At 37.6% G+C, this 72,089-nt stretch overlaps 1 pseudogene; it reads left to right on the plus strand.

The window, feature by feature from the left end:
- The first annotated feature begins 13,597 nt into the window (after positions 1–13,597).
- LOC106846484 (oocyte-expressed protein homolog pseudogene) lies at positions 13,598–57,725 on the plus strand (annotated as a pseudogene).
- The last annotated feature ends 14,364 nt before the right edge of the window (positions 57,726–72,089 follow it).

Below are 72,089 nucleotides of genomic sequence, written 5' to 3' on the forward strand. Positions count from 1 at the left end.
CAGCTGAAGAATTTTTGGAAACTCTAGCTAAGCTGATTGTGGAGGAAAATTTCCTGCCAGAGCAAATATTCCAAATGGATGGAATCTCCCTATTCTGGAAATGGATGCCTAAAAGGACTTTCATCCATAAGAAGGCCAAGTCAATGCCAGATGTCAAGGTTTTTAAGGACAGGATAACAGTCTTGCCTGGGGGCAATGTTTCAGGCTACAAATTGAAACCCATTGTGATCTGGCACAGCAAGAACTCCAGGGCCTTCAATAAGCACATGCTGCCAGTGTACCACAGAAGCAATAAGAAGTCATGGATGACCTAGCCCCTCTTCCAAGATGCCCACCTGAATGGCTGTGCCAGCAAAATGGAGAAGTACTGTTTAGAGAACAGTGTACCTTTCAAGATTTTGCTCGTTGTTGATAATGCTCCCGGACATCCGCCTTTTACTGGTGATCTTCATCCCAATATCAAAGTGGTGTTTCTCCCTCCAACACCTCTTTGATCCAACCAATGGATCAAGGAGTAATAGCAGCTTTTAAGGTCTGCTGCCTAGGTAGAACCTTTGCCCAGGCCATTGCTGTAGCTGAGGAAGACCCTGAGAAGACACTGATGCAATTCTGGAAGGATTACAACATCTATGACTGCATCAAGAACTTTGCTTGGGCTTGGGATGATGTCACCAACGAGCATATGAATGGCATCTGGAAGAAGACACCCAAGAGGTTCGACTATGACTTCAAGGGATTCGCCAAAGGTCAAGATGATGCAAAAATCAACAAGGCTGTGGTTGAGACGGCAAACAACTTTAACCTGGGAGTAGATGAGGACGACATTGGGGAGCTCCTAGAGGCGATTCCTGAAGAATTGACTAATGAGAAATTGTTGGAACTGGAAAAATAACACAGTTAAAGAAGAGGCAGGAGAAAAGGAAACTGCAGGAGAAGAAGACAAAGAAGAACGCCCAACAAAATTCACAGTGAAGGGTTTAGCAGAAGCTTTTGCAAACCTCAACAAGCTCCTTAAAAAATTTGAAAACATGGACTCCAACACAGAAAGGTTTTCATTAATAGGGAGGAATGTTCATGGTGCATTATCTGTTTACAAGCAAATCTATGATGAAAAAAGAAGCAAACCACCATGGACATATTTCTGAAAAGAGTGAGACCTCCTCAAGAAGAGCCTCAGGCAGGTCCTTCAGGAGGTGTTCCAGAAGAAGGCATTGTTATCATAGGAGCTGACAGCTCCATGTGTTGTTGCCTCTGAAGACCTTCCAGTGGGACAAGATATGGAAGTGGAAGACAGTGATATTGGTGATCTTGACCCTCTGTAGGCCTCGGCTAATGTGTGTGTTTTCAACAAAAAAGTTTAAAAGGTAAAAAAAATTGAAAATAGAAAAAAGCTTACAGAATAAGGATATAAAGAAAAAGAAATGTTTTTGTACAGCTGTACAATGCGTTTGTGTTTTAAGCTAAGTGTTATTACAAAAGAGTCAAAAAGTTCAAAAAGTTTAAAAGTTTATAAAGTAAAAAGCTTACAGTAAGCTCAGGTTAATTTACTATTGAAGAAAGAAAGATATTTTTTGATAAATTTAGTGTCGTCTAAGAGTACAGTGTGGATAAAGTCTACGATAGTGTCCAGGAATGTCCTCGGCCTTCATGTGCACTCACCACGCACTCACTGACTCGCCCAGAGCAACTTCCAGTCCTGCGAGCTCCATTCATGGTAAGTGCCCTATGGGGGTGTACCTTTTTTTATCTTTTATATTGTATTTTTACTGTAACTTTTCTATGTTTAGGTACGTAAATACTTACAATTGCCCACAGTATTCAGTACAGTAACATGCCGTACAGGTTTGTAGCCTAGGAGCAATGGGCTGCACCATATATCCTAGGTGTGTAGTAGGCTGTGCCATCTAGGTTTGTGTAAGTGTTCTCTATGATGTTTGTATAATGACAAAATCATCTAGCGACACATTTCACAGAACATATCCCCATAGTTAAGTGATGCCTGACTGTATTTAGAAAGAACAAAGCTTGACAACAATGTAAGACATTTTTCTTTCTTAGTAACAAGTTTATATATATATATATATATCACATTTATGTGTGTGTGTTTCTTCAAGTCCGTTCAATGGTTTCTTTGACCTCACATTTAACTTTTAACCTCACATCTTCTTTCATAAAATACACTTCCAGTCATTTTATCTTTACAAAAAGAGAATATTTTACCGCAAGTTCAAGATAAAAAAGAAATTTGCAGCTAAAGGTCTACAGGGGAAGAAAATCTAAATGAGTCCATTAACGATAACTAAAAAGTCAGTCCATCACAAATGGAAAAGGCAAGTAAACAGTCACATTTAATGAAATGTAGTTAAGGAAATAAATCACTCTCTATTTCTCTTTTCCCCAATGCCAATGTTTCATGACTAGGTTTCTGAAACCAAGTGTTTGGAGATAAACTTAATTCTAAATGTGGTTTCCCAACTATTTAAATAGCAAGTCTTTCTCCCGTGTTTACTTAAATGCACACGCGGAGCTTCATGAATCCAAACACTGAGTGCTTTATATACTAAGACTATGCAGTATCTGTGCAAATGAGAATGTACGTGATAAGAAACACCTTGCTTATTCCCATTCTTTTCTGTCCCGAACGGACTTTTTAGAGATAAAAATGCTTGAAATTAAAGATTCAAAAAAGTTAACTTTTTAATATCACAATTAAAACAAAAGTTGACAATTAACCTTTTACACTACACATTGTGTGGTAGACATTCCTACTTAGGCCATCAGGAAGTCACTGTTTTTTTTTTTTTTGAGGAAGATCAGCACTGAGCTGACATCTGCTGCCAATCCTCCTCTTTTTGCTGAGGAAGACTGGCCCTGAGGTAACATCCATGCCCATCTTCCTCTACTTTTTCATATGTGGGACACCTAGCACAGCATGGCTTGCCAAGCAGTGCCATGTCCGCACCCGGGGCTCTGAACCGGCGAACCCCAGGCCACCAAAGTGGAACGTGTGCACTTAACCGCTGTGCCACCAGGCCAGTCCCAGGAAATCACTTTTTAAAAAATGTTTAACAAATATTTCACATTTTTGTTAAATAAATAAACATATAGAGAGCTTGTTATATGCCAGTTGATATTCTAGGCACTTGGAATACCTCTATAAGAAAAAAGAAATATATTAAACTTTGGAAGGGAACAGAAGGTGATAAATTGTTTTCTAATGAAGTAAAATTGAATGCATTTCTCTTGACTTATCTAAGTAGTACTGCCCTAAAAGTAGTTAAAATAGATAATAATACTAATTTCTCTGTTCCCTAATCTATAAAAGTAATAGTTATATTTCATAAACCAATGTTCTACTTCAACATATGAGCAGGAAGAAAGGATATTTTTTCTTTCCAAATTCTTTCAATCTCGCAAAGCACAGATAGTGATGCTATATTAACAAAAGAGTTTTTGTTCAAGAACGTCTCTATTGAATAAGAGCTCCACCCATGTAGGGACTTTCATCTGATTCATTTTTTGATGTATCTCTAGCATCTGGCACATAGAGGATGCTCAATAAATATTTGTTGAATGAAAATTGTTTTTAAAAAACCCCAAACTAAAGCATATAGTCTGCCAATAAGTAAGTTTAAAAGACTATCTCAGATCATCCACTATTCTGATGATGGAAAAAGTTGAGGAGAGGCCAAAATGGCATAAAATGGCAAAGGGTAGGGATGAAAAAAGGAAGAACCAGCATTGTCTAGTGATGTGAGTATCTGTGTCACATACTCCACTGTACTTCTGGGTTACAGTGGGCTCATCTTCACTCAGGTGAGTATGAATAAAACTCTTCACTGACTCTACAAAATCAAAACTATGAGTAAGGCCAGTGTATTAGTCTGCTAGGGGCTGCAGTAACAAAATATTACAGACTGGATGGCTTGAACAAGAGAAATTTACTTTCTCCCAGTTATGGAGGCTGGAGTCCAAGGTCAAGTTGCTGGCAGGTTTGATTTCCTCTGAGGCCTCTCTCCTAGGCTTGCAGACAACCACCGTTTGTTGCCTCTTCATGTGGTATTTGCTCAGTGCACATGCATCCCTAGTATCTCTCTGTACGTCCTAATCTCCTCTTTGCAAAAGAACACCAGTCGGATTGGGTTAGGATCCACCCTAACAGCCTCATTTTAATTTAATCACCTCTTTAAAGGCTCTGTTTCCAAACACAGTCACGTTCTGAGGTACCAGGGGTTATAGCTTCAACATATGAATTTTGGAGGGACTCAATTCAGCCCGTAACAGCCACTGCGCTCAGTTTTGGCGGCCAACGCACTGTGCTTCACAGGCGTGTAAAGCTAGTTCAGTGAGCTTTCTTAACCTCAGAGGGAGTCATGTGATTTTGTCCTCAGGAGTCTCTTTCACAGAGGAATTACTGTTGGGTGGTCACTGACTTGTGGTGATATGTGATCTTAAAATAAGCTATATCCCAAGGAGTGTAAATTTCTCTAAATCTCTTACAAATCTGATTCAAAACATTATGTTAAGTATGCAATGGAATCCAGAATGTTTCAAAGTCACTGGCTATCACAAGAATGTAGGGATGTTAGGTCGTGTACAGCTAGATAGCTCTGAAAGTTTCTGAGACACAGACACGTAAACATATTTTATATGAAGATGATTAGAGGTATTTCTACCAGATCCTGTCTTACTTCTTCAAAAATAGACAGTAGAAATAAGGTAAAAGTATTTAATGAAAATAAATTGCACAAAGTGAAACTCTTACAGATGAAAGACATATGGGTTCTGCAACCAAGGATGGTATGTAAAAGAATGTAACATGTGTGGGCTAGAAGGAAATTAGATATCATTTAGCCAAGCACTTTTATTTTGCATATGGGGGAATTAATTCTTGAGAAAGACAATTGTCTTCTCCATGTGACAGAATGTAAATAGAATCCAGACCCACCTACTCCTCTTCATTCAGTGCCCTGGTTCCCATTTCCACACTCACTCTGATGAGTATATATGAGATCCAAGGTGAATGTCTTTCCCCAAGTTGTTTCTAATCTTGGTAGGATGTGATTCACAACTTAAGGAATAAGTGCCACCAACAAAATTTAGGTAGGAAATAAGAACCTAGTGGAAAGAGTGTAGAATCCAGAATCAAGAGACATGGGAACACAATTCACCATCTCTGTGACCTTACGCAAGACACTTCACTTCATTAAACCTAATTGTGTCATTTGCACACTGGGAATAACAATTCTTGCCCTATAAACTTCACTAGGCTATTGATGAACAAAAAGGATAAAGGACCTGCAAATTCTTTGTAAATATTAAAGTGGTATTCAAACACTGTGATAATCATCGTTATATGCGAAGCATTAGTGTGCCAATGAGACCTAGCTTTTAGGCAGAGAGCTGATTTGGAAATGTAATACTAAGAATGAAAATGTCAGTTTTATTTACTTTCCTTTTAAAAGAAAATAGTGCCAGCTACGTGAACCAACTCAGAGTTCAAGTTTAAAGAACACTAGCTCCATTTTAATCAAAGGAGATAAACTATGGCCTGTAATGACAGCTACAACCAAGAGGACCTGGTATTAAAACCAGTGATTACTTGGCACCATTCCGTCAGAACTAGGCTGTTTGGTAGAGAATTGTTCCAAAGCTCTAGAACTGAGTACTCTTCTTAGAATAGAACTCCCTGCTGGCAGGTCTCTGAAAATCCAATTAGCAACAACCATTAGGAATTAGTTATTGAAGATAACATCTACGTAAAACCTAAATGCACCTGTCCTTGCTAGTCTTTGCATACAAAATAAATTGATACTCATTTTCTCCTGGAGCCCGTACTTGTCTAATCTCCAGAAAATAGCCCCTGCTCTTTCTGACTTTCCCGGAAGGCTATCTCAGGAACTGGTCTTTCATATTCTTCTGTTTCTGCCTCCCACACCTTCAGTGGCTGCCTCAGTTATTGATGAGCATCATGGGACCCTGATGTACTGTTCTCTGCTGGTGATAATCGCTGACATTCCATGGCATAATCTTTTGCTTGGCCCCTGGTCTTCCCCTACGGGGACACTCCAACTCACTTCCAGGACTGAGCATGATCCAACCTTCTCCTGGCCTGAGAGTCCAGCCTCCTCTGATCTCCCATCCTCTCATCTCTGAGAAAAGAGAAAGACCTTCTTGCAGTCCTTCCTTCCGTAAGTCCAAGCCACTTCTTATGTCTTGCCCCAGGGCTGGCCTATTCACAAGATGATTGACACTTTGCAGATACATTCCTTTCGGGAGAAAACCTCTATTTCCAGTCTGGGGTCTGGCTTCAGAGTCACACAATTAAAAGGGAATAACTTTCCCAAAGACTGGCTTGTTGGGTCTTAAAATTTTGACGTTTGGAATATGCAAAGTCTGGTTTAGCTTGTATTGTTTTATGCTCAGTGCACACCTTTTTGCGTTATTTCTTTTGTCATGATGTAAAAAACTCAGGCCTGTCCCAGATTTCCCTGATGGTTCGTACTTGGACTCTAGCTCTTGAAAACAAATAAACAAACAAATAAGAAAATATCCTGAGAAGAGAATTAAAAGACTCCTATAACCAGAAAGTCCTGGGATGGAGCTCCCTAAGGGTGCCACATACTTGCCCCTTGTCACATCAGGATTCCCTCTTTCTCCACCTGTACCTTATACTTCTCTCTTCCTTGAGAAAGAATTCCTCCATGTAGCAGGTAGAAGGTTGAGGATTTCATGGCTGCAGACAAGTCTAGGCCAGTTGTCATCCTGCCCCATCTTAGCAACCCCAAAGGGAAGAACAGGAAGGATTCTGATCCACTATTGGTCACTTGCACATCCCTGGCCAATCATTACAGTCTAGAGGATATAGGTAGCTCCACTAGAACCAAATGGAGTGATGGATGAGGCCAAAGGAAAGCAGATGCCATTCCAAGAAGGAAAAGGTCAGCATCATGGACAAACAGAAGCAAGGGACTTGGATTGTCTAAATAAAACTTCAGAGACCTGAAAATGAATTTTCTACCTCTTTAAAAATGGTTTACTAAAACCCTCAATATACATTACTAAACAAGACTCTTAATATCTTAGCCTGATAAACTGCAGTTAGGCACCTTCACTGAGTTAAAGACCATTTTGCTAGGTATTTGCCTCCTACCCCAAGTTCTGAAGTCCCCACCAAAGTGCTGCTTATTAAAGCAGAGGGCGGATCTGCTGCAAGCCCAGTGTCAGTCTCTTGCCCAGAAGGCAGAAATTGCTTGCGACCCTCTAAATTGGAGATTTTCCAGGTTTGAAATTAGTCCCACTGGAAAGACTGTTACATATGTAGTATTACTTAGTGATTATCCATCCAAAGCATGGATTTTAAAATCAGACAGATCTGGATTTGAACCTACCTACCACCTACTATATACATGACTTTGAACAAATTCTCAGTCTCAGCTTCCATGTGAATAAAATGGAGATAGTAATCTCTACTCTACTGGGTTGTTCTGAGGATTAAGTTAAATAATGCTCTATAAGCGGTAGCTGTTATTACTGGTAGTAGTATAGTGGTTTTAGAACCAATTCAACTTTTACTTTCATTCGAATAGATTTTATATACTTTATTAAGAAGTGAGAGATATTTCCAACTAAGTGACCATGCGGATCATCAATTCTAATCATTCAAGTGACTTAAAAAAGAAAATTGACAGCGACATCAGTTTTCAGACCCATCTCATCATTTTTTGCAGACAATGTGTTCACAATGGGATTTTGGAATGTATGCAGTAAAAAGCAACAGAAGGAAAGCGAGTGAAAAGAGTGAGAAAGAATGAGCGGATGCTAGAGACAGTGAAATATGTGCTGTAGTCCTAATTCTAAAGGCAGGGGGTTCTCACACTAATTCCTAACTTAGAAACTCAGACTAAAGACCTCACAGTATTTGGAAATTTCAGTTCCACGGTCTGGGAGATTTGGGACTCAGATAACATTCATTATGCCTAAAGATATGCATGACCCTAAAGATATGCATGAGTCTGGGTCATATCCAATGTAAGTAGAAGGACCCCACTGAGAGAGATTCTTCCTAACTAAAACAAAACCATTGAAAATGTAAGACTCTTAAGGAAGCTTAATATCCCTGAGAAGGAGCGACCTGAATTCAGCATAATAAGGTCCCAGTCCTAGAAGAGTTTCAGGTTTCAAAGAATTAAAGTTTGGAGAATTAAGAGTGTGGTGCATTAAGAACATTGAGAGAATACATTAAAATCCAAAAGTTGGGACAAAGTCTGAAGAATCTTCAAAAATAACATCATTGAGGTTCAGTAGATTCTTTCCATGAAAATCTAAGATTCCACACTGAGATATGAGCAGAATATTCTAGAGAAAGGCAGATAGGGAGAGGAGAGAGAATAAGGAAAGACAGAGGGGAAGGAGAGAGAGAGAGAGAAAAGAATGACCAGATGAGAAATGAGAATGTATTATATTGGGAACAGGAAATAAGAAAATGGTACCTGCCACAGATTTACCCATGAATCCAATAAAGTTTAAATTTTAGGGCCCCTCATTTGCTTAAGTCCCCTTTCAAGACCCAAAGGAGAAGCCTGAGATGTCTATTCTCAAGGTATGTTCTATTAAATTTGCAAACCTAGGATCTTTTAACCCCAGACAGTCAAGACCACTGGCTCTTTCCACTCCACCTTTCTCTCCAGTCAGGTGGCACTGGAGGGACCATGCGTATTTTGCGATCAGACTAAGAGGAAGTGAAGTTAAGGATATCTTCAGTTTGAATTCAGTGGGATATATTTATGAAGTTCACAGTCACAGGGCCAGAGTTCATACTGCCATATGGCTATGTCCCATAGTACCAGTACCAGAAAGATGTGGCTGGTGGAGGAGAAAGAATGTTTAACATGGACAGAGCTAGAAGCTATCTTTGGAGAAATTCTTCAAAATGTTAGAACTTATATATGAGAGAAACTTGATACAGTTTTCCCTAAATTTGACAATTCTAAATTTTTGCATAAAATTACCAGTAACAAGCTAAGAGGCCCCATAAATTCTTCTAAACTGCCAGTAAATTAAAAATTCCTTGACTAACTATCTCAGAGGGTAGACTAAATCACTTTTCTATTCTTTTGTAGAAAATGATATTACTAGTGTCACCAGATAAAATACAAGATGCCTGCTTAAATTTGAATTTCAGATAAAGAACAAATAATCTTTAGCATAAGTATTCCCCATGTTTTATGGAATCTAAATTTAACTAAACATCCTAGATTTTTATTTGCTAAGTCTGGCAACCTTATAAATTTTAAAAAATCATTAGTATATGAAGAGATAACCAAAGAGTATGCAAGCAAAGAATGCAGGAAAGAAAGCATTATAGAGGTATGTCATGCAATTAATTAAGGAAGTCAATGCTATTTTTTATGATTTTGTGATATTTATAGTACTTGCCAGCTTTATCCTACAATAAATACGTTTAAACTTAAATTTATAATTTTTCTATAAGGCCGCCCACAGACCTGGATCTGCCCAAACCCCCACCTTTCCCCCATAAGACACAAAAATCTATCAGGACTCCCAGGAATGGAACGGGAAGGAAAGCCAAAAGGAATAATGAGCTAATGCTGGCCAAATACATTAAAGGAGTAAGAAGGTGTTTTACAACTATACCAGGGAAAAGAAATATTTGAGCATATGTAGAGCCATTAACAAATAAGGAAGGGAGTGAAATTAATAATGACTCTAAAACAGCTGAGATAATGAACTCCTTTTTCAACTCTGTCTTTGGCAAGATAAATAAGGAAATGGAATTTGCAGAATTAGGAAGTAATGAAGACCTTGTAAAAATATCTATTAATATAAGGTAGGTAAAAAATGCTTAGAAAACCTGAATAAATCAGAGTGACTTGGAAATATGCGCCCTGGAGTCCAGAGGTGAGCACATAATGAAGTTACTAAACTACGACCATTGTTTTCAAGAATCGTGAGGTCTAAGAGAGGAAAGTGAGAGCAGAGAGAGGGAAATGGGAGGCTGCAAATATAAATGGACTCAAGGAAAGAATTTGAAAAGTTTAAAAAATTATTCTAGTGATTATAATGTACATCTGAATTATTTAATAACCCATAGAAAACAGAACACTTTTTAAGGAAATCCAATAAAAACATTTATTAAACGTGATAAGATTGCAAAATCAGAGAGGAGTCAATAATTTGTACGTAAACTAAGAAGGCTGCCAGATAATGAAATAGGCATGTATACTATTATGTTTCATGAACATTTGTTCTCCAAATTATTCTTTATTGGTTGGATGAAGAATATAGTTATGCAATTAAAATCAAGTAAAAAGTCATAAATAGCACTAAAATGTAATGCTGGGCAAAAAGTAATGGGAGACCACGGGAGTGGACTGAGCAGGAGCTATGCTCATTGCCAGTCAGACTCTTAAACTTGCTTTTAGAGATTCTTAAAAAAAAGATAAACCAAGTCTGTAACTGATAACAGTTTCTCACTAGGAAGATACTTCAACAGAGACCCCTTAAAAGCACAAGGTCAAAAACTGGAGTTCCTAACATAAGGCAGGCAAAACCAATTTTCACAAGACAAAAAATAAAATCCACAGAACTACAAATCAATGAAGAATTGGTTGAAGAATTAGCCAATTCATTCATTTTATAGATGGAAAAATTGAGGCCCAGAGAAACTAAAGAACTTGCTGAAGGGCAGCTAGAAGCAAAGCCAGAATTGGAAACCAGATCTTTCTGATTCTGTGTTTACTGGTCACACTTTACATTTTGTTGTAAGCTCCATGAGGGCAGAGACCAAGTTTGTTTTAAACTGCTATATCTCAGCGCCTCATCCATGCCTGGCACACACTCAATATTTGCTAAATTATTTAATAAGCTTGATACTATCATTCTCCATTTTTACTTTTAACTTAATAATGAATTTCCCTCCATCCTCTCCTTTGGTTTCTAACATCCTATAAGCAAAGGGTTTTGGTACAGTTACTACTGAGGTGCCACAAGCAAATAAGTAGTTATTCATTCTTGAAAATAGTGCTAGGGCCATTAAGGCCAACAGTGGCATTAAACCCCACACAAAGACATTAGAGTTAGCTCAACATTTTTGCACTTAAAGAAAATATTTGTGGATTCATCTTTGTGACAACTCTTTCAGGAATGCATGGGGTTACATTCATTCAAAAAGAAAGTGATCTCTAGAGAACTGAGATTATGTATGTAAAGAACCTAGCCAACAACAAGCTTCATATATAGTGGAATAGTGGATGTTCAGCAAATGTTTGATTTCCTCTCTCATCTTTGAAACAGCAGGGGCATTCACAACCACGTCAGTCAGATCACTTCTTATGCATCCTGGAGACAACCCAGAATGCCAGTAGATGTTAATGTGAATGAAGAACAGTTTAGGAAAGGTGATGGAGAAGGGCCAAGAAGTCTCAATGAAGTATGTGGTCTCAATCTACTCTTAAGTGAGCCCTCCAACTATATCAATACCTGATTATATTGTCAACTAACCTTGTGACATTAGTGAAAGTGCCCTGTGTATCTGCAAATGAACCAGAAACCTCTGCTCAGTGAGGACTCCAGAATTTCTACAGAGGAAGGGTTAGGGGCAGCAGTGTTTCTAGATGCTAGGAAAATTGCGTACCAAACACAATATTTTAATTTAGATTGTGTATTTACTTATGGCGGCTGAAGGGGGTTGGTCTGGTCATAGAGATTATCAGTATTTCAATGTCCATCTCCCTCCCCAAGGAGGCCACATTTCGGCCTCTCACTGCCTCTGCCCTTAAAAATAATAAAGAAGCTAATCTTGGGCCCCTTGATGTGATGTAGGGAAGCGCTAAGCCTGGAAAGGATCTATCTACAATGTGATTAACAAATAATTTGTCTCTAGGAGAGGCTGCACATGGAGAAAAATACAACAGCAGAAGACATGGGAATGACTTGTGCTGACTGCACCACCAGCCTGGGAGGCACATTAGAGGTGATCTTAAATCCTGAACAGCTAAGAAAGAGGTTCAACTCTAGAAGTAGGACAGATCACAAACCACATTTGTCTATTGTGTTCCTAAGTGCTTGTCAGTTCTCAGAGACCAAGCTCACCACAGTTAAGGATGTTTGGAATGGAGTCCTTTGTTAAAACATTGGGTTAGCGGGCCTATTGTGATCTTTTTAACATGGAGATGCTAGATTTCTTGACTACAGATAACCACAAGGTTGTGTACCTCATCTGTCATTTAGGTGCAAGTGGACAGTTAAATTCATATCTAAATATTCTCAAATTACTCAGACATGTTTCCTTCATTTGAGTATTTTCCCCCCAAATTATTATGGCATGCGAGTTCCTCTTGTATGTCTCCTTTTGGAAAACCAGAACTGGGTCACTTTGCATTGTTGCTCAGAAAGAGACTTACTAGGAAAACAGATGAGAGGAGCATTCTCTCAGCTGACTTAGAAACTAATTACAGAAAAATGCAAAGACAGGATTCTTAGAGACTCAAAGAGATCAAAGCAGAGTTCAGACATGTTTCTGAAAAAGCAGACGCATAAATTCCATTCTGTCATGGAGAAAATTCAGTCTTCTTTTCACTTTGTTTTTAACTCAAATTTAAATGTTCGACTCTTCTCTTAGCAGAACATTGTTTTAATAAATCCCTTTTTGATAATAATTCAAACAGACAAAAAAGTTCATTACTTAATAAAAGAGACAAAATTGTGTCATTGTTTTGGCTGTGGCTTTTTAAGGAAACAGAATTCAGAAAATCACCCCAAGCAACATTAGTTTGAAGGCACAGCATTTATTAAGCTCAACTACATGAAAGGTACTGTGTAGAGCAAAGAAATTACAGAGATAAATAACACATGTCTAAAGACATAATTAGGAGAAGGGAGAGACACGTTTACAAATAACCATGATCCAAAGCAACTATAATAAGTAATTGATTGTGAACTCAACATGTCAATAGATAAGGGCCAAGATAATACCTATAAAATCTTACACTATATTTGAAGTAGTAAAAAATATATTCAGAACCATGAGGGGCATAGTTTTTCTCTATTTGGTGGTAGTTGGATCATATGTGTATTATTGGGTTGAGCTCTGAGTTTTATACTTTAAGAGGGATATAGATAAACTGTGTACCTTGAAATGAGAGTGAAAGGCTGGTGAGGAAATGGACAAAGCATGCTCTAAAGAGGAGCTTTAGGAACCGGGGACGTTCAGCCCTGGGAAGGGCAGTAAAGTGGTACATGATAAATGTCTTTAAAGAACTGAAGGGCTCTCATATGAAGAGGGAGTGGACTTCAGTGGGCAAAGCAAGTATCAGTGGACGGAGGTTAAAATAGACAGCTCTGGATATAAGGAGAATTTTCTAGCAATTGCAACTGCCTTTAATTGGAATGTGTTGCCTCTGAAAAGCATGAACTGCTTGCTTGTAAAATTGTTAAAGGAAAGGTTGCAAGATTACCTGTGGGGGTTGTTGAAGGAGGGGTTTGTACCACAATGAGGCTTGGGCTAAATGACTCTTCAAGACCCTCCGAGGTCTCTAAGATTCTAAGTGCTATATGAGAGGAGTAAAAACATACAATGGAAGAATGGACAGGCAGGATTAATGCTGACTACAACAGTCGGGAGGACCCTGTACAGAATGGAGGACTTGGACTGACGTTTGAAGAGCAGCTGGGATCTCAGAACACAGTGATGAAGAGAAAGTGCATTCCAAGTGTAAGAAACAGCACAAACAATTGTAAACGATGTTATCCTTGGAAAATGGCAATATGGGTCGTGGAAAGAGTGTGGGCTCTGGAGTTAGATCAACCTGCATTCAAGTTCTGGCTAACTTTCTTTCAGTGACAGCATCTTCACCCATGATTTCACCTGAAACATACTCTCCCTGGTACCACATCCTTCTCCTAGCTCCAAACCAGTTCAAGAGACATCTTAATGGGTCTCACACGCTTCTTAAACCCAATGTGTTTCCAACTAAGCTGGCTGCCTTCCATTTGAAATCTGCTCCTATTTCAAATTCCCTATTTCAGTGAAAGCATCACTGCGTACCCCAGTTGTCTGGCCAAAAGATGGGAGTTGGCTTAGATTCATCCTTTTCCACACTGCTCATACCCACTGCCAACCCCCACATCCGGCCACTTCATCTCCTAAGGAGGTTTAGATATTTCCCCCTCCTTTCCAAGCCCACTACCTCCGCCTTTGTTCAGAGGTCTGTTGTTTCTAACTCTATCTATCCAACTCTATTCCCACCACAGTTTTGCTTTCAGCACATCCGCCAATGCAGGGTAAAAATGCCATATTAATTGCCAGTTTTACCCCATATCTCTGCTGCTTAAGAGTGTCATCAAATTCTTATCATCTTCATGTTAAAATTCAATTTATTTAGTGTGGCATGCAAGGCCCTTCACAGTAGAACCCCCATTGAGTTGAACTCAACACAACCCTATTCTACTCTCAACTCCAGCCCTAGTGAATTTCTTGGAGCTACCCATTATACCACATTTCTCTAGGCCTCTAGTCCTTTTCTCATGGGAACTCTTGGGCTAGAAGCCCTCTCAGTTATCCTCTTGGTTCACCATTGGTGAACCAAGCTCTGGTATGATCACCCTTGGAAGCCTTTCCTGAGCACATTTTCCTCCTCCCTCCTCTACTTTGTTACGAGCTCGCATAGCACCCTGTACGCACCTTTATCGAGGCATTACCTGCACTCCACTGAGATTGTCTGCTTATTCCTCCATCTTCCACACTAGTTGGTGAGCTTCTTGAGGGCAAGAATTGAGTCCTCTGCCACTGGATCCCTGGAACCTGGTAGGTACACAGCAGGTACTCGTGGAATGGATGACAATTCTCCTTACTGGTTGTATTATCTTGAACTTAACTTCTATGACCCTCACTTTAATAATCTGAAGTATAAATTATATTGCTGATTTCTCTGGGGTTTTGTGGGAATATGTGAGAAAATAAATTATTATTATTATTAGGACTATTTTGTGGCTGGAGCACAGATTGTTTGGAAAGATGTAGCATGTAATGAAGTCGAAGCTAGTGAAGGAAAGGTGTTAGATGTCAGGCTGAAGATGCTTGGTTGAAATGCAGAGAGATGGAAATAGTCCTCATGGCTATTCTTGAAGTTTGACACCTACACCAGGAACACAACAGTTTCAATAAGAATTGGGGCTATGGTCTGAAGACAGCATATCATGGGGGTTAAGTGTCAAAAAAACCTAGGTTCAAATCCTAACTATGCCACTTATTAGCTGTGAAATCCTAGACCAATTATTTACATGCGAGAAAACTGAGGAACAGAGAAGCTGAGGATGTTGACCAAGATCACAGAGCTAGTAAATGACAGCAATAAATGCTCCTTAGGAAATACTGAACAGGTGGTGACTATTATTAATCATTTCTCGTTACTCTTTACAGCCCATTTTCAGTGCAGTTGGTGAATGAGTATCTTGACGGATGCCACACTGCTTCTTTAAAGCATACATTTTCCAGTCAGGTGATCACTGGGGGAGCTTGACAAATCAAGAGGATGGCTCATTGTTTCATCTCTGGGAAGGAGAAGAACATCTCAATTTTGAGGATACATTATTATCAACAAAGAGCTTGTTATCATAAGTAATATTGAGTCATATCAAGATATGATCCAAAAGTAACAAACGACTTTACTCTTTTCATCTCTTTTCTTGTCTTTCTTGTTTAATAATTTTTGTGTCGTTAGAATAAATTCATTTGTGTTCACCTCACATTCTTTCTGAAACAAAGTAACACATTTAATCTGAATCTAAGTGTTTAAAATATCACTTGAACTTACAATAACAACAAATATAAATATAAAAAATTTGCAAAACAGACTACATGCTAAAGGCCTGAGCTATAATGAAATTATGATGTTTCTGTTTCTGATCCTATTATGCTTGTGTTTTCCTTAGTCTGATGAAAAATGTAGTGATGAACCCAGCTGGTAGCAAGCAAATCAAGTAGTGACACGACATGGTACTCAGGGCTCAGGCATTCTACACAATTAGCCAAACTCAAAGCACACTTAGAAGTAAGATGATTGTGAGTCCAAGGAACAGGCTAAAGCTTTGTTTTCGTCCCCACTCTCTCCCCTAAACTCCAGCACCCAGAGGGTCACTAATGCCTCCTCTGCAAGATTCAGTCCCCCTTGATAACACTGAGGGCTGCTATTGGGAAATGAAACCCTTGTGATTCATTTATTGGATTTCTTAGAATACCTGTTTCATTTTGTAACATACTTGCCAAAGTCAACTGATGGCAAATTCTAAGGTCCTCTTCATTTAGCTGCCATTTATTGAACACTCACTAAGTGCTGAACACTGTTTGAGAGGTGGGGATGCAAAGGAAAGAGGCATAGCTCACAGGCACCAGGAAGTTCGAGTTGAGGAGAGGAACTCTATGTAAAAGCAGAACTGCAAAATAATATGAAATGTGCTAAATGGTGACACACAGGATCTGCAAAGAGGATGTACAGATAAGTGATGACTTGGGAGGTCTGGGCTTCCTGTGGTGACAAGGACGGGGTTAAAGGGCAAGGTGAAAAGTTAATCTTGACTCCAATAGGGGCTCAATAAATATTTGTTGAGTGAAGCAGCCAACAGGGATCTTAAAATTCACAAGCCAAGGGTTGTGAATTACAGATGATATCTACTGTATTTAATCACTTGACATCTACAGCTACTGCACTTGGCCAGCTTTAGGCATGAAGGAGAAACAGGAGATACTGGGGATGACCTGCCCAGGTATGGATACTGGAGGGGAGCCCCATGGCTCTTATCCTCCACCCTAAGGATAGATACAAAATTTCACTACCAGCTGAGTGGGTCCTGTTGGGGACAGTGAAGACTCTAGCCCAGCTGCAATTTTCACACGTCAGTTTCTTCCTACTGTCTATCTACACTGTCTTCACAAGGGCTTCCTCCGCCTCTGTCTGTCTTTTTGTTTACTTTGCTTTTAAACATCAACTGTACTGTTTAGGACCCTGTTTCTATTTCACTAGAAATGTATTAGCTTCATTTCCGAAGTCCTCTTGTCTCATAAATAAAAGCTGGAAAAAAGATGGACCAGGGGAATACCTGAGGCCAGGAATATCACCCACTTCCCTTCAGGATGCCACTCCACCCCCATTCATTCTCTCATCCTCTCAAAGAGTCCAAAGAAGCTGCTTGCAGATAGCTTGAGAAAGTTGTTGTTTGCTGTCAGTGTGGAAACAAGATGGTGACAGCTCAAGAACCAACTAAGGCACTTAGCCACATGGAGCTCAGGTGGTGCATAAAATCATTCAGTGTGAAGGACTCGGTGGCTGGGCCTCTGTTCATGCCAAAGTTTAACCACAGAGAACAACCAAAGAGAAGAGAGATGGCTGAGACCTGCCGAGTCAGACGTCTGACCTTTTTATGATAAGCTCACCCCTACACAGTTTGAGTGAGTGACATACTACATTCAAATGCAATATTCTCATTTTAACCTTTCAAAGGGGAAAACTACTGACAGAGTCAGAGATTGGAGGAATTCTAAACCACTGCCCAAGTAAGTCTGCTGTGCCAGGAGAGGTGGTAGTTTTCTCTCTTGTGACCAAAAAGCTAAAGAGGTCAACCCTGTCAAAAAGAACATAAATAATCTGTCTTGAATTGATAGTATATGTTTGGTGTGTGGGGGAGGGAGTCATAAAAATATCCATTTCTCCTTAAGGAGTGTCACTGATCCTAATTGTAATAATGATAAACAAAGGTTACCATATTGTTCCGGGAAGCCTTCTAGGCACTTTCCATGTTTTAACACACTTAACCCTCACCAATATCTTATGGGATTGACACTGTTATTATTCTTATTCTACAAATGAGGAAATTGAGGCACAGAGAGGTCATACAATTTTGCAAAGACACACAGCTGGCAAGAAATGGAACAGTGTTTATACTTATGCAGTCTGGCTCCAGGATATAGTCTTTTAATGACTACAATAGTTTAGTTTAGCAAGACATCCAGCTATCTAAAAAGATTCTGTGTTTACATAAATATGTTATTAATAAAATCCAAGTTCCAAAATTAGGCCAGAAATGAAGATAAAAGAGAAGATTAATGTGAAGTTTATAGGCATAGTGAAGAGAACATTGGAATAAGAATTTGTTACAAATGACGAAATTTACACTGATGATTTTCATTCAACCCTACGATTTACTACCTGAGGGTATTTTCATTCCCTCATCTGTAATATAAAGATAATGACACCTGCCTCACAGCATTATAAAATTAAATAAAACTTTGCAGGTAAATATCTAGAGCACAAGTGTAAATAAATGGTATCACGGGACACGTTCAGCATCTGTGTTGGGAATTTATCCATTTTGTCTCATTCTACACTTCTTTGACCTCATAATTGCATTGGGGGCACCAAGATAATCCAAGATAACCTTTCAAACAAAACATCCTAAACTTGGGGCCAGCCCAGTGGCATTGTGGTTAAAGTTTGGCACGCACCACTTTGACGGCCCTGGGTTCATGGCTTGGGATCCCAGGCATAGACCTACACCACTCATCAAGTCATGCTGTGGCAGTCGACCCACATACAAAATAGAGGAAGATTGGCACAGATGTTAGCTTGGGACCAATCTTCCTCAAGCAAAAAGAGGAGGATTGACAACAGATGTTAGCTCAGGTCCAATCTTCCTCAGAAAAAAAAAAAAATCCTAAACTTAATCACATCTGCAAAGTCCTTTTTGCCATGTAAGGTAACATAGTCACAGGTTGTGGGCATCAGGATGTGGATACCTTTGTGGTGGGGAGCATTATTCTGTCTGCAGAGACCATGGTCAGATTCTGACTGAAGTGATCACTAGTGGAAAATGCAAGAGTATTTGATCAGAAGAAATGCAAGAAGAAAAGATTAATAAAGATCAATAAATCCTAGGTTTCTCTTTTTATAGGATCATGAGCAATGCATATCATATGCTTATGATGACAATATTAACCTCAGTCTTGCCATTAAGTTAAATCTCTAACTTTTCTACTTTGTGACAATAGACCATCAATCGGTGATCACATAAGACAGGGATTGCCAACTCAAATGCCCACAGAGACTAGGTGGATAACGTAAATGAATGAAGTGTTTCGGGTATTGGATTAGGCAGAGATGGCTTATGTGACTTGTCTAGAAGGGGCAGCTTCTACTCAGTTGCAGCCAATTGTTGCCATACAAATGCCAACAATTATTCAACAGAATTTAGAAATCTGGATTTTTATGTGAAGACCCTTTCTTTTTAATAATTACTCAGATTTTAAAAAATCCTTCTGCTGGTCAAACAAAACACTTTGGCCTTTGGTAGTCTGCTTGCCAATCATCAATTTGTCACCTCTGGAGTCAGAGAGACCTGAGTTCAAATTTTGATCTTGACACCTACTAGCTACCTGATCAACTTAGGCATGTTGCTTTCCCTTTCTGAATCTCAATTTTCCCAAATACATACCTCACATTGGTCGAAATAAAGGATGTAACATGTAAAGTTTTTAGCATAATGCTCAGAGCACTCCATGTGTGCACACACACTTGGGTTTACTTTGAAGTTTCCAAAAACTTCTTTTATATGCATAACATTCCTAAACAACTTTATGAGAGAAACTTGTAAGCAGATCTTCCTTCAACCAAGCAGAAAGATTGGAAAATTCCAGCAGAATTCCATGAACGTTCCTAGGAATCATGAAGGATCCTTTTTCAGGAGATTCTTATGCTTTCTACACCCAAGTCTTCCTTTCGGTCATTATCATGTTACCTAAGAGAACCAAAACCAAAAAAATGGAGACACAAAGAGAGATCAAGTATGTTGATAATCTCATTAGACCCATTTCCCTGAAATCTTTCTGTCCAGCCTGTACTTGTTTTCCTATTGACAACAGCAAAGGTCAGTTCCTGGACTGTATGGAATATTTCAAGGAGACGTGTGATTCTGACCTCTGAATGAAGGCTGGCTCCCATAACTCATAGGCTAGCTTTGGGAAAGCCTCCTTTGATCATCTCAGCTGGGGGGGATTCTATTAGGAGTGCTTACTGAAGACCGTACACACATTGCCATTTTTGCCCACCCACTGTCTACCCACGACAAGGTAGTGGTACATGGTTTCTTCTGACTCCCACAAGTGGTACTTAAGGTTTAGTTTATTTCTTTTAAAGTTCAGCTCCCTTCATAATGACTTGTCAGGGGCCAGTCCCCATCACTTAATTGTCAAAGGAGCACCATACCAAGATCAAAGTAGCTGTGGAGATGGAAGGGAAATATTAGGATAACAGAAAAGAAGAAAAAGAAAGAAAAGGAAAGAAGGAAGAAGGGAGGGAAGAGTGTAGAGTGGGATGGGATGCTAGCATCACTCCTGGGCATCCCCTTCTGCTTGTTTGTGTCTATTAAGGCTTCACAGACATGCGTCTTATGCTATACCTAGGATCTACAGGCAATCTGGGGCTCTGGGGCAAGTTAAGCTGCACATTCCTAAAAAGAGGCCAGTAAACTTTCAGGGACTCAGCCATGACCACCATCTCTGAGCTTTGAATACACATTTCACACTGGGTTCTGTTTAGCCTCTGCCTGGCTTCACAGCTGTGCTGATTGCTCAGTGGGGAACACCATGTCTGTTCTCCAAAGGAATTTAACAAATTAACTATGAACAAAGTTGCTTGGACATAACATAGATTCACACATGCTGTGTGATGCCAGAGAGAAGCTGGTCAGCTTGCTGTTTTCACAGATATGAAAAGAAAATTCCCAGGACCCACCAAATGGATGGAAGTACAACAATGTTTAGAAAAGAAGGCAGGAGACGAGGTGAGGGCACAGGGCAACACCACAGGCCGAGATGAAAATCCCTAGAAATACCCACATTAACAGGATCACAAAGGCAGTTAATTAGTAATAGAAAAAAATCTCATCTTAAGCAAATCCTCACAAATTAGTACAATATCTATACACATGCAGAGATATATGCAATGGTTTAAAACTAACAGTCAAAGAGAAACTACTTGATAGCCTGCATGGCTCCAGGGTTTGTGTGTGGTATTTTATGTACATGATCTCATTTTAGTTCGCACGATGACCCAGTAAGGTAGCTGTTAAGTCTGGAAGACAGCGGGGGAGACCGAAGCTCAGAAAGAAGTTAAATGGGCAGAGAATGTCACAGATGGTATGATTCCATTTACATGAAGTATCCAGAATCGGTAAATCCATTGAGACAGGAATCAGATTAGTGGTTTCCAAGGGCTGGGAGGAAGGGGGAATGAGGGGTGATAGCTTAATGGGTGTAGATTTCCTTTTGGGGTGGTGAAAATGTTTGGGAACTAGACAGAGGCAATGGTTGCACAACACTGTGAATGTTCTAAATGTCACTGAACTGTACATTTTACTATGGGCAATTTTATGTTATGTAAATTTTATCCCAATTTAAAAAAGAAGTTAAATAAATTTGTCTAGAGTTACACAGCTAGTAAGTGGTAGAGCCTAGATTGGAACCCATGTTTGGCTAACTCAGGTCCATAACAAAAGATGACCAGTCAGTAAATTCATTAGTGGTTCGTATATAGAACTAACTGTATTTGCAAACGTACAGTGTTCTCGTTTTAACTCTGGCCCTTGGTATACTCTACTTCTTCATATCCTTTTTCCTCAGTTCACCTGCCCTAGACTTTTGCCGACTAACTTCTGGCTCTTTAGGATTCCTTCTCCCTCGCTATGACCATACCAGATGCTTGAATACATTATTTATTATGCTGTATTTTAGCCCTGATTTATTTATGAGACAGAGAAGTTTTGTCATGATGATTAGGTACAAGAATAGTGTTGGTGAGGCACTTTTATCAAAGAAAGGCAAAATTAATTGTATTGATTAGTTTAAATCAAGAACCAAGGCAGAGGGGTTCATAATGAATCTCTCCGACTGGTAGAAGATCATTTCTATATGCTTTGGTATGTTTATCTTTATTTTTTTCTCTATACCAAATATGAATAAATAAGCATTAGATTCAGAAAAAAAGTCTTTCTTACACCCTGCTATCAACTTCAATAAATTTATAGTGTACAGAAATATTATTTACTTTTTTCATTAACCTCTATCCTCATTGCCTTTTCGTTGTTATTCTAAACATCATCACCAAAAACACAACAGGACAAAACCTATCACATTTTAGTGCATTTTTCTTTAAGTTAATATCTAGTACTTCAACAATATTTCTGGATATTTTTTACCTTAAAGGTAAAAATACTTAATTCATTAATCTTGAGTTCATAGAAAAATATCTTCTTTTTATCTGCTTTATGGGTTTAAAAAGCTCTGTGGACTGGATTGAAATCCAACCACCACTTAGAAATTCCTTGTGTGGATGGCTATATCCCCAAATCCCAATCCACGTGGAAAGAAAATCTCTGAATACAAACCCTCTCGAGCTGGGAACTGCCTGTCCTGCTCTTCTCTCAAAGAGCCACCGATGCTAATTCACTCATCCACGCCAAGTCCTTGACAGCCAGTGGCAGGCACTATTTCCTCCATGTTCTGGATGGGGAAACCAAGGTCAGAGGGGTTAAATGATGTAGGGAAGACTCACAGTTAATCATTGACAAGTTTAACTCTCAATCAGTCAGAAGTGCTGATTTCTAATCAAAAATTTAAAACACAGCCAATGTTGAGAAGCGACATTTCTTTTGTTTTCAAGAAGAACCAGAGCATCTTCCACACACTAATATCCCAGAAGCCTTGTCCCCTGGAACTGTTGACAGTCTGCCACTTTCTAGTCATCATATTTAAGTTGGGCCCAGTCAGCTTCACTGATACTACAGAACACAGATAGCCTAAAAGCCAGGAATGATTTTCCATGAAGCATACAATGGGGGTAAATTACAGATAAACTGGTGAGAGACCATAGATGGCATTGGATTGTTCGTGGAGAAACTGCACAGCCACAGTTAATCTGCTACATAAATCCCTTGATTCGGCACAAATAAAATTTTGATTTATGACATTAAACTTTTAAATGAAAAAGCAGTATGTTTTTGTTTGACTTAATGTGAAGCATACTGAAATTGTACTCTATTTCTACAAGGAGTGGAGAGCAAGAATGTTCAAGGGGCTCAGCTTATTTTTTAAGCTGTCATTAGAAATGATTAATATTTAAGAGAAATCAATAAAAATTGAATTTGAAAAAATCAATATTTAAGCAAAAGCATTACAAATCACATGACTAACATTGACACCCTTCATATATTAAAAAGGTTTGTTTTCCTGTGGCATGTGGGTAATGCTACAGCTGCATGAAGCAAAATTTTAAAGTGGTGATGTATTAGTATGAGCCATAGGGATAAATCATTTTGAAAATCAACCTCAGTCCTTTAAGACAAAGAAAAACATCGGAGTAAATGCCAGCAAATATTAAATCTCACTGTCAAATATATATTAAATGTAAGTACGTATGGATTTGTATATATATCTATTTCTAGCAATCTTTTTTCTACTCCTTCTTGCTTGTACAGTAGCTCTATGTCAAAAAAGAAGACATGGATATTTAAAATGGTAAATATAATTGTGCGTCATTTAAGTTGTGACAGAGGAAAAGAATAACAGTATCCTTAACTTCAGAAGCATGTTATAATCCCAATCCCAAGGGATTTTCCAAACACATAGACACTCTTTGTAGCTAGTTATACCCTTATCCCCAATTCACTGTAGGATTTTCTATCCTGGTGACCAAAACCAGACTACGCATGAGCTTCACAGGCTCTTCTTTTCCCTTCAAGCACTAGTGTCCCCAAAACTGAGCCCCTCTCTAGTTTCTGCTTGGCTTTTCAAGGACAGCCTAGTCTCATTCCTAGAGAGATGCTCCCTTAACCATGTCACACTGTGCTGCGTGTGACCCAAGAAAAACAATGGAAGAGAACATTCATCTAAGTCTTCTTCTATTTAGAATTGTTTTACTACACCCCCAAATTTATAAATCATTCCTATCCTTTCATTTGGATACTCTTTCAACCTCACGTCCTTCCACACTTCTCCATATTCACTTTGTTTTAGCTAAACTGGCCTTGACATACAAAGAAACGGTGCCCTGTAGCTTGTTCAAAGGATGATCAGTCTACCTCCTTTGTTGTACTTGGTCCCAGCTCTGAGGTCTACTAAGAGGATTAGAAACCCAAATCCCTCAAACACTAGTAGTACATACACAGTTTCTACTGTTCCGATCCATGGGTGTTTCTGCTAATTAAATGTTATCTCTACTAGCAAGTAGGCTAGATCTTGACCAAAAACAAGTACTGAAATATTCACTCAATTTAAAGAACATAAAAAGATACCTCCAACATCATAGAGATTTTACTATAAATGAATAGTTATACAGGAAGAATTTTAAAAGATTCAAGCCAATTTTATGATTAAAATCATAAATTGTTTCACATTTCTTTAAGGTGCTTTCTAGAAGGGGAATTTATAACTTGTTAAATTTTTTTTAAATTCTGAAGCTAGTTAACTTCCTGCCAAGTATTAAACACAATTGGGTTAACTCAATTTCCTTTTAGTCAGAAATTAATCTTTGAGCCATTCAAATGGTTCATTCAAATTGACTAATTTTCTAAGAACTTGCATAATTTGTCTAACGTATAATGTGACAAAATGTAAAGTTGGTTGAATGATTTCCTTTGTCAGGAATAATATGATCAATGTCTATCTCCTAAAATATTGTTAAATCAATGCTGCTTACAGTCGACTGAGAACAGTTGTAAACTGGAATTTTTTTCCCTCAAGACAAAGGCCACCATCTCTAAGTCTCCATATGTATAGGTGTGGGAGGCAAAGATACCTATTCAGCCAGCAAAATCAGGTGAATCAAATCTTTTGGATAGCAGAGGTTCTAGAGGTTCTTTCCAGCTCGTCTCATATCCAGAGTTAAATAAAGTTTATTTCTATTATGTCCCTGTTCCATGCACTGTTAGTGCACTCATTAATACATTAATTAATTCACACATTCATTAAACATTTATTAAGGGCCTACTATGTGTCTTAATAAGAAGACAGATTTAATCAGATTAGTAAAACAATATGATGAGCAAAATGGGAGAAAAATCATGAGATATTTTCGGAGCAGAGGGCAGAGGTAATTAATTCACCCTGGAGAGTGATGTCAGGCAAGCCTTTTAAAAGGGGAGGCACCTGATACTAGTTTTAAAGGCTGACGAGGAAGAAGGGGCGGAGGAAGTATTAGCGAAGGCGTGATGCTCAGCATACTGTGTGCTAGAGCAGTTTTGTGTCAGCAGAACACCAATTTGAAGGCACAGAACTGCAGCAGATGAGGTGGGAGTGCTAAGCCAGGACCAAGCACCAGGGGCTTGGCCACCCTGAGGAACGTGGATTATATCCCGTAGTGAGGCAAAGTCATTGAAAGGCTTTAAATAAGGGAGCATCATAGTCAGATTTGAAATGTAGGTTATCCCCTATGGTGCCTGCATGGAGGAAAGCAATTTGAGGCGGACAAAACTGGAGCACTAAAGTGATTCGAAAGTTATGGTAGTAACCCAAGTAGAGACATAGGAGGAGTCAGAAACTGGACAGAGGCAATAGGCTTGAAGGACACGGTGCGGATTCAACAAATGTTTAAGTTCTAAAATTTGCAAGACTTAGTGAGTAATGAAAAATGGGTGTTGCGTTGGAGGGTGAGGAGAAGGGCCATCGAGACTGACAGATTTGTAACCTTGGTGACTGCTTATGTCACTCAAATAGAGAATCCACAAGGGGAGACAGGTTTAGGGAGAAGGCGCTCTTCTCCATCAGTTTGAAATCTGAACAGTATGAATTACATATGGAGTCTCTCACTACCAGAAAGATAGCAGAGTATCTCACATGTTGACTACTGGAAATTAAAACAGAAAGTCTGGGCTAGAGATAAAATTGTGGAATCAATCCACATTATATAACAGTTTAAAATACAAAAGCAGATGAGATCTGATCTTTTACCTCACTTTGACAATGAGAATATAGTTTTGGTACCATAAACATGGCCACTTGTGGTTGTTATTTTAGCTGATCTTGTAGAAAACTCCTTGTGCTCTAGAAATTATCAGGGACATTTCTCCTCCCTTCAGATAAGAATATTTTAGTGAGTGACTGTTTTCTAAACTGTGTATCATAACCTCTTAGTAGATTGTGAAGTCAATTTCGTTGATTCAATAAATATTCATTCTGAACTAAATAAAAGGGAACAAAATAGACCAGGATAGAAGAGGCTAGAAAACAGAATGCATCTCGTATAGTAAGTGTATGTACTGTTTGTGTGTGTGTCTGTACCGGGTTGCAGTGTTTGGATTGTGGTAAACAACCATTTGAAATCTCTTCCCCAGACTGAGAGAAATTCAAAGTGGTCTCTTTTAGATAGGAGAGAAAAGAGAACTCTAAAAATAGCAAGTTAATATTTAACAGTCGGTTCACACTTGTATTTAGGGGAACAGCTAGAATTAGGCAGAGGCCAACAAATCATGGGTTAAGAGAAGATCCAGGAACTTTACAGGAAGGTAAAATAAAGAATGATATGCCAACTTGTGTAGAACTTGGCTTTAAATAGTTTATTGCAATTAAAAAAAAAGTAGATGAGATCGATTAAAAATATGGTATAAAAGGAAAAGAGTATTGGATTAACGATAAAGCACTGAGGCACATAAAAAAAAATACTGGTGAAGCAAGGCTGGCCCAGTGGCGTAGTGATTAAGTTCGCAGACTCAGCCTCAGCAGCCCAGTGGTCACCATTTCAGATCCTGGGCGCAGACCTATACACCGCTGATCGAGCCACGCTGTGGCAGCATCCCACACAGAAGAACTAGGAGGACTTACAACTAGGATAGACAACTATGCACAGGGCTTTGGGGAGAAAAAAAAGTGCATAACAAAAATATTGGTGAAGCAAGAAGTGTCCACAAAGGAATTTGAGAAGGAATAACTTGAGAGTTACAAGGAGAGTGGGCTGTCATTGAAGACTAGGATGGCAGAAAGTTTCAAAACTTCCCCAAACTCTACAAAACACCCACCTCCAAAATCTCATGGAAGAGGTTGCTACAAAAACACCAAAAAAGTGAATGCCTGTTTGATTTCCTCTGCCTTTGTGAAATCTCCCTTTGACTTGTGTTTTACACTTTAAACTAAAGTAAATTAAAATTAACTTTAAATTTAGAACTTTGCAACTCTGGGGACAAAAAAAATTGCGAAACTAAGATGAAGAATCATGGTCTCAGGTCTGGGTTTTCCTCTGTCCCTGACAGAGTTGAGAAAATCATCTCTCTTGTTAAAATTTGTTACTACCTTATCAGAGGATTTGATTCAGCTCTGGGTAACAGGAAAACCTCAAATAACACCGCTTTACGAATATAGAAATTTAGTTCTCTCTCTCAATCCATAAGTACAGAGGTCAACAACCCAGGGCTAATATAGCACTCCACAGTGAGAATGACATGGGTCCCACTGGATATAACTTTCCTCCCCAAGATCATCTCATTATCCAATATGGTGGCAGCTGTCATCAGGGAAAGGAGAAATGGGGCTCATCCCTTCCCTTTAAAGACACTTCCCAGAAGTTCCATTTGTTACTTACACTCGTGTACCATTGTCCAGTCCTTAGTCACATGACCACACCTAGATGGAAAGTAGGCTAAAAGATATAATCTTTATTCTGGGCTGTTATGTGCCAAGCTATAAATTCTATATACCTTAATAGAGCCAAGAGATTCTAAGATCACCATTATCCAAATAAAAATAGTCCCCTTTCTAGGGCGGTCTATCTTTTCAGTTTTCCTGGGACTGAGAGGTTCCCTAGGATGCAAGACTTTCAGTACTAAAAATGAGAATGTTCTGGGTAAACCAGGGTTACATATCACCCTACCTTTGACATAGCCAAAAAGATTATACACTTATTTTTAACAATACTGCCAATCCTAAAATCATGTTTGGAATGTCTTGTTAAAATATAACCTTTAGAACCTGAAGTTGATTTACGAAAATGTACTCTGTAGTAGAAAATCTTCATCTCTGAGGGAGGATTTCATTTCTGCAAATAATTAAGACTCTTTTGGAGACAAGTCTGATAAAGAAGGTCAAGTAGGAAAATACTCTGACAATAAACCCAAAATATATGTCAGGAAATATTTTAAGCATTAATGACATTGTTGAAACAAGACTTGAATCCTCTCATAGGACTACTTTGAAAGGAAATAACTGTAAAGGAAAACGACTTGCTAGTTTACAAGCAAAACCCGACATATTTTCAAAAAACAATATAGGTTAATTAACGTTAATTAACAAAAGGCCCCAAATATTAATAAAATTATATTTAATTCCTTTGAAAGTAAGATTGTCTCAAGCATATCTGTATTTGATGTTTTTCAGTCACTTAAATTTCCAGTAAACCTGCATTATTTTTTAATTGTGATTCAGAACCAACATTGTCCAAGAGATCATTTCCCATTACAGTGTTTGGAATTGACCTTACCTGTTTTCATAACAAGTGATACAATCCAGAGAGAGCTCCCCAGGTGGGGAGATCATTCTGATGGCTTCTCTAATAACCACACCTGCACGACCTGCAGTGCTGCAGGCTTTTCGTCAGCCAGGAAGGGAGGGGATGCCAAGGACCCACTCCAACTTAATGTTTACTTGTCAAATCTGGACTATATTTTATTTCACAGAATCAGAAGCAATGTCTCAAAACACTTGCTGTGGGGGAGGACTTCTAGATTTGAGCAGTATAGGGCAATTTCATTGGACATTTCAATCAGGTGGCGGATTTGTGTACTATTAATGGAGAAAGTTAATGAAAACAAGTCTCCAGAAAAAAGAAGCAGCTGCAAGTCAGCATTTTAGACCTTTTGGCACCAAAGAGTTTGTTCTCATTGACAGGTAGGCACAGAAAAATCATTCTACTATTGAGAAAAAAAATGCGTTTTATCACCTTCATCATATGTGAATACAAATTTCTTGTAGAATGAAAACACAGGAAACTAATAAGCCACTATTTGGCAAAGGAAGAGGAGGCAACATTTAGGCCTTGAAAGATTTTGCTCCCAAATTATTATTATTATTATTTTTATTGCAGTAACATTGGATTATAACATTATGTAGCTTTCAGATGCACACTGGAATATATTTCGAATTCTGTGTAGATTACATCATGTGCACCACCAAAAAACTAATTATAGTCCATCCCCTCACATGTGAACCAAATCATCCCTTTTGCCCTCCCCCACCTTCCACTATGGTAACCATCAATCCAATCTCCAATGCTATTTGTTTGTTTGTCATTGTTTTTATCTTCTACTTATGAGTGAGATCATATGGTATTTGACTTTCTCCCTTTGACTAATTTCACTCAGCATAATACCCTCAAGGTCCATCCACGTTGTCACAAATGGCCTGATTTCATCATTTCTTATGGCCCAGTAGTATTCCACTGTGTATATAGCTCATCTTCTTTATGCATTCGTCCCTTGATGGGCACCTAGGTTGCTTCCAAGTCTTGACTATTGCGAATAATGCTGCAGTGAACAAAGGGGTGCATGTATCTTTATGCGTTTGTCTTTTAAAGTTCTTTGGATAAATACCCAGCAGTGGAATAGCTGGATCACATGGTAGAACTATTCTTAATTTTCTGAGGATACTCCATACTGCTTTCCATAGTGGCTGCACCAGTTTGCACTCCCACCAGCAGTGTACAAGGGTTCCCTTCTCTCCACATCCTCTCCAACACTTGTTGATTCCTGTCTTGTTAATTATAGCCATTCTGACCGGAGTGAGGTGATATTTCATTGTAGTTTTGATTTGCATTTCCCTGATAGCTAATGATGTTGAGCATCTTTTCATATGCCGGTTGGCCATCTGTATATCTTCTTTGGAGAAATCTCTGTTCAGATCTTTTGCCCATTTTTTAATTGGGTTGTTGGGTTTTTTGTTGTTGAGATGCATGAATTCTTTGTATATTTTGGATATTAACCCCTTATCTGATATATGGTTTGCAAATATCTTCTCCCAATTCTTAGGTTGTCTTTTCATTTTGTTGATGGTTTCTTTTGCTGTGCAGAGTTTTTAGTTTGATGTAGTCCTATTTCTTCATTTTTTCTTTTGTTTCCCTTGCCCAGTCAGACATGGGACTTGAAAATATGCTGCTAAGACTGATGTCAAAGAGCATACTGCCTATGTTTCCTTCTAGAAGTTTCATGGTTTCAGGTCTTACATTCAAGTCTTTAATCCATTTTGAGTTGATTTTTGTGCATGGTGTAAGGGAATGGTCTACTTTCATTCTTTTGCATGTGGCTGTCCAGTTTTCCCAACACTATTTATTGAAGAGACCCTCCTTTCTCCATCATATGCTCTTGGCTCCCTTGTCGAATATTAGCTGTCCATAAATGTGTGGGTTTATTTCTGGGCTCTCAATTCTGTTCCATTGATCTGTGTGTCTGCTTTTGTGGCAGTACCATGCTGTTTTGGTTACTATGGCTTTGCAGTATAATTTGAAATCGGGGAATGTGATGCCTCCAGCTTTGTTCTTCTTTCTCAAGAATCCTTTGGCTATTCGGGGTCTTTTGTTGTTCCATATAAATTTTAGGATTCTTAGTTCTATTTCTGTGAAAAATGTTGTTGGAACTTTCATAGGGATTGCATTGAATGTATAGTTTGCTTTATGAAGTATGGACATTTTAACGATGTTAATTCTTCCAATCCAAGAGCACGGGATATCTTTCCATTTCTTAGTGTCTTCTTCGATTTCTTTCAACAATGTTTTATAGTTTTCGGTGTACAGATCTTTCACCTCTTTGGTTAAGTTTATTCCTAGGTATTTTATTCTTTTTGTTGCAATTGTAGATGGGATTGTATTCTTAATTTCTCTTTATTCTACTTCATTGTTAGTGTATAGAAACACAACCAATTTTTGTATGTTGATTTTGTTTCCTGCAACTTGACTGTATTCATTTATTTCTAAAAGCTTTTTAGTGGATTCTTTAGGATTTTCTATATATAAAATCATGTTGTCTGCAAAGAGTGACAGTTTCACTTCTTCTTTTCCAATATGGATCCTTTCTATTTCTTTTTCTTGCTTTATTGCTCTGGCTAGGACTTCTAATAATATGTTAAATAAGAGTGATGACAGTGGGCATCCTTGTCTGGTTCCTGTTCTTCAAGGGATAGCTTTCAGTTTTTATCCATTGAGAATGATATTTGTTGTGGGTTTGTCATATATGGCCTTTATTATGTTGAGGTATTTTCCTTCTATATGCATTTTATTTAGAGTTTTTATCATAAATGGATGCTGTATCTTGTCAAATGCTTTCTCTGCATCTATGGAGATGATCATGTGATTTTTATTCTTCATTTTGTTAATGTGGTGTATCACATTGATAGATTTGTGGATGTTGAACTATCCCTGCATCCCTGGAATGAAACCCACTTGATCATGATGTGTGATCTTTTTAATGTATTGTATTCGATTTGCTAGTATTTTGTTGAGGATTTTTGCATCGATGTTCATCAGTGATATTGACCTGTAATTTTCTTTTTTTGTGTTGTACTTGTCTGGTTTTGGTATCAAGATAATGTTGGCTTCATAGAATGAGTTAGGAAGTCTCCCCACCTCTTCAATTTTTTGGAAGAGTATGAGAAGGATAGGTATTAAGTCTTCTTTGAGAGTTTGGTAGAATTCACCAGGGAAGCCATCTGGTCCTGGATTTTTATTTTTTGAGAGGTTTTTGATTGCTGTTTCGATCTCCTTCCTGGTGATTTGTCTATTCAAATTGTCTACTTCTTCTTGGTCCACTTTTGGAAGGTTATAATGTTTCTAAGAATTTATCCATTTCTTCTAGATTATCCAGTTTGTTGGTGTATAGCTTTTCATAGTATTCTCTTACTATCTTTTGTATGTCTGAGGTGTCCGTTGTAATTTCTCCTTTCATTTCTGACTTTATTTATTTGAGCCTTCTCTTTTTTTTTTCTTGGTGAGTCTAGCTAAGAGTTTGTCCATTTTGTTTATCTTTTCAAAGAACCAGCTCTTGGTTTCATTAATTTTTTTCTATTTGTCTTTTTTTTAAAAGATTTCATTTTTCCTTTTTCTCCTCACAGCCCCCTGGTACATAGTTGTATATTCTTAGTTCTGGGTCCTTCTAGCTGTGGCATGTGGGATGCTGCCTCAGCAAGGCTTGATGAGTGATGCCATGTATGCACCCAGGATCCAAACCAGCAAAACCTGGGCCACCGAAGCAGAGCACGTGAACTTAACCACTCGGCCATGGGGCCAGCCCCTTCTCTTCTTTTTTAGTCTCTATTTCATTTATTTCTGCTCTGATTTTTATTATTTCCTTCCTTCTGCTGACTTTGGGCTTTGTTTGTTCTTCTTTTTCCAATACCTTTAGATACGCTGTTAGATTGTTTATTTGGGATTTTTCTTGTTCATTGAAGTAGGCCTGAATTGCTATAAACTTCCCTCTTAGAACTGCTTTTTCTGTATCCCATAAGTTTTGTCATGTTGTATTTTCATTTTCATTTGTCTCCAGGAATTTTTTGATTTGTTCTTTGATTTCTTCATTGACCCAATCGTTGTTCAGTATTATTTTGCTTAATCTCCACATTTTTGTGGCTTTTCTAATTTTCTTTCTGTAGTTGATTTCTAGTTTCATACCTTTGTGGTCAAAAAAGATGCATGGTATTATTTTGATCTTCTTAAATTTATTGGGACATTTTTTGCTGCCTAATATGTGACCAATCCTGAAGAATGTTCCATGTGCATTTGAAAAGAATGTGTATTCTGTGGTTTTTGGGTGGAATGCTCTATATATATCTATTAACTCCATCTGGTCAAATGTGTCATTTAAGGCAAGTGTTTCATTCTTGATCTTCTGTTTGGATGATCTATCTATTGGCGTAAGTGGAGTGTTAAAGTCCCCTACTATTATTGTGTTACTATTTCTCCTTTTATGTCTGTTAATAATTGCTTTATATATTTAGGTGCTCCTATGTTGGGTGCATAGATATTTATAAGTGTTATATCTTCTTGTTGGATTGTTCCCTTTATCATTATGTAGTGCCCTTCTTTGTCTCTTGTTACAGTTTTTGTTTTAAAGTCTATTTTGTCTGACATAAGTATTGCTACACCCACTTTCTTTTCTTTGCCATTTGAATGGAACATCTTTTTCCATCCTTTCACTTTCAGTTTGTGAGTGTCTTTAGGTCTGAAGTATGTCTCTTTTATGCAGCACCTATATGGGTCTTGTTTTTTTTATCCACTTGGCCACCCTATACCTTTTGGTTGGAGCATTTAGTCCATTGACATTTATAGTAGCTATTAATAAATATGTATTTATTGCCATTTTGTTACTTTTTTTCTGTGTGTTTTAGTAGTTCTTCTCTGTTCCTTTCTTTTTCTCTTGCTCTCTTCCCTTGTGGTTTGATGACTTTCTTTAGTAATATTTTGATTTCTCTTGTCTTACTTATTTGCATACTTATTATAGGTTTCTGATTTGTGATTACCATGAGGATTACTACATAATATTCTATGTATAGCAGTCTATACTGAGTTAATAGACTCTTTAACTTGACCTCTTTCTAAAAGCTCTACTTTTTCACACCTCTCCTCCCACAGTTTATGTTTTTGAAATAATATCTAACCTCTTGTTTTATGTATCTATCCATTACCCTTTTATCATTGAAATAAGTAATTTTATTACCTTTATCTTTTAACCTTCATATTATCTTCACAGGTGATTGATCTGCTACCTTTACTATATTTTTACCTTTACCAGTGATATTATTGCCTGGTTTTGGGGGGAGCAGGTGATAATTTTCTTATCCCTATTTGTGGTCATCATTTTCCCACTTAAATGAGTCCCTTCAGCATTTCTTGTAGAACTGGTTTCTTGGTGATAAACTCCTTTAATTTTTGCTTGTCTGGGAAGCTCTTTATCTCTCCTTCCATTCTGAATGATAACCTTGATGGATAGAGTATTCTTGGCTGTAGGTTTTTTCCTTTTAGCACTTTAAATACATCATGCTGTTATCTTCTCACCTGTAGGTTTCATTTGAGAAGTCTGCTGATAGCCTTATGGGCTTTCCTTTGTATGTCACTTGTTGCCTTTCTCTTGCTGCTTTTAGGATTCTCTCTTTATCTTTAATTTTGGACATTGTAATTATGAATGTGTCTTGGTGTGGGCCTGTTTGGGCTTACCTTGTTTGGAGCTCTCTGTGCTTCCTGTACTTGGATGTCTGTTTCCGTCCTTAGGTTAGGAAAATTTTCAGCTATTATTTCTTCAAATAAATTTTCTGCCCCTTTATCTCTCTCTTCTCCTTCTGGGACACCTATAATACGAATGTTAGTGTGCTTGATATTGTCCCAGAGTTCCCTTAGACTGTTCTCACTCTGTCTAATTCTTTTTTCTCTTTTCTGTTTGGTTTGGGTGATTTCCTCTAGTCTTTTGTCTAGCTTGCTGATCTGTTCTTCTACATCCTCTACTCTGCTATTGAGTCCCTCTAGTGAATTTTTCATTTCCAGTATTCTATTCTTCATTTCTGATTTTTATATTTTCCAGTTCTTTGTTGATGAGCTCACTGTGTTCATCCGGTCTTCTCCCAATATCTGTGAGCATCCTTATGAGTTTTTGTTTGAACTCTTTGTCTGGTAGGTCGCTTATTTCTGTTTCATTTAGTCCTTTTTCTGGGGTTTTGTCCTGTCCCCTTGCTTGGAATGTATTCTATTATCTCCTCATTATGCCTCTTTCTCTGTGCTTATTTCTATTTATTAGCTGAGTCAGTTATGTCTCCTGATCTTGGAGAAGTGGCCTTATGTAAGAGATGGCTTTTGAGGCCCAGTAGTGTGCTTCCCTCTCATCAGCAGTCTAAATGATCCAGGAGTGACCCCTTTGTGGGCTACTTGTGTCCTTCTGCTGTGGCAGGGTTGCTGTTAATGCAGGTACCCTGGGGTCTAGTCTTTACTTTCCTGGCTAGCTGTTTGTAAATCCAGTTTGAGGAGCTTCAGCACCATTGGCTACAAGGTCTAACAGCACACTCCTGTTGCAGTTTTCCTGTTAATTGGGTAGGTACCTAGTGTAGCTGGTTGCTAGGCTCAGGGACTCACAGTTGCTGTAGGCCTCAGGCCTACAAGGCTGTTGTCAGTTCTCTTAGGAGCACAGCTGAGAGGGGCTTGCCCTGGGCATGGATCACTCAATTGTTTCAGGTTTTGGAAGGTGGGACTGATCCTTTTTATGGCTATTTGTGAAGCACAAGTCTTCTACCACTGATAAGCCTACTCCCCCACAGGACCACACACACCATCAACACAGTCCTGGTCTGTGCACACTTCCCAACCCCTTGGAGTGTACCCCTACACCCCACTGCAGAGGCCCCCACCTCTCCATCAATACCCCCCACAGTTCACCTGGTCCTCACATGGCCCTGCCCAACAGAGGTGGACACACTCGCCTGCCTGTAGAGGAACAAGGCACCAAGTCAATGCAGACCAACAAGTAGCCTTGAAGACTTACTGTTCGGCAGGACTAGTCCCTAGGGCAGGCTGCCTGCCTTGGCTGAACTGGATTAAATCTGCACTCTAGCGAGTGTGGCAGACCCCTGGGCTAATAGGCCAGTGGGAGAATTTCAATGGCATCTACCAGGGTCATGCCTATGCTAGATCACAATGGCCACCACCAATGTCTCAGTCTCTGGAGAGGTCTCTCCTCTCACTGAAATGCACCCAGAGCCCACCAGGTGAGTCTCTTTTCACCAAAGGACTGTCAGCCTTCTCTCTGGTGATTTTAGGTTGCTGAGACGGGTGAGTTTGTGTGTGGGTCCTTTAAGCACCAGGTCTTTTTGGCTTTCATCTGATAGCTTTTCTGGGGGTATCCCCTACTGCAGTTAATAGCTAGCAAAGCCAGGTAGTAAGACCCTAGTCTCAGTTATGCTGAGTCTGAAGGATGCTTAAAGCAGTATCAACCCCCACTCCAGACCTCACTCCTCGAGGGAGGACTGCATACCTTAGGGTGACTCCTGCCTGGCCAGCTGAGAAACTCTGCTGCTCCTGAAGGTGGTTTTTTTTTTCTCTCCAGAAGGAATTTCTGCCTCTTCTGCCTTTTTCAGGACTGTCCCTTGTTGTGGGGGTTCCTTCTATATCCAGTTTCCAGTTTTCTATTCAAGGTAATTTTTCCAAAAATAGTTGTAACCTGGTTGTGTTCATGGGAGGAGATGAGTTCAGAGTCTGCTTACACTGCCATCTTGATGAGATCTCCTTTGCTCCCAAATTAAATTTCACCTTATACTTTGTTTGCATAGAATGTATTTGATTCTGTTTAGATTGTTCTATTTACCAAAAAATAAATGAAGACTTTTGACCTGACTTCATAGTTTTTATGACGTGCTCTCATCCAGCTCATAAATGGAAAGAGTTTTGTTTTGTTTGTTCCTACTGGAGTCAGTGTGTTGAACAGCAGCAGGATGGAAAGCTCTGCCAACCACTTTCCTTGACACGTAAGGAAAGTGCTTTCCACTTTTGTCTACCATCTTGTATCTACCACAACACTAATTAAAATATTCTCTCCCTTTTTCACATCTCTTCACATAATGTCTCTATAATAAAGAATGATTATCATTTTATAGCAGTTCATAATTTGTGAAGTACTTTCTAAATCAACATTTCATTCTACCCTTCCAATAACACTTCTGGATTAATATTATTTTGCCTATTTTTCAGACAAAGAAATTGAAGTATAGAATGTTTAAGCATCTTACCAGGGATCTCACAGCTGGGAAGCAACTAAGAATTCAGTTCTTCTGAGCTTAAATTCAACATCCTTTCCCCAATGCCAAAGATTCTACTTGAAAAGTTGTCATAATTCTTTCATGCTGCTCATCAGAGGACAAAAATAAAACCAGTTCATGCCCTGTTAATGTGAGAAAGGTACACTAAATACCAATTTTCTTCAGCAAAGATCTGGTGGAAACAGGACCTAAAAACACACATAGACATGCCCACACCCGTACGCGTGCGCACACACACACACACACACACCAAGCAAGAGGAAGCAGGCAGTTGACCTTCTTGGAGTCTATATAATGAAATCCATAAATCCTTTCCACAGAAAAAGGCATGTGCCTGCATACAAACTTTATGGACAATTTCTGGGAGTTGACCGAGCCCCCTTAGCTCCTCTGTGGACAACTGTAGATAGAATCTCTACTGCACTGGAATTTTTTAGTTGCCAGACTCTCCTAACCTTATCTGTTTACCAACACATCAAATAGGCATTTTCTAGTTCTCCTCTTACTGGGCCCCTCAATAGCATCAGACTCTGGTCGCCATCCTTTCATTCTTGAAACATTTTCCTTGTTTAATTGGTTTGATATCACAAGGGTTTTGTCCTACTTATCTGGCTGTTCTTTCTTAGCCTCCTTCTCTAGCTCATCTCTTTCTACTGGTCTCTGAATGTTGGGAATTTCTCCGGGCTTGGCCATAAGTGCTTGTCAATCTTTAATCTCTCCCTAGATGACATCATCAACGCCTGAGACTTTATCAGCATAAGTAGATAACGTCCAAATTTCCAGTAAATATATTTCCAGCTGGTGGTCTAACGGTTAAGATTCAGGACCCTCACCACCATAGCCCAAGTTCATTTCCCAGTCAGGGAACCACACCACCCATCTGTCAGTTGTTGTACTGTGGTGGCTTTGTGTTGCTGTGATGCTGAAATGTGTTGTGTGTTGCTGTGATGCTACACCACTGGGATTTCAAATACCAGCAGGCTCACCCATAGTGGATGATTTCAGCAGAACTTCCAGACTAAGACAGACTAGGAAGAAGGACCTGGCAACCCATTTCCAAAAAAATTGGCCATGAAGAACCTATAAACAGCAGCAGAGCATTTTCTGATACAGTGCTGGAAGGTGAGAGGATGGTACAAAAAGACCAGGCAGGGTTCTGCTCTGCTGTACACAAGGTCTCTAGGAGTCAGGATCAACTCCACAGCACTAACGACAAGTATTTATTCAGCTGAGACCATTTTTGTGCATTCCAACTGCTTAATCAATATCCACTTAGATGTCTCAAAACCATATCAATTTGTATCTGTCCAAAAGTCAACTTCTGTGTTGTCTCTAGAACTTAGTTCCTCACATGCATTCTATCTCAGTGGCTATCTAACTATCTAGTAGTTATGTGTGGAACAATTTCTCACCATCATCTTCAATCTAATCCAACAAGAAATTCTGCCAGATTGACCCCCTGAATATCTCTATCACTATCTTCACTATCCCAGCCCAAGTAGGCATAATGACTCATGGGCTACAGCAATAGCCTCCTAATTGATTTCCCCATATCCATTCATGGCCACTTCACATTCATTCTTCATGTTACAAAAGAGAACTTTTTAAAATGAAACTGATCCTTCAAGCTTCCTGTGTAAAACCCTTGAGTCGTTTACTATTGTCCTTAGGCTAAAACAATATCCTTAATATGACCTTAAATGTGCTAAGCACAATTAGCCTTTATGGCCACATTTCTTACTACCTTTTACCCCTCAAACTCTCTTTCTGAATTTATCGTGTGCCTTCCTCTCTCATCACAGCTAATCGGTCCCTTCTGCCTGGATACTCCCGCCTCACACCTATCACACTGTCCTGGTTACCATCTATTCAACCTTCAGCTCTCCATTCAAATGTGATTCCCTCTGAAAAACCTTCCTTTATCCCTCAGATTACTCACCCCTTAACCCTTAACACCTTGTCTTCCTCCTTCCTAATATTCATCATAATTTGTAACCATGTGTTTATGTAATTGTTTGATGATATTCTTTCTTCCACACTAATATGAAAGGTCCATGAGGATAGAGATTAAGTCTTCTTTACATTGAGGAGTAATTAGCATACAAAAAACTCACAGCTTTCTAGGTGTACAGTTTGAGATGCTTTAAAAATGTAGCCACCCGTGGAACACCTCCATCAGGATACAGAGTGTTTCCACCACCCAGACAGTTCTCCACACGCCTTGTTAACCAACCCTCCAACCCCAGTGTCAACCCCCACTCTGATTTCTATCATCACATATCAGCTTTGCCTGTTCTTCAACTTCATATAAATGGAATCACATGGTATTCCTCTTGGTCTGGCTTTCTTCATTCGCACATGTCTGTGAGATTCATTCACATTGTGTGTATCAGTAGTTTGTTCTTTTTATTGCTGAATCCATTTTATGAATCTATCACCATTTGTTTATTCATTCTTCTGCTAATGTACATTTAAGCTGTTTCCAGTTTTTTACTGTTATGACTAAAGCTTCTATAAACACTTATGCAAGTCTTTTAGTGGGTATAAGTTTTTATTTCTAATGGGTAAATGCTTAGGAATGGACTTGCTGCGTTCTAAGGTAGAGGTATGTTTAACTTTACAAGAAGCTGTCACATAGTTTCCAAACTGTTTGTAGTATTGTCCATTCTCACTAGCAATGTATAAGTTCCTTTTGCCAGTATTTGCTTTTGTCAGTTTTCAATTTGACCTAGGTTAGTGGGTGTAAAATTGTCTCTCATTGTGCTTCTAATTTGCCCTTTCCTGTGATTAGTGATCTTAAGCAAAGTTTGATGTGCTTATTGGCCATTTAAATATGTCCATTTGTAAAGTGTCTATTCAAATATTTTCCCTTTATTTGGGGAACAGGAGTTCCTTGTTCTTCTTATTATTGAGTTGTAGAAGTTCTTCACAATTTCCAGACACAAGTCCTATGTCAGATATACGTATTGCAAATATTTTCTTCCAGGTGCCTATTTATTTTCTAAGAGTATCTTTTGATAAGTAAATGATTCTTTTTTTATTGAGGTAATATTGGTTTATAACATTGTATAAGTTTCAATTGTACATCATTATATTTTGACTTCTGTAGAAGTCGAAACATGGTGTTTTAACTGCGACATGTTCGCCACCAAAAGTCTAGTTACCATCCATCACTGTACATGTTTTCCTTTACTCCTTTCATCCTCCTTCCCCTCTGGTAACCACCAACTTGTTCTCTGTATCTACATGTTTGTTGTTATTTTAAATCTTCCATATATGAATGAAATCATACAGTATTTATCTTTCTCCATCTGACTTATTTCACCTAGCATAATACCCTCAAGATACATCCATGTTGTTGCAAATGGCAAGATTTCATCTTTTTTATGGCCTAGTAGTATTCCGTTGTGTGTATATAGGTATACCACATCTTCTTTATTCATTCATCCATCAATGGGTGCTTAGGTTGTTTCCAAGTCTTGGTTGTTGTGAATAATGTTGCAATGAACATAGGGGTACATATATTTTTTTGAATTAGTATTTTTGTGTTCTTTGGATAACTAACCAGGAGTGAAATAGCTGGATCATATGGTAGTTCTATTTTTAGTTTTTTGAAGAATTTCCATACTGTTTTCCGTAGTGGCTGCACCAGCTTACATTCCCCCAGTGTAGCAGGGTTCTCTTTTCTCTGCATCCTCTTCGACACTTGTTATTTCTTGTTTTTGAAGTGATATCTCATTATGGTTTTGATTTGCATTTTTCTAAAAGTTAGTGTTGTTGAACATCTTTTCATGTGCCTGTTGGCCATCTGTATATCTTCCTTGGAAATATGTCTATTCAGATGCTCTGCTCGTTTTTTAAGTGCGTTGTTTGGCTTTTTGTTTTTGAGTTGTATGAGCTCTTTATATATTTTGGATATTAACCCCTTGTTGAATATATGATTTTTAAATATATTCTCTTAATTGGTGGATTGTCTTTTCATTTTATTAATAGTTTCTTTTGCCATGCAGAAGCTTTTTAGTTTGGTATAAACTTATTTATTTATATTTTCTTTTGCCCTGGCCTGAGGAGACATATTCAAAAAGATACTGTTTAAGACCAATGTCAAAGAATGTACTGCTTATGTTTTTTTCTAGGAGTTTTGTGGTTTCACATCTTACATTCAAGTCTCTAATCCATTTTGAGTTAATTTTTGTGTAGTGTAAGCTAATGGTCTACTTCTGTTCTTTTACAAATGGCTGTCTAATTTTCCCAACAGCATTTGTTGAAGAGACTTTCTTTTCTCTGTTGTATGTTCTTGGCTCGTTTGTTAAAAATTAGCTGTCTACAAATCTGTAGGTTTATTTCTGGGCTCTCAGTTCTGTTCCATTGATCTGTGTGTCTGTTTTTCTGCCAGTCTCATGCTGTTTTGATTACTTTGTTTTGATTACTTTGTAGTATAGTTTGAAATAAGGGAGTGTGAGACCTCCAACTTTGCTCTTTTTTCTCAGGATTCCTTTAGCTTTTCAGGGTCTTTTGTTGTTCCACGTAAATTTTAGGATTCTTTATTCTATTTCCATGAAAACTGTCATTGGGATTCTCATTGTGATTGCATTGAATCTGTAGATTGCTTTAGGTGATATGGCCATTTTAACTATGTTAATTCTTCCAGTCCATGAGCAGGAAATATCTTTCCATTTCTTTGTGTCTTTGATTTCTTTCAACAATGTTTTATAGTTTTCAGTGTACAGGTCTCTCGCATCCTTGGTTAAAGTTATTCCTAGGTATTTTATTCTTTTTGTTGTGATTGTAAATGTCATTGTATTCTTGATTTCTCTTTTTGTTATTTCTTTGTTAGTGTATAAAAATGCAACTGATTTTGTGTGTTGATTTTGTACCCTGCAACTTTACTGTATTTGTTTATTTTTTCTAATAGTTTTTTTGTGAATTCTTCAGGTTTTTCTATATATATAAAATCATGCTCTCTGAAAGCAGTGATAATTTTACTTCTTCCTTTCCAATTTGGATCCCTTTTATTTCTTTTTCTTGCCTAATTTCTCTGGCTAGAACTTCCAACACTATGTTGAATAAGAGTGGCAAAAGTGATCAACCATGTCTTCTTCCTGTTTTTAGAAGGATAGCTTTCATTTTTTTCACCATTGAGCATGATGTTAGCTGTGAGTTTGACATATATGGCCTTTATTATGTTGAGGTAATTTCCTCCTTATCCATTTTATTCAGAGTTTTTATAATAAATGGATGCTTAATCTTGTCAAATGCTTTCCCTGCGTATATTGAGATGATTGTGCAATTCTTATTCTTCATTTTGTTAATATGATGTATCACATTGATTGATTTATGGATATTGAACCATCCTTGCATCCCTGAAATAAATCCCACTTGAGTGGTGTATGATCCTTTTAATGTATTGTTGTATTTGATTTGCCAATATTTTGTTGAGGATTTTTACATCTATGTTCATCTGCAATATTGGCCTGTAATTTTTCTTTTTCATGTTGTCCTTGTCTGGTTTTGGCATCAAGACAATGTTGGTCTTGTAAAATGAGTTAGGAAGTTCCCTTTCTCTTCAATTTTTTGGAAATTTTGAGACAGATAGGTATTAAGTCTTCTTTGAATGTTTGGTAGAATTCACCAGGAAAGCCATTTGGTCCTGAACTTTCATTTTTTGAGAGGTTTGTGATTACTCTTTTGGTTTCTTTACTAGTGATCAATCTATTCATATTCTTTATTTTTCCTTCATTCAGTTTGGAAGCTTGCATAATTCTAAGAATTTATCTATTTCTTCTAGGTTATCCAATTTGTTGGTGTATAGCTTTTAATACTATTCTCTTCCAATCGTTTGTATTTCTGTGGTATCCATTGTAATTTATCCTCTTTTGTTCCTGATTTTATTTATTTGAGCCTTCTTTTTTTCTCAGTGAGTCTAGCTAAAAGCTTGTCAATTATGTTTATCTTTTTCAAAGAACCAGTTCTTGGTTTCATTGATCTTTTCTATTGTCTTTTTGGTCTCTCATTTATTTCTGATCTGATTTTTATTATTTCCTTCCTTCTACTAATTTTGAGCTTCGTTTATTGTTCTTTTTCTAGTTCCTTTAGGGGTAATGTTAGATTGTTTATTTGAGATTCTTCTTGATTTTTAAGGTAGGTCTGTTTAGCTACAAACTTCCCTCTTAGTACTGCTTTTGCTGTATCACATAGATTTTGTATGTCACAAGTAAATGATTTTAATTCCAATGAAGACTAATATATCTTTTATTTTCTTTTATGGTTAGTGTCTTTTGTGTACTAAGACATCTTTTTCTAATCCAAGGTCACAAAGATATTCTCTGCATTCTTCTAGAAGTTTTATAGTTTTAACTTTTTTCTTAAAGTCTATGATCAATTCCAAGTTAAGCTTGTGTATGGTGTGAGGTCATGATTTATTTTTTCTACCAACTTTCCAGATTTTCCAGCACCATTTATTAAAACGGTTTTCTTTTTTTCATTAAATTTCTTTAATGCCTTTGTGGAAAATTAATTAGCCATGCAAGTGTAAAACTATTTTTGGAATCTCTATTCCAGTCAGTTAATATATTTGTCTATCCTGACATCATTATCATCCTACGTTTACTTTAACTTTAGTTAAATTAAAAGTTAAATTAATTTAACTTTAGAGTAAGTCTTGAAATTAGACACTATAAATTTTCCAAATTTGTTCTTTTTCTTTCAAGATCATTTTGGATCTTTTGGATCTTTTGTACTTCCAAGTTCCAGGTATGACTTGCCCAATTTTTCAAAAAGACCTGTTGGGGTTTTAACTGAAATTGGGTTGAGTCTATAGCTCAAACTGTGGAAAACTGACATCTTAACAATGATTAGTCTTTTAATCTGTGAACATGATATTTCTATTTACTTAGGACTTTTAAAATTCTCTCAGCAAACTTTTGTAATTCTTATAGTAGTCTTGCACATCTCCTATTAAATTTATTGCTTAATATTTTATGTTTTTTGATGATACTGTAAATGGTGCTGTTTTTAATTTCATTTTCAAAATGTGGGTTATATAAAAATACAATTGATTTTGCATGAACTCATATCCTGTAAACTTACTAAATTACTTAGTATTTTTGGAGATTCTTTAGTAGTTTTCATTCACACAGTCATAGCATCTTAGGATAAAGAAACTTTTACTTCTTTTTTCCTGATCTTTATACTCTCGTTCCTTCTCAATGCACTAAGACCTCTAATACAGACTTGAATGGAAGTGAGGAAAGTGAAATCCTTGCCTTGTGACTGATCTAAGGAAGAAAGCATTCAATATTTCACCTTTATGTATGATGTTAGCCGTAGGGGTTTTTTTAGATGACTTTTTCAAATTAAGAGAATTCCCTTCTATCCTTAGTTGCTGAGAATTTTTATCATGAGTGTTGACTTTTACCAAATGCTTTTTTCATATCTACTGAGATGATAATTTCATTTTTCTTCTTTATCTAATTAATGTGGTGAATTATATTGATTTTTTAAAAGGTTAGCCAATATTTAAATACAACATTTTGCATTTCTGGAATTAAAGTTACTTGGTCAATATGTAGTATCTTTTTTATATATTGCTAAATTTTGATTTTCTAATATTTTATAAAGGATTTTGTATTGATGTTCATGAGGAAAAATAGTCTATATTTTCTTTTCTTGAATCATCTTTTTCTAATTTGGTTATGAGGGTTCTGCTGCCTCATAAAGTAAGCTGAGAAATGATCGCCTCTCTTCTGTTTTCTGAAAGAATTTGCGCAAAATTGGCATTATTTCCCCTGAAATGTTAGACAGAATTCACCAGTTAAGCCATCTCTTATGGACTTAATTGTGCCACCCACACCCCAAATTAATATGTTGAAGGCCTAATTCCAATGTGACTGTATTTGCAAATATAGCCTTTAAGAAGGTAGTTAAGGTTAAATGAAGTAATAAAGGTGGGGCCCTAATCCAATAAGACTGGTACCTTTAAAAGAAGAGAGGGAGACACCAGAAGCACATGAACACAGAGGAAAGGCCATGCGAAGACACAACGAGAAGGCAGCCATCTGCAAGCCAGGAAGAGAGGTTCACCTGAATCCAGCCGTGCTGACACCTTGATCTTTGACATCCAGCCTCCAGAACTGTGAGAAATAAATTTCTGTTGTTTAAGCCACCCAGTCTATGGTATTTTGTTATGATAGCCCAAGCAAACTAATACACCATCTAAGCGTGAAGCTCTGTGTGTGTACCTGTGTGTGTGTGTGGTATGAATTCATTATGGATTCATTTTCTTTAACAGATATAAGGCTATTCAGATTTTCTATTTCTTCTTGCATCCATTTTGAAAAATTGTGCATTTCAAGGAATTTATTCTCATCTAGGTTATCAAAATAATTGGAAAATGAGTTGTTCATAATATTCCCTCATTACTGTTTCAATGTTTACAGAATATTTGTCCCCTCATTAAAGATTAGTATTGGTAATTTGAGTATTCTTGATTTTTTCTTGATCAATCTTGATTGTTTCAATTTTATTAATATTTTTAAAGAACTAACTTCTAATTGTATTGATTTTTCTCAGTTGTATCTGATTTCCATTTCATTGAGATGGACTCTTTAGTATCTTCTTCCACCTACTTAATTTGGGTTTCACTTTTTTCTTCTTTTTCTACCTTCTTAAGGTAAAAGATTGGATGATTTGACTCAAGACCTTCCTTCTTTTATATAATTAGCATTTTAAGACTATTTTTCCCTCTAAATAGCATTTTAGCTGTATCCCACAAATTTTGATATGTTGTGCTTTTATTTTCATTCACTTTGAAACATTTTCTAGTTTTCCTTGTAATTTCTTCTTTAACTTTCAATTATTCAGAAGAAAATTTTAATTTCTAAATATTTATGGATTTTAGAAATTTCTTACTAATTTTTAATTTAATTCCATTGTGGTCAGAGAAATACATTCTCTGTATTTAAGTCTTTTTAAATTTGTTGAAATATCTTTTAGACTCCTGCATATGGTCCATGTGCACGTAAAAGAATGTGTATTATTCTGCTATTGTTGGATAGAGTGTTCTATAAATGTCCATTAGCTCAAGTTGGTTGATAGTATTGTTCATGTCTTGTGTCCTAATGGATATTTTTTGTCTGTTCTGTCAATGTCTGAAAAAATATTTACCTATTTTTCCATCCAGTTATTTCAAATATTGTTTCACATATTTTGAAACTCTGTTATTAGCTGTATATATATTTAAGATGTTTATTTCTTCTTAACACATTAAACCTTTTATTATTATTAAATGCCCTTCTTTATCTCCGTTAATGCTCCTTTTCTGTTTTGAATGATATTAATACAGCTATCTTCTAATTAGTGTGGGTGTGGTACATCTTTTTCCATCCTTTTAACCTATCTGTGTTTTTATATTAAGTGAACACGTTATAAACAGGTTATATTTGCTTCTTACCTTCTTGTTCAGACTGATAATGTCTGCCTTTTAATTGGCCCTTTTCTAGAGCAAAATGAGGTAAATGGAGCAGTATTATTCTAAGCTTCTTACATTATAATGGGAAGTGGTATAACATTAATTTAAATTAAGTTGTGAGAGGTTAAGAATACATGTTTTAATCCCCAGAGGAGAGACAAAGGAGCATAGCTAGAAATATAGCTAGAAAACATAAAATGGAATACTAAAAATATATGTCATTAGTCCAAAGAAAAGAATAATAAAAAGCAGAAAACAAATAACAAGATGGTAGAGCTAAACTCAACTCTATCAAAAAATTATATTAAATGTAAAGACTTTTTATTTCTACATATATTATGAACCCCACAATATGTTTTTACTATTGCCTTAAATCGTTAATTGTTTAAAGAAATTTAAAAATAAGAAATAAAAGAGATATTTTAAAATATTTAATGGCATATTTACCATTTCTGGCATTCTTTATTTTTTTCAGAGGATCCAAATTTCTTTCTAGTTACATATCCCTTCAGCCTGAAGACTTCATTAAGCATTTCTTATAGTTCTGGTCTACTGACGTTGAATTTTCATTTTCATCTATCAGAAATACGTGTCTTTGTTTTTGGCTTTCATTTCTGAAAGGTATTTTCACCAGACACAGATTGGCATTTTTTTCTTTCAGCACTCTGAAGATGCTACTTCACTGTTTTCTGCCTTGCATTGCTTCTGAGGCAAAGCGAGCTAGCATTGTTGTGGTTGCTGCCCTCTATATAATCTGTCTTTCTTCTCCAGCTGCTTTGAAATTTTTCTCTTCATTTTAGTTTTTAGATAATTTGGTCATGATGTGTCTCAGTATAATTTTCTTGATATTTATCTTGCTTGAGGTTTGTTGAGTTAATGAATCTAAGTATTATTACCTTTCATCATATTTGGAAAATTTTCTGCCCCTATTTCTTCAAGTAATTTTTTGTCCCATTTTCTCTTTTCTCTCTTTCTGAGACTTCATAGACTGTTTATATTATCCCTGAAGATTTGCTTGCATATGTTTGTTTACAATTTTTTTCTTTCTGTTTCGACTGGATACTTTTTATTGATCTATCCTAAACTTCACTCACCAATGCTTTTTTCCTCTCTTGTTCAACTTAATGTAAATTCCATCTAATAAAATGTTGATTTCAGTTGTTTTATTTTTCACTTCTAGCATTTCCATTTATTTCTTTTTGAGAATTTTCATTCCATATCTTCACCATGACATCCCCCTTTTTTCTGTAAACCCTTTAACATTTTTATAATAGCTGTTTTCAGGTCTTGTCTGCTAATTCACAGAACTGGGTCATCTGCAGCTCTTCTGTTGACCGTATTTGCTTGTGATTACGGGCCACGTTTTCCTGGTTTTTCATATGTCTTGTAATTTTTAGAAGATAGAACAGTGAAGATGGAGATGTAATATCTTTTATTTTATTTTGCTTATTTTGCAGAGATTATAAACTACTTTCTCTGTAACTGGAATCAAGTTGATCTGGGATAGGATTTTAGCTTTCATTAGATTGAGTTGATCTATGGTTTGCTCAACTTCCAATCTCCCATGTCAAAATTAACTTTTTGATCTTTTCAATATTTTAGCTGGGATGAAGTTGGGCTCTAGTTGCAGATACTTTTGTTTTTCCTTTAATTCAACTTAAGCAAGGCCCTAGAATTCAGACCCCCTAGAAGGTGCAGAGGTCTGCGATTTCCCTCCATTTTCTAGATCTTCACTCACTGCCATTTTCTCAGCAAAATTTGTGATGGGGGGTAAATTCCCAGGCCAAGTAATTTGGTTTTTGTATCTGTGACTCTTTCAGATTTCAATCTGTTCACCTGGCCCACTTTTTTGTCTACAGCTCAGGTGATTTTTCTTCATCCCTGCAGAGTCTCTCTATCTGTGTCAGGCTGCTTCTTCCATTCACCCCACCCAGGCCAGGAAACTGCCCCCTGGTATAGAAGCTGCCATGGTTTTCTGCCCACCTGGTCCCATTTCCTTTTGGAATTCAGTTTATCAAGACTCCCTATGTCCACTGCACTTGGTTTTTATCTCTCTGTGAGTTTCTTCTTGTTATTATGAGAGTGAAGGCCCTTTGTCTCTTTCTATATCCTAACTAACAGTGGAACACCAAGATTATGTCTTTTTTGCTCATCATTAAACCTCCAGTGCCTAATACAGTGATAGAAACACATAAAGCTCTCTAAAATATCTGCAGATCATAAATAAAAAAGGAATGAAGATGATTCAGATACGTGGAGCCAATAAAATATGATATTTAGTTTATGGGATAAAATAATAGATGGTAGTTCAGGACCGAAATATTTTTAATGATGTTTTAAACAAGGATGTCATTGTCCTTGAAAAGTCAAGTGATGCTTGGTGATAATATCCATGATCTGGAACTATTCTTAGATCAGAACAAATAGATTGTTGGAGGAATCCTCTCAGGCAACAACCTTGGATACAGAGATAAAAATCCAGGTCTTGAGAAAAATGGTAGTTACTTTTCAAATCCAGCAGCCTAAGGGATGAAAATCATGAGGGAGACACTCCTAATGGAGCATTGACCTCCCCCAAAGCTCCACGCTCTCCACGAACATGCCCTTTGCTGACAGAACAAGGTTGTAATATCTACAGCTGGGTTGGTGCTTCATCTCTGGTCTTACTTAAGTCCCAGCACCGCCGTATCTATCCCATTTTCTTGGAAATCTGAAAACTTTTAGGATTCGATCTAAAGTTTGAGAGAAGGCTGAGACTGCAAGTGAAGATCAAGTGTCCCCGTGCTGCATGGAAAGAAAGTTTGTAAAGTCTGGGAATCAGGACAACCCTGGCGTCTCACTATATGCACGTGGGAAAGGAGTTAACCTACTTGTAACAATGCATGGAATTACATTCCTTATTCCAAAACTTCTCAGGTCTCCGAATCTAGAAAGTACACGTAGATTAAAAGAACAAACGAAATCCAGTCTTTCCATTACACATTTTCCCATATTATTGTATTAAAGTGATAATAAGTACATTTTAAAATACCCATTAGCAAGAAATGGTGTAGAATATGATGTCATCAAATAACGTTCAAGTGCCCATTTATCTCCCACTTACAGATTGCGCCCCATGTTCTGATTTCCAGAAGGCAAATTATGAGTGACTCTGAGCCAGCAAGGGGTCTAACAGCCTATATTAGGTCCATTCTCCACTAATGCTGATGATATTACTTTAATACTAAAATGCTGATGTCAATAGTGTTGTGTTGGAGTTGATGTTATGCTGACATTGGCATCATTTTGTTGGCATTAAGCCTATTGGCCTAGCTCCTCCATAGGCTATCATTATTGCATCTAAGGGGTTTATTCAATGCCTGTTTCAGTGTATTTCTCTGCTGGATCTGTTCTTTAAGATCTGATAATATGTGGTAAACAACAGTGACAGCCAAACACCCAGATAGCGAAATAAACGTTCATTAAGTGTCTATGTACGTGGAGAGGGAAATATGTTTATTGCAAAGGGGTGGTTGAATAGAAAACTGTGGAAGGAATGAGGTCAAAGGAAATTTTCTACTCTTCTAATGGGCCCAGAAAGTTTTCTCTGAAGTAGGAAGATATTAGGAACTCTAAAGAAAGAAAGGACAGTGTATGAAGTATATGATGACTCCTAAGCAGCTTAGAAGTTTGATGATTAAAAGGTTATATTTAACAAAATGTGTTCAAGTGGTGTAAAAGGGAGATTACATGATCTACAGAGAATGGGGAACAACTACTCCATTCTGTAAATGATCACTCCTGCTGACTATGAGATCCCAAGTATATTTCAATCAGACATATAAGGTCCTCACTATTTTATCAAGACCTTAAATGATATGATGCTAGCTGACTGATGAGCCTAGCTGTAAGTTAATTTTGGACATAAAATGACACAATTGGATCAATTTCCATATAGTTACCTTCTTTGCCTCCACCTCTTCAGCCTTTACTACACATCATGCCCTCAAGTTAGGAATTGAGGACACTCCCTTAGGTCAATTATTAGGTCAAGAATTAGGTCAATTCTTTCCTTTATGCAAACTTTGCTCTCCTTAATTCATTGACAAGAATACAACATTTAGTCAATTACTTTGTCCAAGGCTCTGGTTTAATTTAAAGTACGTGTAAATTTAACAAAATATGAAGAACTTAGGGATAAATCTAACAAAATGTGTAAAGGATCTATATGGGGAAAACTATAAAACTCTGATGAAAGAAATTATAGATTATCTTAATAAATGGTGATATGGCCCATGTTTATGGATTGGAAGACCCAGTATTGTCAAAATATTAGTTTTTTCCTCACTTGATCTACAGAATCAATGAAATCTCAATCAAAATTTCAGCAAATTATTTTGTGGATATTAACAAATTGCTTCTAAATTGTGTATATAGAAAGCCAAAAGACCCACAATAGTCAACACAATACTGAAGAGGAAGATGAAATTTTGCAGGACTAACATTATCAGACTCCAAGACTTACTATAAAACTACAGTAATCAGGACAGCATGGTATGGATCAGCAGAGTCAGAAAGACACTCACACATATAGTTAGCTGATCTTTGACAAAGGAGCAAAGTGAATTCAGTGAAGAAAGGATAGGTCTTTCAACAAACAATGATGGAACAATTGAATGTCTGTACGAAAAATAAGAAATCTAGACACAGATCTTACACTTTTAACAAAAATTAACTCAAAATGGATCAGAGATCTAAATTTAAAACACAAAACTACAAACCTTCTAGAAGATAGCATAGGAGAAAATCTAGATGATCTTGGGTTTGATCAAGAACTTTTTACTTATCAAAGAAAATATGATATCTTGAAAGAAAAAGTTTCACTTTATTAAGATTAAAAATTTCTGCTCTGCAAAAGACACTGTTAAGAGAATCAAAAAACTAGTCACAGACCAGGAAAAAATATTAACAGAACACATATTTGATAAAAGACTTGTTTCCAAAATATACAAACAATTCTTAAAACTAAACAATAAGAAAACAAACAACCCAATTAAAAAATGGGCAAAAGATATGCACAGACAGATCTCCAAAGAACATACACATACAGAAAACAAAGATATTAAAAGATGCTCAATATCACGTCATCAAGGAATTGCAAATTAAAAAAAGATAATATTACACACCTATTAAAATGGTCAAGATCCAAAAAACTAACACTATCAAATGCAGGCAAGGATATGGAGCTACAGAAATTCTCATTCATTGCTGATGAAAATGCAAAATAGTACAGCCACTTTGTAAGACATTTTGGCATTTTCTTACAAAGCTAAACATAGTCTTACCATATAATCCAGCAATCACGCTCCTAATTATTTACCCAAATAAGCTGAAAACTTATGTCCATACAAAAACCTGTGTGAAAACATTTATAGCAGCTTTGTTCATGGTTACCACCAAAATATCCTTCAATGGGTGAATGGATAAACAAACTGTGGCACATCCATACAATGGAATATTATTCAGCAATAAGAAGAAATAAGCTACCAAGCCACAGATAAGTCATGAAGGAACCTTCAATGTATATGGCTAATTGAAAGAAGTTAGTCTGAAAAGGCTACATACTTTATGACTCCAATTACATGACATGCTGGAAAGCCAGAACTATAGAGACAGTAAAAATATCAGTAGTTGTTAAGGGAGGGGGGAAACAGGAGGGATGAATATCTGAAGTACAGGGATTTTTAGGTAGTGAAATTATTCTGTAGGCACTGTAATGATGGATACATGATGTTATACCTTTGTCAAAACCTATAGTATGCTAAAACACAAAGAGTTAACTTTAATGTGTATAAATTTTTAAAAATCATTTAGGAGGTCAGGGGATCCCAGGAAAGAATAAAGATTGTGACAAGAAAATCTGACTGTATGAAACCACGTTGGAGGACAAGGCACAGACTTAAGTAACTTTGGAAATGAATGGAGTCTGTAAGACTAAAGGCACATGGAACTGCACACAAGTGTAACCTAGTTGATAAAGTTGTTTCCCACGTAGGAATGGTTAGCAATTCTGATACTGCTATACATATACACTGGAACTGAATGAAATGGATAGAATATGGTGAAAGCTGGGTTTTTCGCAGATGGAGTGAGAATTTACAGATAAGCAAGGGGAAGAGGCTAGAATGATCCATGTGCTCATGGATTAGAGAGTTGGAGACATCAGTAAGAACTCGTGTTTAATTTAATATACAGACTTCTACATATAGAAATATTTACATATGTGTGTATACATACAAGTTAATATATTCATATATACATATATTTAATTGCAGTAACATTGGGTTATAACAATATATAGCTTTCAGATGTACATCATAATATATTTGGAATTCTGTGTAGATTACCTCATGTGCACCACCCAAAAACTAATTATAGTCCATCACCACACATGTGAGCCTAATCACCCCTTTTGCCCTTCCTCCCCCTGCCCCATCCCCCTATGGTAACCACCAATCCAATCTCCATTGCTATGTGTTTGTTTGTTGTTGTTTTTATCTTCTACTTATGAGTGAGATCATATGGCATTTGACTTTCTCCCTTTGACTAATCTCACTCAGCATAATACCCTCAAGGACCATCCATGTTGTCACAAATGACCAGAGTTCATCATTTCTTATGGCTGAGTAGTATTCCATTGTGTATATATACCACATCTTCTTTATCCATTCATCCTTTGATGGGCACCTAGGTTGCTTGAATGTAAGACCCGAAACCATGAAAATTCTAGAAGAAAACATAGGCAGTACACTCTTTGACATCAGTCTTAGCAGCATATTTTCAAGTACCATGTCTGACTGGGCAATGGAAACAAGAAAAAATGAACAAATGGGACTACATCAAACTAAAAAGCTTCTGCACAGCAAAGGAAATCATCAAAAAAATGAAAAAACAACCTAACAATTGGGAGAAGATGTTTGCAAACCATATATCAGATAAGGGGTTAATATCCAAAATATACAAAGAACTCATACATCTCAACAAAAAAACCCCAACAACCCAATTAAAAAATGGACAAAAGATCTGAACAGAGATTTCTCCAAAGAAGATATACGGATGGCCAACAGGCATAAGAAAAGATGCTCAACATCATTAGCTATCAGGGAAATGCAAATCAAAACTGCAACGAAATATCACCTCACTCCCGTCAGAATGGCTATAATTAACAAGACCGGAAACAACAAGTGTTGGAGAGGATGTGGAGAGAAGGGAACCCTTGTACACTGCTGGTGGGAGTGCAGACTGGTGCAGCCACTGTGGAAAGCAGTATAGAGTATCCTCAGAAAATTAAGAATAGACCTACCATATGATCCAGCTATCCCACTGCTGGGTATTTATCCAAAGAACTTGAAAACGCAAAGGCATAAAGATACCTGCACCCCTATGTTCATTGCAGCATTATACACAATAGCCAATACTTGGATACACATATATTTTTTGCTACATTAACTGTAAGGGTGAAAAATAAACAACATGGCAGTAGCATCAAGCACACTTAGCACCCAGATCAAGAACCCATGCTCCTTGGTGAAATTGCTCACTCTAGAACCGGGAAAGGAAATGTACAAGATGAGCCTTGAAAGTCTTGTAGTGCCAGAAAGTAAGGAAGTATTAAAAAAAAACAAAAAAATTGATGGGTGTATCTGAAAGGGGCACAGGAACCAACCAAAAGAGCTCCCAAGGGCCAAAGTTGGAACAATTTCAGCAATAAAATAAAGTAGTATTGGATTACACCTCAAGGTTAAAATAAATACCCTTGTGTCTACAGTGACATAAATAAATGATTGAATAAATTAGTAAGCGAGGAAAAAGGGACAAATGTCCCACCCAGAGGCATTCCAAATAAATAATGCAGGGACTCCACCCTAAAGTGGAGGAACCACATCTCCCCACTCCTTAAGTATGTGCTGTGCATATGACCGCCTTCTGAAGCGTACAGTATAGAAAGGGGGTAAAAAGGAGTAATTTTACAGTGGAGAAAAATGATAAACACTGCTTCAGCCAGGTGATCAAGGTCAACATGAACAGTCATAAATCAAGTTCACAGTATGTACCCTCGATATGATGTGATGAAAATGACACTATACCACTGTGATCTTCCTCTCTAAAACCCATAACCCCAGTCTAATCATGATAAAAGCCATTAGACACTTTCTAATAGATGGACATCCTATGATATACTCAACCAGTACTCCTCAAAACTGTCAAGGTCATCAAACGCAAGGGAAGTCTCAGAAACTGTCACCACCAAAGGGAGCCTAAGGAGACACGACAAGTAAATGCAATGTGGTAACCTGGATAGATCCCAGAACAAAGAATATGTAAAAACGAAGGACCTCTAAATAAACTGTGGATTTTAGTTAATAATAATGTATCAATATTGATTCATTAATTGTAACAAATGTACCATATGAATAGAAGATGTTAATAACAGGGGAAACTGTTGGGGGAGGGGTGGGGTTATATATAGGATCTCTTTGAACTATCTGCCCATTTTTTCTGTAAGTCTATAACTATTCTAAAAAATAAAGTCTTAATAAAAAAATTTTGTCAGTTATATTTTACATATTAACAAGAATTGGACATTAAAATTAAAAATACAATATCATTTAAATAGCCCCCAAAACATGAAATACTTAGGGATAAAATTAACAAAATACATGAATGATGTATACACTGAAAACCATAAAACATTACTGAGAGAGACTAAAGAAGTCCTAGATAAATGGTGATATATTTTGTTCATAGACAGAAGTCCAAATACTGTTAACATGTCCATTCTCCCCAAATCAATCTAGAAATTCAATGGAATACAAGTAAAAATTTCAGCAGAGTTTTCTTTTAGAAATTGACAAGTTGACTCTAATGAATATATGGAAATGTAAAGTACCTAGAAAAGTTAAAACAATTTTGAAAAAGAAAAACAAAGTTGGAGAACTAATTTTAAGATTTATTTTAAAACAACATTATTGGAGTAAGAATTGATATAAAGATTAATGGAATGGAATGAGTCCAAAATTGAACCCACATGTGTACATGATCAATTGATTTTTAGCAAAATGGCCAATATAATTGAATTGGAAAAGGACACTCACGAATGAACGGTGCTGGAACAATTGGATAGCCATACACACAAAAAAAGTATGATCTTTCACTCACACCTTGCACCATATACAAAAGTTGCTTCAAAATGGATCATATCCCTGAATGTTGGACATAAAACAATTCAATTCCTAGAAAAGAAAAGCATTTATGATCTTAGTTTAGATAAAGATTTCCTAAGATACAAAAAGCTCAAACTATATGAAAAAATTAATCAGTTGAGGGCCAGCCCTGGTGGCCCAGTGGGTAAGTTCAGCAAGCTCCACTTTGGTGGCCCAGCTCATTTCTGGGGGGAGGGTGGCCCACACCACTCACCTGTCAGTAGTCATGCCGTGGTGGCAGCTCATATACAAAAAGAGGAAGATTGGCAACAGATGTTAGTTCAGGGCAAATCTTCCTCAGGAAAAAAAAAAAATTAGTCTATTGAATTTCATCCAAAATAAATTTTTCTCCATCAGCCCTGATTGCCTAGTGGTTAAAGTTTGGCGCTCACCACTTCAGCAGCCTAAATTCACTTTTTGGCTCACAAAGAAGAACTAGAAGGACTTACAACTAGGATATACAACTATGCACTGAAGCTTTGGGGAGGAAAAAAAAAAAGGAACGTTGGCAACAGATGTTAGCTCTGGCCAAATCTTCCCCTGCAAAAAAAAGAAAAGAAAAGAAACCCTCCTTAAAAAAAAAAAAAGAAGAAGAAGAAATAAACAAATCTTTATCTCTAAAAGGCACTGTTAAAAATGAAAAGGCAAGCCACCGACTGTGAAGCAATATTAGCAAAACATATATTTGATAAAGCCTATCTTCTTGTATCCAGAATATGCAAGAAACTATTAAAAGTCTAAAATAAGAAGACAAACAACCTGACTTTTAAAAATGAGCAAAGGATTTGAACAGACATTTCATCAAGAAGATATGTAAATTGCAAATAAGTGCATGCAAATATACTCAACATCATTAGTCATTAGGGAAATTCAAGTTAAAACCACAATGACACACCAGTACACAGCATCTAGAATGGCTAACATTAGACAGACTGACAACACCAAGTGTTGGTAAGGATGTGGGGCAACTGGAATTCTCATACACTGCTGATAAGAAGGTAAAACTGTAGGACTGCTTTGGAAAACAATTAGGCTGTTTCTTATAAAGTTAGACATACACTTACAGCATAACCCAGTAATTCTACTCTTCAGTATTTACCCAAGTGAAAAGAAAACATAAATCCACACAGACTTGTACACAAATGTCCATAGGAGAAATATTCACAATAGCCCCAAACTGAAAACAGCCCAAATATCTACAGACAGGTAAATAGACAAAAAATTATTACATGTACAAAAAAGTGAATACTATCCAATACTTATGAAGAATGGACTTCTGATACAATATCTCAAAATCCTTATGCTGAACAAAAAGAAAATGAGATGCAAGTACATATAATGTAGGGTTCCGTTTTTATGAGACGCTAGAAAACATAAATTTAATCTGGAGAGACAGCAGATCAGTGGTTACCTGGGGCTGGGGCTTGGGGTTAGGGCTCGCCTAGGGTGGGGCACAAGGCAACTTTTCACGTGATGGAAATACTCTGTATAATAACGTGGTGGTGGTTACATGGATGGGTCATTTGTGAAAACTCCTCAAACGTACATTTAATGGTACATTAAATGGGTGCATTTTATTGTATGTAAACTATATCTTTTAAATTTGATTTTTTTTAAAAAAACTGGGAGTCGGGGTGAGCTGGCGGACCGGCTCCTGGCCTGCTGTCCTAGCGTGGTGGACGGGGCAGGGCTGCTGAGGCCCTAGAGACGCCTACTCAGTCCACCGCGGGCTCGCACCCGGCCGCCAGGGTTTCCTGCGCTGGAGCTGAGCGATCCGTTGGTGTTTTACCTGGAGGCTTCGCTGGCTGACTCCATCTTCGGCCCAGACCATGCCAGAATTCCAGAAACGGAGTGGATGAGCTAGGTCCTGCTGATAGTGGACACAGTCAACCCCGGCAACTTAGTCGAAATCACCATCTTTGGACAGTCCATTGTACAAAATTGGGTGAAGAGCCTGCTCCTGAGCCTGGCATCCTGTCACCCGGAACATCGTGCCCGAGTTGCGAAGATGGAACAACCGGAGGAGTTCTTGAAGGCCCTTGCATCACATCCAGGCTCCCCAGCATCCTGTTGCATAAGTATTGTCAGGAGCATTATGAGAACAGTCGTGCTCCAACATCTAAAGTTCAAGAGCAGCAAGTATTCACAACCTCTACATTCTTTTTTCCTGATTCTCGATGGGTAGTGGTTTGATTATTTTGATACAACCTGAGTTTGTAATGCCATTCTAGTAAAGAAATGAATTTCCTTTTTGTTCAGTGGCATAAAGGTCTTTGCTCACTTAAATAAATAAACAAACCAGCAAACAAAGCCCTTTCTGTATGTTCCTTTTGCAGTTAAAATAAAAAGGGAGGGAGGTAAAAACAAGGAAAAGCTAAGAGATGAGCCTGTGCTCCCAACCCAACATGCCTCCACCAAAAAGCAGGACATTTTTTCAGAATCAGAGAAACTATTTTTAATTGGTTACACTTGTCCCATATGGTTCACAGGAAACTTTTACAATTAAAGTGAGAGAATTCGTAAATGTAACCCAGGCCCAGAAAAGAGGCAAATTGTTACTTAGTTTAATAAGGTCAAGGTTTTTATTTTGGGAGGAATAACTTACAAACTTCGGTATTCTTGAGCCTAAGTGATCTTAAGAAGAAAATCATTTTTTTGTGTGGTAGCAAAATATGTTTGCTCTTAGACTATTAAACAGCAAAACGAGTGACAGCCGTTGCTGAGGGCAACTTGGAGCTGGATTTGAAGTGTCTATTCCCTCTCTGCATCCTCCGGTACTGGTGGTCCAGAGCACTTTGCCCTTCCCTCCGGAGCCAGAGGAGCTTGGGCACTGACCACACTTTGATATCCACATGCAGTTTTCAGTGTGCAAAAGGAAGGAGGCGACCGGGTAGGAGACTTTGTTTTAGGAAGAGCCAGAAGTGACAATGTCTCAATAAATCATGCAGCCAAACCCAGCAGGAAGGAGCCCTGCCCACGGAGGGAGGACGCTGCAAGATGTCATTGTGAACAGGGTGTGGATCCAGGGAGGGGTGAAGAACTGGGGCCATTAATGAAATAAATACATTGCACTCAGCTTTCGTGGATGCATCTGTTCGTGTCCCTCCCACACGTAAAATCTGCTCAGACCCATTCCAGAACTCACAAGTGTTTTTCAGTAATGGCCTTAGGCTCAAAGTCTTGACACAAGTCACGTCAGTTCCCTGAGCAAAAACGTCTGGTGGCTCCCCAATGCATTTAGAAAGGTATGTAACGCTCCCCACAATCTCATTTCAACTTCCCTTTCCAACATCAATCTCTACACTCAGGCTCTTCTCCTAGGCAGCCAATATCTAGCCTTCCTTTGTTACTTACTATCCACTAACACATCATACTCCTAGTGCATTCATGCCTCAGACTGCTCTTTCCCCTTCCTTTATTCTCCTAGGCAAACAACAGTTCACTTCTATCACTATACTGTGAGCTCCACAAGGGGAAGAAATATAACTGTTTCATATTTGTATCCTTAGCACCTGAAACAGAGTAAGTACTCAATGAATGTCTGTTGAATTAACTAAAGCATTCAATTATAAAAAATGGCAGCCTTTGTTTGTAGAGAATTTAACTGAGTCAAACAAACTTCATAGCTTTTCCTCCTGAGGTCAATCTGGAAATCTGGGACTGGAAATAGAACTCTAACCTAGGTGTTGCTTGGTAAGTGATGGCATTCAATTCATAATTTATGCAATTAGATACAGGTATCACTTTGGCTGGAATATCATATCTATATGCTGCACATAGTTTCTATTCATTGTCTGTTTATCCAAGAGGACTGAGAATCAATTTATTAGAAGCCCCACTCTTTTTGGTTTGTGCTTCAGTGTACAAGTTTGGGGAAAGAAATGGGGGAGGCTCGAAACACAGTTATAACATGACAGAGGGAGAAAGGGAACAAAAGAAAGCATAGGGGATGATTAAGTGCTTCTGAATTTACACAGTGAAATATGGACAGTTTAAATGTCTTTGCTATTTGCTTCTTTTCAAACTGTGAGCAGTTTCAAACACCCCATGCTGCTCCAAGATTAATTGAGTTCTGCATGCTTTTGGCTTGCGCCGGGTACCAAGGAGAAAGGATTTCCACAGAACCTGTATTTGCCAGAGCAAAGAGAATATCTCATTAACGTATGATTAATAGTCATTTGTGAAGTGATAAATTAGTCATTTTGACAATAAACTGAGCCTATGTACATGTCTTTGCTGGACTCCAAGTTTCACACATAGAATAAAAAGAGAGAACGCCTTGCTTCTCCTTGCTTCCTTCCTGCACCAAGACTGGAAAAATCCAAAGGCCTTTGCATATTCTGGTCTTGTCTGATTTCATCTGGTTTGTCTTTAAGAACAACGGCCCTGAAATGGAAGCTCTCCAGCATGATTGATGGCTTCTCTTTCTATCTGCAAGTTAGAAATACAGAAAAGGATTTTTTTCCCCGTAGGTCTTACTGCTTATTGGTACAAGAGTTATTTCCACTTTGCCGCAGAATTGATTTGCAACATTGGTGTATGAGTTTGTATATTTTTCTCACTGGTCCGTCACAAAGCATAAGTCAGCAAGTCTTCTGCGGTATGATGGATTATGTAGCCAGGAGCCTCCTAGTAATGTTTCCATTAAAAGGATGAGCATATTGTCATTTACTTTTGGGGACTGAAATATCCAAATTCTGTACCTTGACATTTCACAAACTATATTATTTAGTAGCATTCATTTTCCCCACATCTAATACTATCTGCTGGACGTCAGCAAGATTCCTACATCTCTGGCTGCCCACTCTGTAAAATAAAGACATTAGGAAAACGCTAAAGGATTGATAGCAATTCGTCTAAGTTTACATTCTGCTTTTTTCCAAATAAAACCATTTATTTAATCCAAAAAAGGAAAGGAACAAAGAGAGTGGGGAAGAATACTTGCTTATCTAAATGATTACAAAGAATCGTTTATTTTGGGATATACTCAAGCATATTGAGAACTGAATTATCCAAAATGAAAACAGGAGCAGAAAAATGAATCCTAAAACTCCTGATTTCTAGTTTATTGTTAAAACCCACTGAGTGGCATGGAAGTGCTCATCTCCCCCTCTCCTTGTCCCTTTCCTCTCCCTCAGTTCTGTATAATTTTGTGCAGGCTGTATGTGTGTTTGGGGGGTGTACTACAGAAAGGCTTTTTTGGAATAAGTTTGAGTAAAACTAAATAAAACAACATAATAAAATAAATATGATGTGTCTGGGAGAGGCACCACAGTGGTTAAAAATAAAATGGGTTTGTTTTATGACAGAGCTGGGTTTGAATCTTAGTTTCATCAGTTTCTAATTGCATGGCATGAAGAAGTAACAATCCTCACTAAGTCTCAGTTTTATTTGTAAAACAGACATACTAGAGTCTATCTCACAATGTTGTTAATATTATAAGATTAAGATTAAATGTCTACAAAATGTATAAACAATGCCTGACACATAACTAAGGCTCACTAAATAGACATTGGATATAGAGCTCTGTGTGTGTGTGTGTGTGTGTGTGTGTATGCAACACTGTTAATACCATTATTTCACGTTATTTAGAAATGCAACATGTGTACATAGATCAGCTTCTTGTACAACCATGTGCATAGAGTTAAATGCAAGGGTCCCGGGGCTCTGGGGCCATAGAGGGCCTCCCAAAAAGAGATCTACCACCTCTGAACAACCAAGGTCTAAACTAATCAAAGATGGAGAAAAGGTCTACTCTTCAGAGCATCTTGTTACATAGGCCTAACTTTAGTTAACACATGTCTGGAGAATGTTCAGACTGAAACTTGTAGCTTTTAATAACTCACAGGCTATTTTTTCCTTGTTAACAGTTAACACAAAGAAAAGCACACTTTGCATCGCCAGTTATCCTCAATGGACACAGCCATCTTACCGTTTTCCAAAACTTTATGAGTCAGGTGGGGAAGTAAGAGGACTCTGGAGGGGAGAGCTTAAAGAATACAGCTGATACCTTTTCTCATCATTCTAAGACATATTTTCTTTTCACATTTTAACATTTCTGATTGCAATCAGAAATGTCTTATAATAATTGGTGGGTCAGTTTAATTGGCAGCATTTTGTATTTTTTAATGGAATGTAAAATGTTAGTTTGACTTATAACTGAAGAAGTCTTAGAATTGATGAAATATATTAAGAGGCTTTCATGAATCAAGAGCAAGTGTTGCCACAGAATTCTCACATGTTCCATTAGGTGGCCTCTGGAGGGACAGCAGAGCCTATGTCTGGCCACTGCAAACTACTTACCATTTTGTGGTCAATATTTTGTAAGGGAAAGAACCGTTATGGATTTTGGTGGCAGAATAGGCCTCAATTTAGTAACAATTCCATTGGGAAGAGTGTTAGATAGGATAGCAACTTTTTCAAGGATGTAATCATAATTTCTACCTAGATTCCCAAGGAATATGTATTATAAAGTATATAATAAGAGCCATCTTCTGAAATAAGCATAGTAAACTTAATAGGAATTAATAGACTGCTTTATTGTCACTTGACAACTTCCATTACCAAATTCACCATAAAACTAAATTATATATCTCCAAGAAAACTCAATCAATATCATATCCAAGTCATGCTGTTATTTTATGTAACTTCTAGCCAGCAATAAATATCTTTTGATTTTTTGATTTGCTCTAAGTGTTTGAAATCAAGTGAAATATTGCCAGTAAAGCGAGTAGTTGACATTTTCCATTTTATTCTTAAGATTTCTTAAGCCTTTGAATTCAGTCTCCCCAGGAATTTTTTAACTTAAGAAATGTCTAGCTATATTCTTATTTTTTTCCACTAATGCAAGTGACATAATGACAGGATCACATGTATTATTTATAAGTGGATAAGAAAATGAGCTTTATCTTTGGCATGAATGATTCCTGCCTTAATATAAGAAAGAATTTTATAGCAGTAAAGATTTTATAATAATGAGACAAGTTCCTGAGGAAGGTTTTGAATAATCCTTTCTTTCAAATAGAATTTACTTTTCATATCTGTTACTTACGATTTATCTACCTATAGGTAAGGGAAAAAAGTGGGTTCTGTATCTCCAGCTAAATCTTACTATGTTTTAATTCAATGATAGACATCCATTTACCAAAATCTCTAGTAAGTGGGACTCTCAGAAAACGGAGAATAAAGTTTGTCTTCCCTGAATCAGGTAACTTAAATCAAAATTGGGCAGATCAGACAGATTCCAAATTAACAGTATACTACACTCTTCCTTAAATATATTCAGAGATGGGGAGTAAAGAGGGATTCTTCTGTTAAGCTAAAAATCAACGATAAAACACAATAAGCCAATTCCAGTCTCATATTTAAAAGGCTTTCCTTAATAATGATTAAAGTAACAGGATGAGTGGAATGAAATTGTACTCAATAACAAGAGATTGCCACGATCTGAAACCAAGATCAAATTCAGGAAAATGGGAATTCCAGATTCATTTAATTTGGATGATTATCAAGAATGAACTTGAGTTCTGTTATCATTCTACGGATCATCCTAATCTCCACTTACCAAGGTGTTCATTGAGAATATTTAATATTCAAAGTCACTGGAGCAGCATTTCTGGTATTTGCCATGCCCTTTCTCTTCAGCAGGTGTATTTTCAGGATGTGTGTGAGTGTGTGTGTGTGTGTGTTTTCAGCTACATTAACTATGTGAAGATAACAAAACTCTATCTGCCACTCAAAACCCACTTTATTTCCCACCTTGCCATTGAGAGTCAGTGACAAATGATGAAATCCAGTTCAATTATGATTTTTTGATGTTGGTTTTATGTTAGTACTCTTCTCTTGGCTCAATATGGTTTTCTCTGTGCATTCTTATCCAAATTAGTTAGTTTTAACCTATTTAGGTTCATACCCCTTTTTGGAATTATGATGACAACTTAAGGACATGTTCCTTTCACAAATGCTCATAAGTTCACACAGACCAAACCTTCACACAGTCTCACTGGGCATGTGGCATTTAACACGATGGAACAGACAGGTGAGATGAGAGTGCTGAGTCTATGGCACATGGACAGCGTAAGTTCAACTGATTTTTTGAGATGTGAGAATGTGCCATAATAGTCCTTTTGCTCTAAAAGAAGGTAGAAATTGAGATATTTGTGTGACATCTCCAGATTTTTTAATGTTGATAACTATTTTCTTAGAATATTGTGTAGGCCAAACAAATGTATTTTAGAACTCCGTGTAACTAGTGAGCCTTTGGTGATGCAACCCTGCCCAGGGACCCAGCTCAAGACACCTTGTTTAAGCAATAGAATTGCTGCAATCATTCCAAGAAGAGCCATTCCCACCTGCCTTAAGGAGAAAGAGGAACTGACAACAGCAGGTATCAATTCAGTAATTTGTGGGTGATATGTAGGGGTCTCTCTAATCAGATGGAGTCTCTCGTAATCTCTAACACACAATCCAACGTTTCTGACGTGTTCTGTTCCCACAGGTTCTCACGTGCTACTTCAAATATCGTCCAAAGTCCCAGAGTATTACACACACAATACGTTTTTGTTCAGAACTTACCATTTCCAGGCTCTGTGCTAGGCACTGGACATACAATGACAATAAATACAGCCCTTCCCATGTAGGCGGCCATAGCCTAATAAGATTCGGGACACATAAAGAATTCATTGTAAGATGTAAGTGATGTAATAGATTATATACCAAGGTACACTAGAAATACCAAAAAGAGAGAGGGCAACTCTAGATGGAGATTCATGAAAGATTTCACAGAAGGAAAAATGCTTGGGCAGAAGTCACCAAGCAGAGAAGGAGAGGAAGTATGTTCCAGACTGCGGCCGGGGTGGGGGAGGGCAATGTGCAATGGCAAAGAGGAGGGAAACGGTATAGAGTGCTAGAGTGCTTTGGAAAGCAGCAAGGAGCTTTACATGGCTAGAGTGAAGACTCAGGATTGCAACTACAGAGACAGGTGGGGGCCTTGAATGCTCTGCATGCCATCTTAAGGAGTTGAGCTTTTCCTGTTCAAGATGGTTGGAAGTAGGATGGTGAAATGACGACTTCAAGATATGCAAATAGGACTTTGTATGTCCCATTTCTTCCTGGCAGGTAGGCACACAGAATCTCCTCAAAGGCCATCCCTCCTCAGGTGGCTCATCTGTGCACACAGAAATGTGTACAAGCGGCTTGGCCCCACACCCCATGAGGTTTTATTTCCTTGAGCCTGCTTTCAAGCTGGTGGAACCAAAAGAGCAGCAAACTGAGTTTTCAGATTAAACAAAATTAAGGGAGGAGAAAGAAAAGTTAAAACAGGTGTATTTGCTGTCAGTGAGAGAAGAAAGAAATAAGTTAAGCTAGTCCACATGGAGAGACATTTGAAATGAAACTCAAGAACGAGCCTCATATAGAGAGAGACACAAGAACCTGAACTCTTTCGCTCTGTCTGATTACTTCTGCAATAACTTGCTAGTTTTATTTAGGAATCCCTCTAGCTGGGGATGGAGTCTCTTATATCAAGAGTACCAGCACTATATAAATGAAATAGCATTCTAAAACAACAGACAGATATCTGCACCTACGCATATTAATGATGTACTAACGTCTCACTGTGGTTCAGAATTCACAACGAGCTTTCTCTCCCCCAAGTGCACAGTGGCACAGTACAGGTAACGTGTGTGCAGTCACACCTTTAAAATAAATGCAGTCCATTAATCAAAGATGGCCCAGGCTAGCAGGGAAAAGAAATCTTGAAAATGTGATTTTTATTTTATTGCTTGCCCCTCCATGCAAGTTTTGGCTCCCTGCCAGCCACTGATGGAGAGCTATTCCCTGTAAAAAGGGGCCTGATGCTGATTATAAGGGAACCCGCTGCGTTTCTTCAGTTCCTTTAAAAAAAAGTGAACAGAGCATTTTAAAAGTCAACTGAGTTCAGACTCTTTCTTCCATGCACTTAGCTGCATAGTAATAGAGCCCAAATCTTTGTCAGAGAGGCTGTGTTGCAGAATAAAGGGGACAAGAGATCACTGAAGAGCCAAGACCATTCCTGGAGTCCCATTCACGTCTGAAAACCCAAGGGTTGCCCCATCCCGCGCCAGGTCACACTTTTCGGCTGCCTCTCCAGCAGCATGGGTCTTCTCCATGATTTTTTTACCTCTGTGTAAGGGAAGGAGCCACTTCAGAGACCCCCAAGCTTTCCGACCGTTGCCCGCAAAATCATATCTGGCTGATATCTAGGCTGGAATTCACAATAAACCTTATTCTATTAGGGAGGGTAACTATAGCCTCACTAAAATTTTTCTTGAAATTTGTATTTAACAGAGACTGCACAGATCTAAGAAGAAAAATGCATGATGATGTAAACTTAATCTTCCCACCTCTTTGCTTTTGGTTTTAATCTAAGAAATGGAATTTCAGCCAAAAAATATCATAGTTAAACAATGATGTTATATAATATAGTCATATAATAATATATATCATATGTAATATATTATAATATATATTTATATGTAATGATATATTACCTAATTATATTGGGATACACACTAGTGTACACCACACAGTAACTGATAGAATAAGCAGACAAAAACCAGTAAGGATTTGGAAGATAAGACAACAAGATTGATAAACCTAAACTAATTGGGATGAGGGTACCGTGTCCAACAAATGCAATTTACACAGCCTTTTCCAAACTTACATAGAGTATTTTTATAAAATCTGACCATACGGTTGGCCATGAAGTAGACCTCAATACATTTCAAAGAATTTTAATCATTCAGAATCTATTCTTTAAACACAATAGGATTACAATAGAAACAGTTAATAAAAGAATAACTTTTAAAAACCCAAATATTTAGAAAGTAAACCAGGCACGTCTTAGTAGCTGATGGGTCAGGGACAAAATTGCAGTGAAAATTAGAAAATATTTTTGACTGATAAAGAAATATTTGATATCTTAAAATGTGTAGGATATAGCTACTACAGTGTATAGAGAACAACTTATAGTCTTATTTACACTTACTAGAAAAGTAAAACTTAATCTAAATATCAATCTCAAAAAGTTAAAAGAGCAACAAATTATGTATGAAGCAAGTAAAAGGATGGAAATAATAAAGACAATAGCTGAAGTTAACTAAATAAAAATTAAATTTGCAATAACACAAATCAACATCCAAAAATTAGTCTTTGAAGACAGCATTATACGCCCTATAGAAAGTAAAGATACATAAGAGGATATTAAAAACATATGTATGCCAACATGTAATAATTTAGATGAAATGCATAAAATCGTAGAAAACCATACTTTACCAAAACTGACACAAGAAGAAATATAAAATCTGAATAGTCGTATTCCATAATATGTATAATATGTGTGTGTGTGTGTATACATATGTATATAATTTACAGTCTTCCCATATAAAGAAACCTTCAGGCTCAGATGGCTAAGCAGTGAATTCTTCTTACCATTTAAAGAAAAAAATAGCACCAATCTTAACTCTTCCAAAATAAAAAAAAGAGAAAATACTTTGCAATGCATTTTTTCAGGCAGTCATAAACCTGACATGAAAAAATATCAAGGACATTACAAATAAAGGGCAAGAGCATCTTTCTCATAAACATACATCCCAAACAAGTATTAGCAAATTCAATCAAGGTGATATACGTTTTTTAAAGTTAATACGTTGTCATCAAGTTGAGTTTATTGCAGGAATGAAAAGTTGATTTAACATTTGACAATCAATCAACATAATTCATCATATTTACAAAATAAAGGGGAAAACATATGGTCATCAATAGTTTTTTAAAAACATGTCATACTTATTTAAACTACCGTAAATAAAGCCAAGCGTCTAATAAGTACTCAGCATTATACTAGTTTGTTTTCTTTCCTCTCTACGTCCTTGATTGGCTTCTTCCAGTGACACTCACAGATCATTAATAGATTAAACTCTACAAGAGATCAGCTATGATCATTTTACTCCTTTGTCAAACTCCACATTTTCCCCTTGACTATGAAATAAATTCCAAAGTTCTTATCCTATCATCTAAATTGCTCCACAGTATGTCTCAACTTATCTTTTCCGCTTTTACTCTCAAGATTCCACCAGGCATTTCATATACTTTAATTTGCTCTTAGTTGACAAAAGCGCTGGAACCAATGGTAAATTCACTGTAGAGAATTTGATAGGGACATCATCCTTTACATCTTCCATTGTTCTCCATATAAATATTCACATAAATAAATTCTCTCGAGGAACCGGCACATTTTCTCCAAATGGGAAATGAGACCCATATAATTAACCAGTTTTCCTTTTCATTTTGATCATCAGAAATTTGAAAGTCATATTCAAATCTTGTGACTGTGTAAGATTTTAGAACATTTAGTCTGTATCTATTTCACTTCTCTTCAAATTCCTTGTGTAGGTGTTGAACTTTTGTTATAATTTACATACATTTATCTCACATGCATCTGATTATTTTCCTTTTTAAAACTATTTTTAATATCTCTCTTATAAATGGTCTATATCCCTTACAGAATTAAGTCAAGCACACATGAAAATTTTAAATTCCAGTCCAGATGAACATATTTTAAACCTTCAAATCTATGTGCCTTTCTTTTTTATTTTTTCTTAGCCTAAATTATTCCCGCCTCATTTACACCACTCCATCACCTAAAATATTTTACTGTCTGTACTCCAATGATCAAAATTGTATCTTTCCTTCAGTGCTCATCTTGAATGTTTTCTCATAAAACATATTTTTATGCTTTCTCATAAAATTTTCCTCACTCACACTGAATGAATTCAACTTGTGTAAAGTTCACCTTCAAGCAACAGAAAATCTGACTCAAACTTTTTGAACTTCTCTTACTCTGTCCTCCTGCATGTACTGGCTTTTTCCTCAGGCTGGTGTTAAGATGACTGCAGCAACACCAGGCATCTCTTCCAGTCATGGCAGCAGGAAAAGGAAAAAAGGGCCCATTCTCTCTCTTGCTAGAGGGTAAGAAAACGTTTCCCAGAAATCATCCCACACAATCATTATCAGCCAGAGCTTGGTGCATAGCCATTCCTAAACTACGCACAGGAGACAATAATCGGATCCCCATGGTTGGCTTAGAGTAATCAGCTTAAATTCTCTGAAACTGGGCATGGGGTCAGCTCCCCTGGAGCCCATGATTGTGTGGAGAACAGTGGATCCTAAACAAAATAAAAAATCTGTTAGGAAGGAAAATAGAAGGGAATGAATATTGGGTAGACCAATGGTGGGTTCTGTAATTGTGATCGCTCCCTCCCAGAATTCCCACAGTATTTTATTTGCACCCTTCATAACTCCCCTTATGCTTTCTTGTGTTATAGTTAGCTGTGCACTTATTTCATTTCTACTTCCTATCAGCTTTAAGTTCTTTGAGAATAGAGACTCATCTGAGTTCCTCACTCAGCAACCTAAAGAGTGACTGGCCATATTAGGCACTCAATAAGGTATACGTTCAATTAAATTCCTTATTTTCCTCCTGGACAACATGGGTATAAAAACTGTGCCGCTTTGGGTTTGTGTCCGTAGCAGATACTTTTATGTAGCTTCATGTTTTGATTTGGAGTGTCTGCTTCCCACTAATTACCACCCACTGGCCCATACCTACAAAGATGTTGCCATAACCTTGGGTGCAGTAAGTCCTGTGCTTTTATTTTCCTATAGCAAAATGAATCCCTCATTCATCACCGTACTCACTCACCTGGTTCCCTTTCTGATCCATTTGTAGACTGGCTGGCAGGGGCTAGGTGCAAACTAAGGCTAAAGGACAAAGCTTTTCTCTGTGCAAAGGTGACTGGCTCACACCTGGATCAAGCTTGTGGCCCAGGCCTCATTAGCACCATATTCTAATCATTCAGAGAGCTCTCAGTCAGACCTCTAAGAGCAGTAAGAACAGCAGACAGTGCCCTGCAGTGACCAGGCCCAGCCAGGAGGAGCTGGGCAACATCTGGTAGACCAGAGGGCGGCTGCAAAATATTCAATGTTTGAAGAAAGGAATCGCCCTGACCTGGCCAGGCCCCAGAGATACGGCATTTGAAGAAAGATATCTCCTCACTCAAAGCTGCTCTCTTTCCCCCAACGCTGGGAGCAACAGCAAAACTTCAAATAATCCCAGTGGTTCTTTTCCTCCCACAGCGTGAATACAATCTCAGTATAAGCAGGCTGTTGTTTCCAGGATCCAGTGGGATATTTTATTTATTTCAATTAGAAATCATCCCAATCAACTCTTTTGAAAAGACATACCCTGGAATGCACAAACACTGCTTTATTCCCTATCATGGAAGAAAAGATAGATTGTCACGTGGAAGAGAGGCGAAACAAATAAAAATATTCCTAGCTACATTCCTGAGAAGCAAACCTGACCAAATTTCCAGGAGCTTCTCTGACTAAAAATACCACCGATTCCATGTTAATGAGATTAGGGTGCTTTTAAGCATTAATGTCTGACTAGTTAGTGGAGGGAGAGTAATCACTGTGGGTTCCCCAAAAGTGTTCAGGGACTCACAAAAGGCAGAAAAATCCTCTGGGATGACCACCCAAAAAGGCCGTTTCTGGGAATGCCGGACCAGGGTCAAGGTCATAAAATTGGTTTAGGAGTTTGGAATTTAGATCTACACTACGCCCTTCAGCACATCTCTGTGAAGTTGAAGGTGCCCGTTATCTTTGATCCAATGCAATGTAGGAAACCAAAGTCCTGGCAGGGTAAATTGTTTGGAGGGGGCACCATCCAACAGGATTGGGGGTGCATCATCGGTTTGCTGTCTTACTTTGGCTTCTTTGTATTGTGTAAGTATTTTAGTTTTACTTCTGGATGAGCAAAGTTCAGATAAAAGACTTACAGCAAAAAATTAGAAAAATGAGGGGGCCTAGGGGAAAGGGAAGCTTTACATGTGATGAATATTTGTGCTTCTTTGAAAACAGTGTGTTTCCTCTGCTAGAGGTGAAAATAGGGGATCTAGGTACCAGTATTCAAATGAATAATGAATGAATGAGAAAATGAATATAGTGTAGGCTCTTATTGACACTATGACAAGTTACTCAGCCTCTGTGAGTGTCAGTTTCCTCATTCATAATTTGGGAAGAGCAATAGTTTCTCATTGGTGATGGAAGGAGGATTAGGAATGATAACCTATGTACTGTGCTTTGTGCAATGCTTAATACATTGAAATAATCCAAGAAATGTCCATCACTATGATTATTATAGTGGCTCGGCTTCCTTTTTCCATGATAATAGAGCTCTGTGTCTAGAAAATGAGTGAAAGGATAGGATACAGCAACTTTTAACCTACTGACCACAAAGGTATGTCTTGAGGACTGGATCATTCTAGGCAAAAAGTTATTCCATACCAGGTAGACAGTATTAACTGGGTCATGGCAAAAAAGAAAGCCTCCAGCCACAGGGAAACCCAGATAGCTACTGTTGACAGCAAGCAGCCAGTCAGCTGCCCATGATGTTGATAGAGTGACTTAACTGAAAGCTGGATTTACTGGCTGGAGATCAGAACTGCCTCTTGATGAAAAGCAAGGGACAGTAGCCTGACTGAGGGGAAAAAAATCACCAGAATCAGACATAAGCTCAATGTCACCGTGCTTGACCTTGGGGAGAGGGGCATTCAGCTGACTGTGAAGCCCCATCTAGAGAACTGGACCAAGGACTGTTAAAAGGATATTTGACTTTCAATTGTCCAAAGCCAACATTTGGGGAAGTATCCTAGTCCCCCTCTTTTCCCTCATGCTCCCCTCTCCTTCTAATACCTCTTTGCTTTCTTCACTCTTGTCCCAAACCCTCCCACACACCGTAGAGCAGACACACACACAAATTCTAGAAATAGCTGACATTGCATGCTGCTTACCATGTGCTAGGCACAGTCCTAAATGTTGTGTGACCATTATTCATTTAATTATCAGACTAACCCTTCGAGATAGGTGCCTTTTATACCCCATTTTTACATAATAAAACTGAGGTACAGCGAGATTAATTAACTTGCCTCGGGTCACAGAGGTAATAAGGCTCAGAGCCACTATTTAAAGGCAGAAAGTCTGGCTCCAGAGCCTGCGATCTTACTGTTGCCACTCTGTTACATTAAATATGAAGAAAGCATTACAAATATTCATTGCTCATTCAACAGTATTCATTAAGACCTGCAAAGGTAAGGGACAAAGAAGTCTTTGACCTCAAATACCTTAGAGTCTGGTAGATGTGATAAGTGCGTACATGAAGAACTGCAGTGCTTAGTAATGGTGACATGGGGCTGCAGGAGAGAAGAAATTACTCCTGTATTGGATGTTTTCATGGAAAAGTCAGGATTTAAGTTGAGGCCTGAAGGATGGGTAAAATTCAAATATTGAGAGATGTCACGAAAAGACAATGTAGACAGTCATTTTCATCCATAGCTGACACTAGAATCATCTGAGGAGGCTTGCTAAAATACTGATGCTTCAATTAATATTGATCAAAAGTACTGATGCCTGAAATATCACTACATACTCACTAGAATGGCTAAAGTTAAGA

The sequence above is a fragment of the Equus asinus genome, chromosome 3 (genome assembly GCF_041296235.1).
Source record: "Equus asinus isolate D_3611 breed Donkey chromosome 3, EquAss-T2T_v2, whole genome shotgun sequence".
Classification (NCBI taxonomy): domain Eukaryota; kingdom Metazoa; phylum Chordata; class Mammalia; order Perissodactyla; family Equidae; genus Equus; species Equus asinus.